Genomic DNA, 72,089 nt, shown 5'->3' with positions numbered 1-72,089 from the left:
GACGAGGTACTGGCAGAAGTAAAGCTGTGAGTACCGGACGTGAGTCGTGCTTCGGTAGCTCAGTTGGTAGAGCACTTGCCCGCGAAAGGCAAAAGGTCCCGAGTTCGAGTCTCGGTCGGGCACACAGTTTTAATCTGCCAGGAAGTTTCATAATTAATTTTATTTTTGACAGCTTGGGACCCATAGAAACTGTAAATAATTTTCATTACCTATTCGTTTTTGCGATGTATACACCTAACATACGCCACCATTCGTGCCGTTTTTTCTCAGCGTACATCATGTCATCTCATATGGATATGATGTACGCTGAGGAAAAAAAACGGGAAACAGAAAAAACACAGAGATTATGCCGTAAACAGCTAGAATAATTCGTAGAAACGTGCCATAACTCACAAGAAATAAGATTAAGAAACCCACTGATGATGTGGTGATATTTGTCGCCGAAAATAGTTTGGGAAACTAAATAAGTAAACAAATAACAAGATGTTTTGCATCAAGGCGGACTCAATTTCTGATATTGTTGTACTACTCACTGGAGTTACTAGATGACAATAATATCTGGCCTATTGAGCCACCACTAGATTTAATTTTGAGATTACTGCATTTACTTTAAGTAATTTCGTACTCAGTGTAATGCATTATACAGCTTGAAAATTGTAAAAATAAATAGACCTTTTCTAATGTAAGCAACGTTAGATACTCCGTTAGAGGAGACTAGTTAACAGATTCACATGAACCAACGAGCTCACAACATGTTCTGACGCAGATTCACTAAAGAAAAGTTTTCCTTGTGCCAAACAGACAACATTGTTACTGTAATCTAAACACTCCGATGTGGGAACACGTTATTCGATGATGCCAGATCATAGTTTTTAACAATAGTAATACCAAGTTCAACTTCGCTTCCATTTTGAGCAAAATACACTCCTGGAAATGGAAAAAAGAACACATTGACACCGGTGTGTCAGACCCACCATACTTACTCCGGACACTGCGAGAGGGCTGTACAAGCAATGATCACACGCACGGCACAGCGGACACACCAGGAATCGCGGTGTTGGCCGTCGAATGGCGCTAGCTGCGCAGCATTTGTGCACCGCCGCCGTCAGTGTCAGCCAGTTTGCCGTGGCATACGGAGCTCCATCGCAGTCTTTAACACTGGTAGCATGCCGCGACAGCGTGGACGTGAACCGTATGTGCAGTTGACGGACTTTGAGCGAGGGCGTATAGTGGGCATGCGGGAGGCCGGGTGGACGTACCGCCGAATTGCTCAACACGTGGGGCTTGAGGTCTCCACAGTACATCGATGTTGTCGCCAGTGGTCCGCGGAAGGTGCACGTGCCCGTCGACCTGGGACCGGACCGCAGCGACGCACGGATGCACGCCAAGACCGTAGGATCCTACGCAGTGCCGTAGGGGACCGCACCGCCACTTCCCAGCAAATTAGGGACACTGTTGCTCCTGGGGTATCGGCGAGGACCATTCGCAACCGTCTCCATGAAGCTGGGCTACGGTCCCGCACACCGTTAGGCCGTCTTCCGCTCACGCCCCAACATCGTGCAGCCCGCCTCCAGTGGTGTCGCGACAGGCGTGAATGGAGGCACGAATGGAGACGTGTCGTCTTCAGCGATGAGAGTCGCTTCTGCCTTGGTGCCAATGATGGTCGTATGCGTGTTTGGCGCCGTGCAGGTGACCGCCACAATCAGGATTGCATACGACCGAGGCACACAGGGCCAACACCCGGCATCATGGTGTGGGGAGCGATCTCCTACACTGGCCGTACACCACTGGTGATCGTCGAGGGGACACTGAATAGTGCACGGTACATCCAAACCGTCATCGAACCCATCGTTCTACCATTCCTAGACCGGCAAGGGAACTTGCTGTTCCAACAGGACAATGAACGTCCGCATGTATCCCGTGCCACCCAACGTGCTCTAGAAGGTGTAAGTCAACTACCCTGGCCAGCAAGATCTCCGGATCTGTCCCCCATTGAGCATGTTTGGGACTGGATGAAGCGTCGTCTCACGCGGTCTGCACGTCCAGCACGAACGCTGGTCCAACTGAGGCGCCAGGTGGAAATGGCATGGCAAGCCGTTCCACAGGACTACATCCAGCATCTCTACGATCTTCTCCATGGGAGAATAGCAGCCTGCATTGCTGCGAAAGGTGGATATACACTGTACTAGTGCCGACATTGTGCATGCTCTGTTGCCTGTGTCTATGTGCCTGTGGTTCTGTCAGTGTGATCATGTGATGTATGTGACCCCAGGAATGTGTCAATAAAGTTTCCCCTTCCTGGGACAATGAATTCACGGTGTTCTTATTTCAATTTCCAGGAGTGTATTTAACGGGGATATTGTCAATGATGTATCATGTGTTTGAGATCGGTGCAGTCTCTTCCACTCAATATACATTTTCCCCGCAGATTTTACATTATGTGACATAAAATTTTTTGATTAATTAAACTGATTAAGACTATGCTCCTAGTATCAAGCCTGCACTATGAACTCAGGCAAAAGGATAACTTCATGAATATTACATTTATGTCATGTAGATCGACTATTTCCTGCTACTGCACTTAGTTTTCCTAACATACCGACAGCAAAAGAATCGCAAAACCAAAATACAATTAATCCAGAGTACTGGAATTTCGGGAATAGATTTGTCTAGGTAAGCTGTTTAACAGATTAACCATCACAAGTTCTCAGGTAAATATAAGCGCGAGATAAGACATTGGAAATGTGAAATGCTGGTACATTTATAAAAGGTGTAACCACCAGAATGTTGAATGGTAGCATGCAAGCGTGTATGCACTGTGTTGTACAAGTACCGGATGTCGGTTTGTGGGATAGAGTTCCTTACATGTTGCACTTGGTCGGTGAATTCAGTGGCGGTTAGTGGTGTCTGTGGTTCTCGCTGGAGTCGTCGTCCGATGATGTCCCATATGTGCCGGATTGAAGACTGATATGGTGAAAGAGCAGGCCAAGTCAACATGTCGACACTCTGTATAGCATGTTCGGTTACAACAGCGGTATGTGGGCGACTGACATCAACTCACCAATTCCAGTCTCTAAGGTAACTAAGTTCACGACCGTTACAGCGTGTCTTCAGAGTAAACTTGATTTGCATTCTCATAGTGGGGCTACTAGCGTCACCCCTACGCGACTGGCGTGAAATCTGAATAGACGACACCTTTCAGATGTAGAAACATGCCCACATGTCGCAAAACTCCTTCTTGGTTCTGCAATTTTTTTTCAGTCAGTGTATACGCAAGCCTGAGGTACCATATTTGTCTTACCATGATAATGTTGATAATGGAATGTAGTCGAATTAAGTCGGGTGATGCTGAGGGAATTAGATTAGGAAATGAGACCCTTAAAGTAGTAAAGGAGTTTTGCTATTTGGGGAGCAAAATAACTGATGATGGTCGAAGTAAAGAGGATATAAAATGTAGACTAGCAATGGCAAGGAAAGCGTTTCTGAAGAAGAGAAATTTGTTAACATCGAGTATAGATTTAAGTGTTAGGAAGTCGTTTCTGAAAGTATTTGTATGGAGTGTAGCCATGTATGGAAGTGAAACATGGACGATAAATAGTTTGGACAAGAAGAGAATAGAAGCTTTCGAAATGTGATGCTACAGAAGAATGCTGAAGATTAGATGGGTAGATCACATAACTAATGAGGAAGTATTGAATAGGATTGGGGAGAAGAGAAGTTTGTGGCACAACTTGACCAGAAGAAGGGATCGGTTAGTAGGACATGTTCTGAGGCATCAAGGGATCACCAATTTAGTATTGGAGGGCAGCGTGGAGGGTAAACATCGTAGAGGGAGACCAAGAGATGAATACACTAAGCAGATTCAGAAGATTGTAGGTTGCAGTAGGTACTGGGAGATGAAGAAGCTTGCACAGGATAGAGTAGCATGGAGAGCTGAATCAAACCAGTCTCCGGACTGAAGACCACAACAACAACATGACATTGTTATTAGAAATGTAACTAGAAATATGACACCTTGCCATTTGCTATATCCTAATGGGAGACTTTTAACAGACGTTTTCTGACTTCAGTGGTTGTTTGAGTTAGTTAAGTACTGATATGTCTAAACAAGGTGATGAACAAGCATTACTGTCTGGAGAGTAATGAGAGATAAAGGGGTTATGTGAAGTGACTGTCACATATCACTATGCAATATTGTTTCATTTCCTGTCACTACTTCGTGGTTATTTTATTGAGTGTACTGGACAGGTGTGACTGGCAGGAAAGCTTTGCGTTTGTTTCGCTAGGTACGTGCACTCTCAGTGTGGTCTCAGTTCCTGTTCGTCGGCAGGAGGCGGTCAGTGAGTCTCATTAGGAGGGGCGCGCGTCGCCGTGGAGTTGGGCATTTTTCTCTGAAGTTGAGCTGCGGCCATCTCCATGCTTTTGTTGGCAGAGCCGGTACCTCCCCTCGCTCAGGGCAGACGACGGCATGTCACCTCTGCTATAAAAAATGGTTCAAATGGCTCTAAGCATTGTGGGACTTAACATCTGAGGTCATCAGTCCCCTAGACTTAGAACTACTTAAACCTAATTAACATAAGGACATCACACACATTCATGCCCGAGTCAGGATTCGAACCTTCGATCGTAGCAGGCCGCGGTTCCGGACTGAAGTGCCTAGAACTGCTCGGCCACAGCGGCCGGCCCTCTGCTATCCCCAGAGAATACATGAGAAATAGATCTCCGCTTTTTTTTGTACGTAAATCAAAGGAAATGATTCCGTAGTGCTGCTCGACCAGTGTAGGAATGTTGGTTCATTTCGCTCCAAATTTTTGGTGTATCCTATTAAATGATATTCCCCCACCGCTATGCTTAGAGCAAAGAGGCTGTCTAATTGAGGAGACACTGCTCCAAAGGTGTACCCACTTTCATTTAGTTAATGAGTGCTTTCTGCGCCAAGAGAGGGAAGTTTCTGCTGAGTTTCCCTGTTTTTTTCGTAAAGTAAGTAGCATTCTCGCTCATCACGTTGGCAACAACACTGAGTCGTTCCCTCCACGGAGAGTTATTTCGGAAAATAAGTAACTGAGGTTTTTCAACGAAGATTCTGGGTGATTTGCTTTTCAGCCTTATCTGATGCTGATCGGCGCACACTAGCTCATTTTTGGTGATCCATATTCTGGGCAGCTCGCTACTTACTTACTTTGCCACATCACATCTATTGTTTAATAGGTTATAATTTGTGGCCCACTTAACAGACTTGTTCCATTCTCCACGACGCTAGCTGTTGAAAACAGTAGTGCCCAATTTACTTTTCACTCTCAGATTTACATTCATTATTGTTCGGTTCTGCCTTGAAGTTGTTTCTCCTGGGCTGTCGTTGTATGTTAACAGTGATACACGGCAGTATGGATGCATTCGTATGTCTTGTATGAGTTCACTGAATTCAGTGGGAGAGCGGCCGAGCGACGGTGTGCTGAGCTACTCTTTCAGCGATGGCAACCACATCACAGTAATTTTGCGTTTGTACAGAGGTGCGGCTACGAGAGACTGGCTCCTTCAGTCTTTGAATGGAAGATACTGGCTATACGAGGTGTTCTGGACTGACAAGACAGCCAGTCCACAGTGACGGGTAACCGAAAGGCACGCGTTTACACACGCCGTCTGGCGTTTGGTCTGAAACAGGATACGTAATGAATGCTGTAAAGAAAAGTACGTAGCTGCTGGAATACTTAACTTTAATCCATCATTTGTATACAGTATTCTTGATGATACAAGTGAGACTCTCTCCAGAAATGGTTAATGGCGCCTTGCTAGGTCGTAGCCATGGACTTAGCTGAAGGCTATTCTAACTATCTCTCGGCAAATGAGAGAAAGGCTTCGTCAGTGTAGTCGCTAGCAAAGTCGTCCGTACAACTGGGCCGAGTCCTAGTACGTCTCTCAAGACCTGCCGTGTGGTGGCGCTCGGTATGCGATCACTGACAGTGGCGACACGCGGGTCCGACATGTACTAATGGACCGCGGCCGATTTAAAGCTACCACCTAGCAAGTGTGGTGTCTGGCGGTGACACCACATTCCTCCCCCGCAAATCGGCGAACGGTCGTGTTATAAGGCTTCCGCCCGCCGTGGGGAGGACCCCATGTTGACGTATGCGACGAGGTGGAGAGCCTAACAACAGGCGAGGCTGTGCCACCCGCACCCGGTCATTCGGTCCGAGGGGAGCTAGGAAACGCCTGAAAACCTAGTCCAGGGTGCACGTCAACATGCGGTGTATGCGCCCGTAAAGAGACAGGAGGGGCCGAAGGGTCGACCTCCATTGCTTCGGGGTATCCGACGCGCGATGACGCCATGAGGTCCGGAGCGGGCAAGAGTTCCATGGCGGAGGACAGCTGGTCACGGGAAGCGATCGGCGGCGCGTGACCCAGGGAGGCGCTTGGCGGCTGCAGCGAAGCGTCCACTGCGGGCGGCGCCGGCAGGAGAACAGGCGGCGGCGGCGGCGGCGCGTCGCCATGGGGAAAATGGAAGGCATCGACGGTAACACCTGGGGATGAGGCGAGCCAGTAGATGGGTCCCCAGGGCGCTGACCGGACGGCACCGTCGCTGAAAGCAGACGGGGAGCGGCAGAACCCGTGCGACGACAGAGGCGCAGCTGATTGAGATGCCGACGCACCTCACCAGAGGCCCCCAAAACCAAATACATCGCGCGGCCGAGGCAGCGAAGAATGCGCCCTGCGAGCCAACGCCGTGAACCGCGATTGTTGCGAAAGAATACTACGTCGCCTGGAGCAAAAGCAGGAGTCTGCCGCTGCACAGGAACCTGATGCGGCGGATGCAGCAAAGACATCAAGGTTCGATGAGGACGACCATGGAGCAACTCAGCCGGCGAGCGACCATCCCGGGGCTGAGAGCGATACGGAGACTGATCATTATCAGAACGCAACAACAAAACACCACGTCGAACAAAAAGTCTCTCCTTGTGAGCAAAAAATCGGCGAACCAACGGATCCGCGATCCGTGACTTTGACAAGGGCCATTGCGTAGCAACAAAACGCAAAGCGGTAGCAAGGACAGGGTCGGCAGCTGTGGCTGCAGCTACACGACGAAAATCAATCGGAAACGATTCGACCACGTCATCAGTTTCCGCATCAATGAACATGCAAGCAAGTTCGGAAGAATCGAATGCTCTATCCTCAGCAACAGGCAAACAGGACAACGCATCGGCGTTTCCATGCTTAGCAGTGGACCGATACAAGATATCGTAGCGGTACTGCGAGAGGAAAATAGACCAGCGAAGGAATTTCTGCGCTGTACGTGGAGGTACAGGCTTGTTCGGATTAAAAAGCGATGTCAAAGGTTTGTGGTCTGTGATGATGGTAAAGTGACGACCATACAAGAAATCATGAAACTTTGTAACACCAAACACGAGAGCCAAAGCTTCTTTCTCTATCTGGGAATAATTTCGTTGCGCAGACGACAGCAATTTGGACGCAAAGGCAATAGGGCGATCATGCGGACCATCTTTGTGCGCAAGCACAGCACCGATCCCGAAATCCGATGCATCTACCATCAACAAAAGGGGTTTCTGGGGATCGAATGGCGTAAGGCAATTATTTGAAAGCAACGCCGATTTCAACTGGCGAAAGGCGCGTTCGCATTCCGTCGTCCAGACGAACGGAACACCTTTACGGCGTAAGCGATGAAGCGGAGCTGAAATGGAAGAGGCATGGGCGATATAATGGTTATAATAATTAATTTTTCCCAACACACTCTGTAGCTGCTTCAAAGTCTGCGGCGAAGGCAAGTCCTGTATGGCACGGAAGTGCTCTGGACTCGGATGTATGCCTTGGGCATTGATTACATGTCCCAGATATGGTAAGACACGAGCAAAAAACACACATTTGTTCTTCCTCAAGCGAAGACCATTCCGTCGCAAGACCTGAAATAATGTTCGTAGATTGATTAAATGGTCTTCTGCTGACTTTCCGGAGATCACAATATTGTCCAGATAGTTTGCTGCAGTAGGTACCGACGCACAAACAGTTTGTAAATATTGCTGAAACAATGCAGGGGCGGATGCACACCCGAATGGCAGTCTTTTGAATCGGTACAAACCAAGATGCGTGTTAACCACCAAGACGCACTGGGAATCTTCGTCCACCGGTATTTGCAAGTACGCATCTGCTAGGTCCAACTTTGAAAAATATTTTCCCGGGCACAGTTTGTCAAAAAGATCTTCCGGGTGGGGCAAAGGAAAAGTTGCAGTCACGAGTTGTGGATTCACTGTTGCCTTGAAGTCCACGCAAAGTCTCAATTTTCCGGAAGGTTTTTACAAAATTACTAAGGGTGAGGCCCAGAGAGAAGCCTGCACACGTTCAATTACACCTTGAGATTCTAAAGTGTTTAATGTTCTTGCGACCTCATCACGCAATGCGTGGGGAACATTGCGCGCTCTGAAAAATTTCGGTTGCGCGTTGACTTTTAGTTCCAAATGTGCTTTATAGTTCTTAGCGCAACCAAGGCTCGGTGCAAAAATGTCTGCAAATTCTTCACATAGACGAGAAACACTGGCTGAAGGCACAGTCTGGTTCACTGATAGGACCTGATTTACGATAGACAAGTTAAACAACTGAAATAAATCTAAACCAAACAAGTTCACTGCAGAAGAAGAACGAAGAACGTAAAATGACACAAGTTTTGTTTGTCCCTTGTATGTTGCAAGAAGGCTGCACTGTCCTAACACAGGGATATGCTGTCCTGAATAACTATTGAGCTGAACATTTGCGGCACGCAAAGGAGGTGCGCGCAGTTGTTTGTACGTGGCGTGATTGAGTAGTGAAACCGCAGCTCCAGTATCGAGCTGGAATGGTATCACGTTGCCATTAATTTCCAAGTCTACAAAAAGTTTATTGTCCTGCTGACGACAAGAGCGACTGTTTTGTGCAACGTGAACAGACACTGGTACAGAATCAAGTGCGACGTGACGGGATTTCCGTCGACGTCGACGCACACGTTGTGTGTGACGAACACAGTCACTGTTAGAGAAAGTGGCACGGGACGGAGTGGAATTAACTACATGAATGTCCATGGGCGAAGGTTCACGAGCCGGAGTGTCCTTGGTTCGATTCCGGCGCGAAGCAAAGGGCCTGGGATGGTTGTGAGTGTCCGATCTAAGCTTTTTCTGGCAAACACTTTGAACATGTCCTTTTTTATTACAGAAAAAGCAAATAGCTTGGCGTGACGGGCAATTCTCACGCGAATGTCTAGTTGCACACCGCGGGCATGATTTCAGCACTGCATTTGCTTGCTTTCGCGGGACACGTGGCTGCGCGGACGTGCGCGAGGGCTGTTTATAGTTCCGTGCAGCTCGCCCGGCGGGCCGGTTAATGTGACACACAGCTGGCGAAGCTTCAAAGGATTCCTGAGCAAAGTCAAGTGTGTCTTGCCTATCCAATATGTCTATCACTTGTTGAAGGGAGGGATTGACTAGTTTCAAAATCTGTTCCCTTATGCGAACATCAGAAACGTTCTGTGCAATTGCATCACGCACCATAGTATCTGAATAAGGGAGTCCACATTCACACTCAAAAGCACAATCCCTGGTAAGGCCTTGCAATGTTGCAACCAACTCCCGATTAGTCTGACCGGCCGTACGTTTTGTACGAAAGAATGTATACCTTTTTGCAACTACATTGACTATGTCTTTGAAATAGGCATTCAATGCCGACAAAATTTCTTCGTAGGACAGAGTTGCTACGTCGCGTCGGGGAAACAATTTCACTATCGCACGGTACGTCTGCACCCCGACGGATGCTAACAAAAAAGGCTGCCGCTCGTTACCTTGAATTCTGTAGGCGGCGAGATGGAATCCAAATTGGCGTGACCACTCCGTCCATGTTTCCTGGGCTGAATTAAAAGGCCGAAACTGGGGTGCAACTGCGTGTTGTGGTTGCGGTAGCGGCGAAGCGGCGGCGGCCGCATCGTTTTGCAGTGCACGTTGACCCTGGACGAGCTGTCCAAGGGCATCCAATAAGGCCTGCGTCTGCTCATTCTGCAAGCGATAAAATTCGGACAGTACATCTGGAGAATGTGGCGAAGCCATGACACAAATAAATCAGAGCAATACGAACGCGAAAGCCTCTTTTAAGACTCGTCGCCAAACTGTTGTGGACTGACAAGACAGCCAGTCCACAGTGACGGGTAACCGAAAGGCACGCGTTTACACACGCCGTCTGGCGTTTGGTCTGAAACAGGATACGTAATGAATGCTGTAAAGAAAAGTACGTAGCTGCTGGAATACTTAACTTTAATCCATCATTTGTATACAGTATTCTTGATGATACAAGTGAGACTCTCTCCAGAAATGGTTAATGGCGCCTTGCTAGGTCGTAGCCATGGACTTAGCTGAAGGCTATTCTAACTATCTCTCGGCAAATGAGAGAAAGGCTTCGTCAGTGTAGTCGCTAGCAAAGTCGTCCGTACAACTGGGCCGAGTCCTAGTACGTCTCTCAAGACCTGCCGTGTGGTGGCGCTCGGTATGCGATCACTGACAGTGGCGACACGCGGGTCCGACATGTACTAATGGACCGCGGCCGATTTAAAGCTACCACCTAGCAAGTGTGGTGTCTGGCGGTGACACCACACGAGGTATGCCAGAACTGTAGTGATCTGCGACGACAGCCGTCGAGGAAGATGTGGAAGAAATCGCACAAACTGATACGGATGTAAAAAATTGTGGAAACGCAAATGATGTTTCCGTGCGTTCCACCCAGTACAATTACATCCGTGGAACTCCTGGCTGGGTCGCCCGGCCAGAGGCACTGAGGACAGCTGTTACCTTAACCCACGAAGGGGCAATTGGCGTCAGCTGGCCGAATGCGGTCCCCGATTGATTTCGATCCGGTCCACGGAAGAAATTATTGGGAGGGACAGCGAGGCGCTCGCGTTGCGCTCTTCCCGGGGTCTGTTTCTGGAAATTTCCGTCGACGCTCGACTCGCCTCAGGTTTGCAGCTCGTGACGCACACCAGTGAATGTTTTGCTTACTCAGCGGATACCCAATGCAATTTCGTCACCGCTGTATCTAACAACAAGGAAAAACACGTTTCCACTCTGAGCGCGAAGTTACGACGCATGTGGCCATGTGCGTGCGGTGAGTGGCGGAAACGGCTCATTAACTCGAGCCGGCCGGAGTGGCCAAGCGGTTCTAGGCGCTACAGTCTGGAACCGCGTGACCGCTACGGTCGCAGGTTCGAATCCTGCCTCGGGCATGGGTGTTTGTGATGTCCTTAGGTTAGTTAGGTTTAAGTAGTTCTAAGTTCTAGGGGACTGATGACCACAGCAGTTAGGTCCTATAGTGCTCAGAGCCATTAACTCGAAGGGGTGCGGTGAGAAGTATTTTCGCCTCTGGATCAGTGCTGACGTTACTTACTGCTTGCTGCCTACGTCTGTGCTACACGGAGTTACCGACTACTAGAGGAATGGACCCATTTGAACAACAGCTGCAAGTTCATATCGGGACGTTACCTCATAAACATTAACACCACGGACGCTACAGTTTCGACTTTATGTGCCAGGAGTGGTGCTGTCACGTCACGTGATAAGGCGGCACGCGAGTTTAAGTATCGATATCAGCTTATGTAAATTGAAAATTTGTGCCGGACCAGGATCCGGACCCGGGATCTCCTGCTTACTAGGCAGTTACGTGAACAACTGCTCCACTCAGACACAGTGTTTTCCGCACTTGCGCCGACTATCTCTGCACGCCCCTCGGCCGACCCACACTCGCAACTAGCGCCACCTATCGTCAACCCCCGTCCATCTCCCCCTTAGTCGCTACTTTGAGATTCTCGCAGGAGGTCGGACATGATTGTGCCTTCGCACTGAAGGTGTTGGATTCATAGCCCATAAAGGCGAAGCAATTATATGAATGTGTGGTGTCTGTTCTTTCAGACATATAATACATTCGCCTCTATAGGCTATGAATTCATCACCTTCAGTGCGAATATACTATCACATCTGACCTCCTGCTGGAATCTCAAAGTCGCGAGCAAGGGGGACATGGACGAGAACTCAGTTTTCAGCGTTAACTTTATAGCACATAGGTGCTGCCCGCCCGCACCGCGTAAAGACGCGTTACAGAGTTTCGGGTCACAACACAACACTTTATCGAGAAGACAATCTGCTGCACGCGATTAACCACAATTGCACCGCTAGTAGCCGGACGGAGTGGCCGTGCGGTTCTAGGCACTGCAGTCTGGAGCCGAGCGACCGCTACGGTCGCAGGTTCGAATCTTGCCTCGGGCATGGCTGGCTCTGAGCACTATGCGACTTAACTTCTGAGGTCATCAGCCGCCTAGAACTTAGAAGTAATTAAACCTAACTAACCTAAGGACATCACACACATCCATGCCCGAGGCAGGATTCGAACCTGCGACCGTAGCGGTCACGCGGTTCCAGACTGAAGCGCCTAGAACCGCAAGGCCACGCCTCGGGCATGGATGTGTGTGATGTCCTTAGGTTAGTTAGGTTTAATTACTTCTAAGTTCTAGGCGACTGATGACCTCAGAAGTTATGTCGCATAGTGCTCAGAGCAATTTTTTTGCACCGCTAGTAATCGACGCGTTGCACAAGCACTGAACTCAGTCCAAACAGCTGATTTGAGAATCTTACACGAACAACAATTGTACCCATATCGCAGGTAGGAAGTGAAGTCATTGCAGCAAGAAAATTTCCCATGCCGAATACAGTTTGCAAATTGGTTCCTGAAACAATGTGCGGGAAATCATAACTTTCCGGCCTTTTTGTTGTTTACAGTCGAGACCTTGTTTACGATAGAGGACATGTTCAACAGCATTAATGACGGAAACCCACATTCGTATGTCTGGTCCCTTAAACCCACAAACCAACCAACCACATTCGTAAGTGTGTCGATCCTATCAACACAACGGCGCGGTCAATATATGGGGTGTTACTGTCAAAGACTTTGTAATAAGATCTTAAGTAATTCGCGATAAACTGATTGGAGACGTCTGCAAAACGGGCCATCAACATGTTGACCCACAGTGGCTGAGAATTCATCAGCTTGAGTGATTTCAACATGATAGTATGCTGACATTCTTTACACTCGAGTTCGCGCATCACATTGATGTACAGTTACTGTTAGCAATGTTTGAGCGCAGTGGTCTTGTTTCATGGCTAACCAGACGTGGCACTAATGGATGTCTTCTTCTGGGGACATGTGAAGAGCCTAGTTTACGAGACTCTATCTGACATTCACATTGACCCGCATGCGGAAGTTGTGTGCCAAACGCCTCGGATTCTGGAGCGTGTAATACAGTCAATAGTGCAAATGTGAGTGAAATCTTACGGGACTTAACTGCTAAGGTCATCAGTCCCTAAGCTTACACACTACTTACCCTAAATTATCCTAAGAACAAACACACACACCCATGCCCGAGGGAGGACTCGAACCTCCGCCGGGACTAGCCACACAGTCTATGACTGCAGCGCCCTAAACCGCTCGGCTAATCCCGCGCGGCCGTCAGTCAATAGTGCGTCTCTGTATACCTTGTTGTGTTCATGGAGGTCTAAATTTGCAACAATACTTGTAAGGTAAAAGTTCCGCATTTGTTACGTACCGCACGGTACATGACGTAACAGATCGAACAGACTGTGATACAAGTATGCGTGATTTGTCTAAGGGGCTGTGCTTTGTGTTGTACGTTTTGGCGATTTCATATTACACGTTTAACCGGCCGCGGTGGTCTAGCGGTTCTAGGCGCTTCAGTCCGGAACCGCGCGACTGCTCCGGTCGCAGGTTCGAATCCTGCCTCGGCCATGGATGTGTGTGATGTCCTTAGGTTAGTTAGGTTCTAAGTTATAGGGGACTAATGACCTCAGCAGTTGAGTCCCATAGTGCTCAGAGCCATTTGAACCATTCATTGTTGTGAAGGCATTTTCATAAAAACAAAGACAACTACGGTAACCAACAGAATAAATCAGAATTACGTTATTACTCTGCGACGAGTCACATTAGAAGCCTGCTCCCTCATGACAAAATACTCAGAAAATATCCCTGAATTGTTTCCGAAATTTTTTCAGTATAGGTCCACTTGAAAACTCGAAGTTAATACCAATGCTTATTTAACTAATATAGTTATGAGGAGAAACTGTACGTGGTTCAGTGAGGACTGTCATACAATCAGTCTGGGTGAATACAAAATTGTGACATATTAAATTATTCAGGAAATATTTGAAGTGAATAGCTTAGTTGAATCGGCTTGTATAAAAGCTATGTAAAGATAATTAGGGATTACCTGCAGCCATTACTTTATACTTGTTTTGCAAATGTACGTTTATATGCTTAGTTCCTCCCTAATGCATGAAAACAGAGGTTACTTTGTGGATAACCCAGGTACATAGAAATTTAGGGCAGGAAAAGTCTGTTTCCATATTACGAAGAAAACGCAGTCGACTCAGTTTTTAATTATCGCACTAATATTAACGTTCAGTAACCAATTTACTCGGTATGATGATACTTTTACTTGTAGTGGCCTCAGCTCATAAATCATTCCACAGACTGGACGTCTGAACTCATTCCTACGGTCCATATGGATGTCTCCTTTTCCGGAGATGCACTGCGTCTTGCTCTCGGTAACGCAAGAGGCGAACTTACGCACGCTGGCACACTACAATGCTTGCCAGAGGCAGGCTGTACTGCATAGCCCCTCGTCTCGAGAAGTTAACACGGCAAGCCGCTGCCCTCACCGTGTATGCATTGCACACATAGATGATCTGTAGGTGGTATTGTCATCCTCAGAAGAGTGACATGTACGGGTAGATTTCCGAAGGTTTGATGACAATGAGACCCTCATAAATCCGACTACATGTGTCATCGATGCTAATGAAGTGACATTCCTGGTATTTCAGCTTATTGAGACCAGCACATATCTGCCAGCTGAGTTCATCGCCGCACTTACGGTGCACGAAATGCATCGGTTCCTGGGGATGATTAACTTGTACTATCGTTTTTAATCCCGTTCTGCTGTGGTCCAGACGCCACTCTATGCCATCCTCGCTGGCCACAGACTGCATCATTCCACGCCAGTCACTTGGACTGAAGAACTACAGGCAGCATTTGAAGCCTGCCAGGCAAGCCTCACGTAAGCCACCCTCATTGCGCATCTGATCACCGACACCCCAAGAGCCATTTCCTCGGACGCCTCATCCTGTCTATGCTGTGCTACAACAGACTGTAAACAGGCACTGGTCGCCTTTGGGTTACTTCTCCAGGAAGATCACAAAGGAACAACAGTCTTGGCTACCATTCTGTTCAGAAGTTTTGGCAGCCTGCTAAGCAGTTAGGTACTTCCAATTCATAGTGGAACGGCGTGCCTTCACCATATATACCGACCACAGACCGTTGAATTTCGCGTTTTTGCAGCCGCAAACTAACTATTCCCCAGTGCAAATCTACATCTACTTCTGCATCTACATTGATACTCTGCAAATCATGCAAATCACATTTAAGTGCCTGTCAGAGGGTTCATCGAACCACCTTCACAATCCTCTATTATTCCAATCTCGTATAGCGCGCGGAAAGAATGAACACTTATATCTTTCCGTACGAGCTCTGATTTTCCTTATTTTATCTTGGTGATCGTTCCTCCCTATGTAAGTCGGTGTCAACAAAATATTTTCGCATTCGGAGGAGAAAGTTGGTGATTGGAATTTCGTGAGAAGATTCCGTCGCAACGAAAAACGCCTTTCTTTTAATGATGTCCATCTCAAATCCTGTATCATTTCTGTGACACTCTCTCCCATATTTCGCGATAATACTTTTTCGATGTACTCCGTCAGTCCTATCTGGTAAGGATCCAACACCGCGCAGCAGTATTCTAAAAGAGGACGGACAAGCGTAGTGTAGACAGTCTCCTGAGTAGGTCTGTTACATTTTCTAAGTGTCCTACCAATAAAACGCAGTCTTTGGTTAGCCTTCCCACAGCATTTTCTATGTGTTACTTCCAATTAAAGTTGTTGGTAATTGTAATACCTAGGTATTTAGTTGAATTTACAGCTTTTAGATTAGACTGATTTATCGCGTAACCGAAGTTTAACGAGTTCCTTTTAGCACTCATGTGGATGACCTCACACTTCTCGTTATTGAAGGTCAACTGCCACTTTTCGCACCATTCCGATATTTCTTCTAAATCGTTTTTCAGTTTGTTTTGATCTTCTGATGACTATTTGTCGATAAACGACAGCGTCATGTGCAAACAACCGAAGACGGCTGGTCAGATTGTCTCCCAAATCGTTTATGTAGATAAGAAACAGCAAAGGGCCTATAACACTACCTTGGGGAACGCCAGAAAACACTTCTGTTTTACTCGATGACTTTCCGTCAATTACTAGGAACTGTGACCTCTCTGACAGGAAATCACAAATCCAGTCACTTAACTGAGACGATATTCCATAAGCACGCAATTTTACTACGAGCCGCTTGTGTGGTACAGTGTCAAAAGCCTTCCGGAAATCCAGAAATACAGAATCGATCTGAAATCCCTTGTCAACAGCACTGAGCACTTCATGTGCATAAAGAGCTAGTTGTGTTTCACAAGAACGATGTTTTCCAAACCCATGTTGACTGTGTGTCAAATCATTCAACTAAATTTATTTTTCGATTTACAACAGACGAACCACGTCACCAAAGACGAGAGTAAGAAGCATTTCCGCATCTATGGATTTCACCGAGCTGGCGTCACCACAAAATGACAAGTAGTTAAGGGGAGCCGGAGGTGGTCAAATACAAAAAATTACGATTTTTTTTGCTACCGAAAATTAATTGGAACATTCCTCTTTAATGTAAACTTTGAATTATTGTTCTACTCGCCCTGGAAGTGGAGTTATTACCATTTTCCCCCACGCCTGCAGAGGAGGGCGGCCGCTGAATGCATCTAACACCCTCTCGTGACTTCCTGGCAAACTGCTTGGGATTTTGTCGGCCTGTTACGCATACAGCGCCTTATGCTACGCATACAGCGAGTGTGCAAGGGTTGGCTACATTATTTTCTGTGACAAATGAAGCGCTAAGAGCACGGAACATCGTCTCTTTGCTGTTTACCGTTTCGAATTAGTTCAGTGTTGCGCCTGTTGTTGGTAGTATTATACTTCTTGTGTAAAGCGTTGTTCTGGTTACGATGCCACGTTTTAGTAACCGTGTATATAAGAAGAGGAAGAACGTAGGGAGAAGAAAATTAACACAAATACCAAGTTGCGATACTACAGTTACTGAAACAGTGCGTTCTTCTGCTAAGCAACTCATGGCCAGCCATAGCCCTATGACATCTTCTAGCAAATACTACCTTGGGGATGGTGACTCCAAAGGTTTCAAGACTATAGAGGAACTGAAACCATATGGAAATGAATTTGTAGTTGAAAAGTTGGAATGCATTGGGCATTTGCAAAAGCGTATGGGTGCACGGCTTCGAAGGCTCAAACAAACTTTGGGTTCAAGTAAGCTTAGTGATGGAAAGACAATAGGAGGGAGAGGCAGGCTTACTGATGAGGTGATTGAATGTCTATAGAGATACTATGGGTATGCTATAAGGCAAAATACTAGTAATGTTAGTGACATGCGAAAAGCAGTGTGGACATTGTTCCTTCATACTGCCTCTTCCAATGAATACCCTCAACACAGCCTGTGCCCAAAAGATTCCTCGTGCAAATATAATTAAAAAAGGACTATGATCACAAACATGGTTTGCCAGCAGCTGTGATAAATGCAATAAAACCAATTTTTCACGACTCAGCACAGCCAGAATTGTTACACAAATGTCTACACGGAAAGACGCAGAATCCTAATGAGCGCGTAAACAATTTGATTTGGAAAGTGATTCCTAAAAGGGTGTTTGTAAGCATAAAAACACTGCACTTTGGCATTTATGATGCAATAGCAACCTACAACCAAGGGAACAGTGTGAAGTGTGAAGTTCTGAAGGCATTAGGATTTACAGCTGCGGTGAACACTGTACGAGCACTAAGAAATATTGACAGAGAAAGGATAAGAGGAGCAGAAAGAAGAGAAAGGCAATGAAGTATGATGGAACAACAGGCCAGAAAAGAAGACAGAAGAGGAAGCTTTTGGAGGATGAAGAAGAAGACCCTGATAATCCATCCTATAGTGCAGGAATGTATTGAGAAACTTTGATAGCCATTTCCCGTAAATTAGAATTTTTCGAATATAAGGAACATTTTCTCAAAATCCACTCAAGCTAGAGAGATGAAATTTTTATACAGCACTCCTGGTGGTCAAACTTACATTGTAACACAGCCATTTGTCAATATGTTCAGTAGTTTCATTTCAGTTTAATTATAAAGAAATTATTTGTAAAAAAATTTGGGTCATTAATAAAAAAATAATTGGAAGGAAACTAGAAAAGATACTCCAAAATCCCTCCGTCATAACTGCAATACTAAACCACTCTATATGTAAAAAAAAATTCAAATTTTTCTATTTGGTAGTTTATTCATAAATGTTCCTCAAACTTAATGATTTTAACATGGGCAGCATAGGCACCTCCGGCTCCCCTTAAACAACCTGCAGCAAGGCAAGACGGCCCTGCACTTGCGTCGCATGCCAGTGGTAGCCACTCAGGAGCTGATATACTGCGACGAGTCAGCAGCCGTTCTACAATAACGGGGTTTCGTCTCACTACAATGACTCAAACTATCCGGGAGTCCACACTATTAGGGCGCTAGTAACGCAGCGTTTTGTGTCGCCTAGTATACAGAAGCACTGCCGTACATGGTCTCAGATCTGCCTTCCCTGCCCGAAATGAAAAGTAACACGGTATGTACGAACGCCACTCGGATGTTTAGCGTCCCAGAGGCGCGATTCTCACGGGTCCCTCAGCGCCTGGTAAGACCACCCCAGTCACACGTAACTACCGCCACTGCCTCACGACGATGGACAGGTACACCAGGTGGTCCGAGGTATTCCCACTGCAAACACAAACTGCCTTGAACGTGGCTCTAACCTTTGCGTAAGGTCGTAATTCGCGTTTTGGCTGTCCTCAGCAAATGACCTCCGACCAGGATCGGCAGTGGAAGGCATAAATATTTCGCGCAATGGTTCGTCTGTATGGGATACACATGACAAGGACTTCATCATATCACGCAGCCGCTAACGGCATTGTAGAGTGCTTACACCGTTCCTTGAAGGTCGTTATTATGTGCCACAATGCGGATGCGTGAATTGACGCTTTTCCAGTAGTACTGTTGGTATTACGCAGTACATTAAATGAATACCTTCAAGACTTCCCAGCAAATGTGGTGATGGCGAACCTCTGCGTCTATCAGGAGGGTTTTGCGAACATCAACCCGAATATTCACGTGGAAAACACGCTACTTAGATTTTCAAAAACCTGAAAATGACAACGCACGTTTTCCTCCGACAGGGTCCATTGCACACATCACTGGAGCCTCCTTACCAATGCCCTTACAGAGTTACTGGACGAAATGATACACTAATCAGCCCGAACATTATGACCACCTACTCAATAACCGCTATTTCTACTTTTGGCACGGATAACAGAAGCAACGCGTCGTGACATGGAAACAATGAGACCATGGTAGTCCACATGACGGAGCTGGCACCACATCTGCCCACACAAGTCACATGTTGTTGTTGTGGTCTTCAGTCCTGAGACTGGTTTGCTGCAGCTCTCCATGCTACTCTATCCTGTGCAAGCTTCTTCATCTCCCAGTACCTGCTGCAACCTACATCCTTCTGAATCTGCTTAGTGTATTCATCTCTTGGTCTCCCCCTACGATGTTTACCCTCCACGCTGCCCTCCAATACTAAATTGGTGATCCCTTGATGCCTCAGAACATGTCCTACCAACCGATCCCTTCTTCTGGTCAAGTTGTGCCACAAACTTCTCTTCTCCCCAATCCTATTCAATACTTCCTCATTAGTTATGTGATCTACCCATCTAATCTTCAGCATTCTTCTGTAGCACCACATTTCGAAAGCTTCTATTCTCTTCTCGTCCAAACTATTTACCGTCCATGTTTCACTTCTACATCTACATCTACATCCATACTCCGCAAGCCACCTGACGGTGTATGGCGGAGGGTACCTTGAGTACCTCTATCGGTTCTCCCTTCTATTCCAGTCTCGTATTGTTCGTGGAAAGAAGGATTGTCTGTATGCCTCTGTGTGGGCTCTAATCTCTCTGATTTTATCCTCATGGTCTCTTCGCGAGATATACGTAGGAGGGAGCAATATACTGCTTGACTCTTCGGTGAAGGTATGTTCTCGAAACTTTAACAAAAGCCCGTACCGAGCTACTGAGCGTCTCTCCTGCAGAGTCTTCCACTGGAGTTTATCTATCATCTCCGTAACGCTTTCGCGATTACTAAATAATCCTGTAACGAAGCGCGCTGCTCTCCGTTGGATCTTCTCTATATCTTCTATCAACCCTATCTGGTACGGATCCCACACCGCTGAGCAGTATTCAAGCAGTGGGCGAACAAGCGTACTGTAACCTACTTCCTTTGTTTTCGGATTGCATTTCCTTAGGATTCTTCCAATGAATCTCAGTCTGGCATCTGCTTTACCGACGATCAACATTATATGCTTATTCCATTTTAAATCACTGCCAATGCGTACTCCCAGATAATTTATGGTATTAACTGCTTCCAATTGCTGACCTATTTTGTAGCTAAATGATAAAGGATCTATCTTTCTGTGTATTCGCAGCACATTACACTTGTCTACATTAAGATTCAATTGCCATTCCCTGCACCATGCGTCAATTAGCTGCAGATCCTCCTGCATTTCAGTACAATTTTCCATTGTTACAACCTCTCGATACACCACAGCATCATCTGCAAAAAGCCTCAGTGAACTTCTGATGTCATCCACCAGGTCATTTATGTATGTTGTGAACAGCAACGGTCCTATGAGACTCCCCTGCGGCACACCTGAAATCACTCTTACTTCGGAAGACTTCTCTCCATTGAGAATGACATGCTGCGTCTTGTTATCTAGGAACTCCTCAATCCAATCACACAATTGGTCTGATAGTCCATATGCTCTTACTTTGTTCATTAAACGACTGTGGGGAACTGTATCGAACGCCTTGCGGAAGTCAAGAAACACGGCATCTACCTGTGAACCCGTGTCTATGGCCCTCTGAGGCTCGTGGACGAATAGCGCGAGTTGGGTTTCACATGATCGTCTTTTTCGAAACCCATGCTGATTCCTACAGAGTAGATTTCTAGTCTCCAGAAAAGTCATTATACTCGAACACAATACGTGTTCCAAAATTCTACAACTGATCGACGTTAGAGATATAGGTCTATAGTTCTGCACATCTGTTCGACGTCCCTTCTTGAAAACGGGGATGACCTGTGCCCTTTTCCAATCCTTTGGAACGCTACGCTCTTCTAGAGACCTACGGTACACCGCTGCAAGAAGGGGGGCAAGTTCCTTCGCGTACTCTCGTTCCTTCCATACATGGCTACACTCCATACAAATACTTTCAGAAATGACTTCCTGACACTTAAATCTATACTCGATGTTAACAAATTTCTCTTCTTCAGAAACGCTTTCCTTGCCATTGCCAGTCTACATTTTATATCCTATTTACTTCGACCATCATCAGTTATTTTGCTCCCCAAATAGCAAAACTCCTTTACTACTTTAAGTGTCTCATTTACTAATCTAATACCCTCAACATCACCTGACATCACATAATTCCCGTAAATTCCGGGGAGGGGAGCGATGAGCTCTGACGACACGTTCAGTCACGCCCAAGATGTGTTCTATCTAGTTCAGATCTGGAGAGATTCGGGGCCAGCATAGCGATTGGAACTTGCCACTGTGTTCCTTGGATCACTCGATCACAATCCTGGCTTTGTGACATGGCGCATTATCATGTCGAAAAATGTCACTCCCGTCGGGAAACTTGATCGTCATGAAGGGGTGTACGTGGTCTGCAACCAGTGTGAGATACTCCTTGTTCGTCATGGTGCTTTGTGTAAGCTCCTCTGGACCCATAGATGCCCATGTGAATGTTCCCCAGAGCACAATGGAGTCACCGCCAGCTTGATTCCATGCCGCAGTACAGGTGTCAGTTTCCGAAATGCTTGTGCCGAGTCTCTGGGTCATCATAATCTGCCCTCGGTCAAACTCAGATAGATCACATGCCTTCCCCACTCTATGCACGGACAGCATGTTCACTGATACTACACGCGCTGTGGGTGTGTGTCTGACTCAGTCATTCCTCGCTAGGTGATGCTGCTATCGCCTGGACGGGTTTACGTCAATAGTAGGTCTGTGGTCATAATGTTCTGGCTCTCCACATTAAAGGGGTAGTTGCAGTAGTGTCCACTGACCGGTGAAAGCCAGCCTACCTGAGTGCAGAAGACGCAGCCGACAAGCTGGCTACTATCGGACGCGGAACACCCGCCACACTGCAGCCGCCGGCAAACCAACATACAGACGAGAGCGACCCATCGGGAATCCGACCGGCCACTGCCTACCCAGGTGCAGCAGTTACTTCGCAACACCAGCCGACCCACCAGCATCCAGCCATAAAGAAAAGTCGTTGCGGATGAAAAGGTCGTTTCTGTTTCGACCCAGCAGACATTTATTAGCTCAAGTTTGTTAAAAATATTCTCTCAGTTTCCTTGTGAAGATGTGTTGTAGAGACCTCAACTTGTAGGTCACTCCACACCTCGCCGTTGTTGACGTGGCGAACGTCAAACACCGGAAAAACCACGCTTTTTAGCGGTCAGTACATCGGTATCTGATGCGGTGCGAGGTCCGGAATGTTTGCGATTGTTGGACGCGTGTTACGGAAAATAACAAGCGGAGAAAAACTAGTATATTCTGTGATAGCAGTTGTTAATCTTGTTGGTGTATAGACAACTAAAGTGTCTTAGCTGCACCTGATTTGTACCATTTATTAAGTAACAACGTACTTTTCATGATGGGCTGTGTAAGGAGTCTTGTTTACGACAACCATGTTCAGTCGGATGAATACCTGGTTGCACATGTTCCAAAAATTATTGCCCGGGTACTGTAATCCACAAGAAAGTGTCGGGTGGGAGTTTAATTCATCGAAATTGTGGCTTTTTCGACTGTCGAAAGAAGCTCCACTGGTGAAATGCGCTTTTTAGTTGAAAATAATTCTCCACCAAAACTGGTGAACGTCTACACAACGATACCGGAACCAAGCACGGTAAATGAGGCGTGGTGCAAAATCTGCAAGGCTCATGGCATGCATCTTTGGAGTAGATAAATGTGCGGTTGTTGCTCATACTCAACACATAAGGAACCTCAGCATTAGCATGAAAATTAGAAATGTGAGCCGCTTTTGTTTCCTTGTAGCATGCGCTCTTTTCCGGGCATGTATTTCTATGAGAACTTCCTTTCTACTGTGTCTGGAAGTATGTAAAATTGTGAAACATCCTATCTGTGAAACATACGATGCTGCTGTACTAGATGAAGGTTTGGTTGTTGTATTGTTTCAGTGTGTACTGCGGAAAAGTCAATATATATGTTAAATTAGCACAAAATTCTTCTCGATTTAGAGATTATACGGGATTCGCTAATCACTGCATTCTGTTTTCCATTCTTAACCTGTACTGTAACGCTGTGCGCGTGGCACACGATACTCATTAAAGCCTGTACTATGGTAAGTTGACGGGCTTCACCTTATGAGAAAGGATTTTTGTATAGATATTGACCGCGTGTACCGGAATGGAGGCAAATCAGTCTTACACCCACTCTGTAATAACAATGATACGTCAAGCAAGTCCGAAATGCAACTACACGTCAGGACGGACAAGAAGCAACACAGAAGATGCTACCAATTTGTTAATAATACGGTCGCCAGCCTAATTAGGCATTAACTGAGTTTCTTCCCTGTACAAGTTGATGTACGTTCATGCAAAACAACACGTAGTAACACTGCATAATATGGTAAATTTTAGAACCAAAAAATCTATTGAACTGATAATTTCACTTTCTGTACTGATATGGATAAACCATAAATACATAACACTACACTATAATGTTTACTACAAAACTTCGTGCTGTCTATTGGTCTGATTAAAATCGGGCATAGGTTACCCTAGAAATAGCACTTTCGAATCACACACACAATGTCAATTTTGATAAAGGTAAAACACTGAAAAATTTTGGTTTTTTATATTGACTTTAACTTTGCTGGTCAAATCAGTTTAGAACACTTCAGAATTCAAATGAATAAAAAAAAAGGGGGGGACCCTGAAACTGTTATGATCACTGTATTAAAAAATTTGATTACTGAAATCATTATGTGCTCAAGATTTCCAATATATGAGTTACTACTCTTTTTATCTAATTTCCTGCTCATTTAAATACCATTATATCTGTCTCGAAATGATTAAACTTCATTACTAAATCAATATCAAAGTTATCTTCCAACTTTGTCAGACCTTCGTTATTCCTCTATTGGTTCATTTACAAAACAGTTCTTTAAACATCATTCTAACATAGTTAGGTCTGCAGGTAATTATTATTAACACAAACTTTAATTTTTCATCTCGGGACTCTCGGTTTGCACAACATTAGGAAAGGACCCTGTCTAGGTTAGTTGTGAGGACAATTAAATGATAGGACAGTTCTGGTAAAATTTAAATTGTTATTGAACAGTATGGAACAAAAGTAACACTGGTCCACACGAATACAGTACTAAAAGTTTCAACCTGTTTGTATCGATGTAGCGGTTGGCGGGCGGCGAGATGGCGAGGCACAGAGCACACATACAACCACAGCTATGGCCCTTGATGTATCGGCACTTTATTTCTTCATAGCGTCGCAACACTTTTCCATTTAGTGCCTATGGAATTGTGCCATGCTGTATGGGTGTTGGGACGGCATACCCGAGGCTCAATGAAACTACGTCTTCCAGGAGAGCCTCCTCGCTCCAGAACGTGTTGCTCAGACCAATGCCAAACTCCAACTACTACTGCTGAACCCGTTATGCCGTGCAGCGCCCGTGCACATTTTCCCGCGCTCGCCTGCCATCCATCTTTTACCGCTCCCTTACAGACAGGGTATTCACCCGAGGTTTTACATTCTACATATCCTAATACATTGCCTACGTATGGACCAGACGCACAGTTACAATTTTAAACATGTTACAACAGTTTCAATGTTTCCTACATTTCAATTCTGTTACAATATTGTTTGACATTTTACATAAACATTAATATTCACATCGAAATTTGTTTACAGTTTTCTTAACACAATGACATGAAACAAAAAAAAAAATGAAATCAGAACATCGATTACACTAATCTATCGAAAAATCAGAAGAAACAAAATATTATTTATATGTACAATAGTACAGCGTTGTTGTTGTTACAGTACCACTCCGTGTGAATGTAAAATGTTTCCTTACCTAGGGCCGCCACCTTATTTGACGATACTATTAAAAGTTCTGTATCCAAAGTCCACTATTGTTGATGAATTAATCTAAGCATAAGTTACTGTCACTATATTACGTCAGTGGTGTTATTAGTAATAGTTGTTACATGTATTATAATGGATGACGGCAGAGTCAATCACATGGATTATTGGAATAGCGTTTTGGTAATTTCGGTTGATGCCAGGCACACGTGGGAGAAAATACGACGTCTTATTACTCGTTAGCACCACTCTTTTCGCCTCTGCTGGCAACAGACTGTCAAACAGTAAGGCGGATGCAGCTGAAAATACCCCAGCTGCATTACCCATGCACACATTAGAGAGACGATCGTTAATAATATTGATATTCTGGCAAAAGTAACATATGAACTGCACCAACATATGAACTGCACCGCCATCAACGTGATGTGCCGTCACTGCTTCAGTACACTTATTCGTTTAATTTTTGCTACTTTAATGATGATAAATTTTGCGCTTGTATGGCAACTGATGAAACTGGGGGTATACGTTACTAAAACAGTAACATATCCTAAAACTAACGGTGAAAAGGAATTGAATTTAGCTTTCGATGATAATACTAAGTTCTATTCTCGCTACTCAGTTACCAAGACGGCCCACCAATCCGTCTGCACCATGCAGCTGCACCAAGAGAAGACAAGAAAGTGTCTCCGTAACATGATCGCGACCAGACAACGAATCCTGTTCGAATAAATCTCTGCAACGAAGCGCCAACAAATCACAAGAAACCTGTCTCCCATGGTTCCTTCTGTAAAACTTTTCATTGTAAAGTTTAATACAGCCAAGATCACAAAATTGTTTAGTGACTAGACCAGTTTTGACTGTTTGATTGTCTAGCCATTATATTGGATGTTCAAAAAAGTGTTGAGTGTTTTTGAGGTGGTAGTACCTACAAAAAATTACAAGAAACATTGGTCTAGAAACGAATACTTTTTAGATTCGTACACTAATTCATATGAGAGGTTCAACCTTATGTCCCTTCATGACACTTGCTGCAGGAGGTGTTCAACGTGACGTCCGTTCACGACAACGCGTCCCTCTGCCCTTCGGCGTAAGGAATCACGCACTCTTTCAAACACACACTGCTGTCGTTGTAATTGCTGGCATGCATTGAAGACGCTATGTTGTAATGTCATGTCTGGATATCGTTAACTGGAGTAGTACAGATTAATAATTTCAAGTGTTCCCATAACCAAAAATACACTATGTGGTCAAAAGTATCCTGACACCCCCAGAAACATATGTTTTTGATATTAGGTACATTGTGCTGCCACCTACCGCCAGGTACTCCATATCAGCAACTTCAGTTGTCATTAGACATCGCGAGAGAGCAGGATGGGGCACTCCGCGCAACTCAACGGACTTCGAACGTGGTCAGGTTATCGGGTGTCACTTGTGTCACACGTCTGTACGCGAGATTTCAACACTCCTAACATCACTAGGTTCACTGTTTCCGGTGGAAACGTGAAGGGACACGTACAGCACAGAAGCGTACAGGCTGACCTCGTCTGTTAACTGACAGAGACCGCTGACAGTTGAAGAGTGTAGTAATGTGTAACAGGTAGACATCTATCCAGAGCATCACACAGGAATTCCAAACTGCATCAGGATCCACTGCAAGTACTATGACAGTTAGGCGGGAGGAAACTTGGATTTCATGGTCGAGCGGCTACTCATAAGCCGCACAGCACGCCGGTAAATACAAAACGACGCTTTGATTGGCGTAAGGAGCGTAAACATTGGACGATTGAACAGTGGAAAAACATTGTGTGGAGTGACGAATCACGGTACATAATGTGGCGATCTGATGGCAGGGTGTGGGTATGGCCAGCGTGTGTAGTGCCAACAGTAAAATTCGGAGGCGGTGGTGTTATGGTGTGGTCGTGTTTTTCATGGAGGGGGCTTGCACCCCTTGTTGTTTTGCGTGACCCTATCACAGCAAGGGTCTACATTCATGTTTTAAGCACCTTCTTGCTTCCCACTGTTGAAGAGAAATTCGGGGATGGCGATTGCATCTTTCAACACGATCGATCACCTGTTCATAATGCACAGCTGTGGTTACAAGACAATATCATCCCTGTAATGGACTGGCCTGCACAGAGCTCTGACCTGAATCCTATAGAACACCTTTGGGATGTTTTGGGACGCCGGCTTCGTGCCAGGCCTCACCCACCGACATTGAGACCTCTCCGCAGTGCAGCACTCCGTGGAGAATGGGCTGCCATTCTCCAAGAAACTTTCCAGCACCTGATTGAACGTATGCCTGCGAGAGTGGAAGCTGTCATGAGGGCTAAGGGTGGGCCAACACTATACTGAATTCCAGCATTACCGATGGAGGGCTCCACGTATCCAGGTGTCCGGATATATTTGGTCACTTAGTGTATATTTTACTGAAGTCTGGGAAACGGTGAGGCCAAGATGTGGTCCTGAAATGTCAATGTCAGATGTTCACGCACAATGAGAAGGAAATGTGCTGGTGCGTCATCGTGCAGAAACCACATATGTAGTCTTTACTGATATGACACGACCTCCAGCATATATTTTACTGAAGTCTGGGAAACGGTGAGGCCAAGATGTGGTCCTGAAATGTCAATGTCAGATGTTCACGCACAATGAGAAGGAAATGTGCTGGTGCGTCATCGTGCAGAAACCACATATGTAGTCTTTACTGATATGACACGACCTCCAGCAAGGTAGGGAATGTGTTAAAAATAAATTAGTTATAATGAGCCACATTTAATCTTTATGGATCACCAAGAAAGCTTGCCCATACGTTGATGGAGAAGCGATGTTGGGGCCCTATTTCTGCAATTGCCGAGGGATTTTCAACATCCCATACATGCTGGTTACGAAAGTTGACAACACCTTCTCTTGTGAACCCGTCAGTTAATAAAATCTTCGACGAAAACTCACTTCTGCAAGAGGACTTGACAGAACTGCAAGCTGCTACAGTGGTCTTCTGGCCTTAGTGCCTGGTTGTGCTGAAGATGGTATAGATACAGCAACTGTTCACGTAGTATTGCCCACACAGGAGAATGAGTCAGGCCTTCTGTTGCTGCAAATCGCAGCGCACTGGTTCCAGATTTTTCGTCGAGTAAATATAGCGCATACTCCTTCACATGAGGTGTGCGGAATGAACGAGACCGCCCAGTGTTCAGCTTGTGAGTTGCTAGAGAACCTGTGCCCTTAACATGCTGAAAAAGTTGGCAGAGCGCCCTATCGGATGGTACTATGCGACGTTGATATTTTTTCCGCATAGAGGGCGCAGAATTGCAAGTTACTTCCATTTCCTAACCTGTAGCAGAAAATGATATCAGCTATATCACTTATGGAATAGTACGCTTCCATTGATAACACGTGGAACACAAAAGGAAATGTACTGAATCATTCGTGAACAGGGCAGTACAAATATCACAATAACACAACAATTAAGCCGTTTTTATAAGTAGATATTTCACTACGAACATGTCCAGCAACGCAAGTAATTTCTGCTCAATAAAACACACTAACGAGACTGAAATTACAGTACCTGCAATACAACGCAAAAACACTACTGCCTATAGATTACCCAATGTTCAGACTGGGGTGTACACTAGGGAACGTCGATACAGGGAGACATGTACAATCTGTTAACGGGTCACCAAGCCAACGTCTAGGCCACACAACATTTGTTTCCTCGGTGCCTACCTTTCTGTCATGCTGACGGAGATATTCACAACGCTATGGACGAGTGCATAGTTCTCAGAAAGTACGCATAGCCGGACTTCTGTCTATTGGACTTTATTTTTCAAAATATTCGACACTTTTTTAAACCCAGTATATGATCCGCGTTCTGACCCTAAAAGACCAATCAGGACTGACCTCCCACAGTGTTGTCCTCTGCCAATGTCTTCACTAGATGCGGTATGGAGGGGCGTGGGGTCAGGACACGATTATCCTGGTCGTTGTCGGTTTTCTTGACCTTAGAGTTGCTACTTCTCCCACAAGTAGCTTCTCAATTGGCATCACGAGGCTGAGTGAACCCCGCTCCAGTCCACTCACCGAGGAAAAATCCCCGGCAATCCCGAAATCAAATTCGGGGTCCCTCCACGTGGCGGCCAGACCCCCTGACCACAGAGCCATGGAAATGGACAGCCAACATAAATAACTCAAAACTGGCCGACGGCTGCGTGGAAACGTGTTTGGACACAACATTTCAGTGAGGCTCCAACTAGTGTCGTCTAGATAATCGGAAGCGATATAACCACTAAAACAATTTTTTGAGCGCTTGTGGCATTTGTGCCTCATGTCAGCCCACATTTTGTTACATTTCATCATACAGCATAGAAAGGTTCACGCTGCCGTAAGCCAACAAGAAGTAATGATCGGTAGACCTCTCCTTTCCACAAAACGACAGATGGTCACGAAGCGTGCACGTAGGAGCCGCGTCATACTGGAGATATAGACAGCGCGGTGATGCACACTTCAAGGCTCGGCGGCAAACGCGTAACTTTGCTTATCAATATTTACTACTTAAGTATTTATACAGGGTGAGTCACCTAACATTACCGCTGGATATATTTCGTAAACCCCATCAAATACTGACGAATCGTTTCCATAGACCGAACGTGAGGAGAGGAGCTAGTGTAATTGGTTAATACAAACCATAAAAAATGCACGGAAGTATGTTTTTTATGGTTTGTATTAACCAATTACACTAGCCCCTCTCCTCACGTTCGGTCTGTGGAATCGATTCGTCAGTATATGATATGGTTTACGAAATATATCCAGCGGTAACGTTAGGTGACTCACCCTGTATACGCATCCAACTAGATTGACGACGTTATCCACGCTAGGAAGCAATCATCTCAAATATTAATTCGAATTTTACGTAATATTTTCTATCATTGGTTGGCTAAACTGACCAATTAGAAATGCGCTCTCAGGAGGCAGGCACACACAGTCTTCGACTAATATCCGAGAAGTTTAGAACTAACTTTCACACCAACACTGCGTTTTTAAACGGCATCTAATATTTTGAGTAATTCAACTTACGTGAAAATATTATTCGGTGTCGGAAAAAGTTTATATGCGATCTCGCGTGTGTGCGACGTCGTATGGGAGTTAAATCCATATGGAGATTTTCGTGAACTTCCAGTGATGCTCGGTAAGTAAACTCCGCGAAATTTGATTCAAGTATTGCTGTTAGACTGGCTCTAAAGGCAATTTTTTTCTTTACTTTTAATGAAATAAGGTGGAATCGTTGTATTTCCAGACTTTCTTGTAGTGGCGTTGAGGTTTTCCTATTTACCATTCCATCATTCACTGTTGATTGCACAGATGTTAGAATCTGCGACCATCGGAGAAGAAAGCCAATGGGGACATCGAGATAGCTTTACAAGACACGACGGAAGCAAACATCCTCCTGCTGAGCTATGGAAATCGCAATACGTTTGATGGACCGTCTCGTTGCGAGATGGTCAACGTAGCCCTCCACATGCAACAATTTGCAAAGAACAAGTTATATTGTTAGCATGTCCGACGCAGTAATGTCTCACGGCAGAAACATTTCACATCTCATCCTACTTAGGTAATTAGTTAGGAAGGGGTGGGAACCGCTACACACTGACTGAAATATTCTGTATAGTAAAATGTAATGTGTTCAATACTGCTTTCAACCGAAAAGTTTCTTCCTCCACGGCCACAAAGCCCAAAAGATTCATCAGAAACTATTCCACACGTCAGCCAACCACGTTGAAACTTTAGGTAGACCTTTTCATCATTATTAATTATAACTCGATCTCAATTATGTTAATTCCTATCTGCTCGCTGGTTTTCTGGGGCGCACTTGGTGCGCAAATTGAGCCTCCCACTCCTCTGAAGAACCGTTGCCGAGTGTCTGTGCTTCGTGCCAGGGTCAAGTACTTGGCGCCAAGAGTCTGACTCCGCGGGATAAATTCTCAGAGGATTCCTGACTGTAGTTGTCCGTGCCCGGTCAGCGAACATTCACCCATCCTACTGATAATCGGCGTCTACAGAATTCACGCCCCAATCCTGTATTTAGTCTTGTACTGTTACGAGGGCGTGCTTAGAGAATAGTCATTGACTCCTTAATGTGGATACTATTTTTTAAAAAAAACAAACGTTTTTAACATTCTACACTACTGGCCATTAAAATTGCTACAACACGAAGATGACGTGCTACAGACGCGAAATTTAACCGACAGGAAGAAGATGCTGCGATATGCAAATGATTAGTTTTTCAGAGCATTCACACAAGGTTGGCGCCAGTGGCAACACCTACAACGTGTTGATATGAGGAAAGTTTCCAACCAATTTCTGATACACAAACAGCAGTTGACCGGCGTTGCCTGGTGAAACGTTGTTGTGATGCCTCGTGTAAGGAGGAGAAATGCGTACCATTACCTTTCCGACTTTGATAAAGGTCGGATTGTAGCCTATCGCGATTGCGGTTTACCGTACCGCAACATTGCTGCTCGCGTTGGTCGAGATCCAATGACTGTTAGCAGAATATGGAATCGATGGGTTCAGGGGGGTAATACGGAACGCCTTGCTGGATCCCAACGGCCTCGTATCACTAGCAGTCGAGATGACAGGCATCTTATCCGCATGGCTGTAACGGATCGTGCCGCCACGTCTGGATCCCTGAGTCAACAGATGAGGACGTTTGCAAGACAACAACCATCTGCACGAACAGTTCGACGACGTTTTCAGCAGCATGGACTATCAGCTCGGAGATCATGGCTGCGGTTACCCTTGACGCTGCATCACAGACAGGAGCGTCTGCGATGGTGTGCTCAACGTCGAACCTGGGTGCACGAATGGCAAAACGTCATTATTTCGGATGAATACAGGTTCTATTTACATCATGATGGTCGTATCTGTGTTTGGCGACATCGCGGTGAACGCACATTGGAAGCGTGTATTTGTCTTCGCCATACCCTGTGTGACGGTATGGGGTGCCATTGGTTACACGTCCCGGTCACCTCTTGTTCGCATTGACAGCACTTTGAACCGTGGACGTTACATTTCAGATGTGTTACGACCCGTGGCTCTACCCTCCATTCGATCACTGCGAAACCCTATATTTCAGCAGGATAATGCACGACCGCATGTTGTAGGTCCTGTACGGGCCTTTCTGGATATAGAAAATGTTCGACTGCTGCCATGGCCACCACGTTCGCCAGATCTCTCACCGATTGAAAGCGTCTGGTCAATGGTGGCCGAGCAACTGGCTCGTCACAATACGCCAGTCGCTACTCTTGATGAACTGTGGTACCGTGTTGAAGCTGCATGGGCAGCTGTACCTGTACACGCCATCCAAGCTCTGTTTGACTCAATGCCCAGGCGTATCAGGGCCGTTATTACGGACAGAGATGGTTGTTCTGGGTACTGATTTCCCAGGATCTATGCACCCAAATTGCGTGAAAATGTAATCACATGCCAGTTCTAGTATAATATATTTGTCCAATGAATACCCGTTTATCATCTACATTTCTTCTTGGTGTAGCAATTTTAATGTCCAGTAGTCTAAATCTTTATCCTTCATGTCTGCACATTTGCAACTCTTTCGCCAGATGGCTCCGAATTACAGCGTGTAACACGGCGGTGTGTAAGTAAACTATGTCGGTGCATGAGGAACAGCAGCTGTAACCGAATTTCGAATTCGAAGAGTTCGTCCACGCTTGGAGCACCCTCTCCTTGAGTATGACAATGCCAGACCAGACATGAGCGCTGAGAAATGAAATTTGCGAAAATCTAATCTCTTGTGTTGACTGTCATCGATCATCCTTCACGCAGGACCGACTTGGCCCCATGTGGTTTTCATCTGTTTCGAAAACCAGAAGAACACCTTCGAAGACTTCGCTTTGATAGTGATGAAGTGGAACAAGTAGAGGTGAGATTGTGGCTCTGTCAACAAAGTCCAGCATTCTACAGTGACTCTATCAACAAATTGGTATCTCGTTGGGAGAAATGAGTTCAACGCCAGGGTCACTATGTTGAGAAATTAATATTTCGACATGAAGAATAAAGATGTCGAAAGTTAATAACGTTTGTTTTATTTAAAAAACTTTAAGAGTTTCCATATTAAAACTATGGGAGGCATTACTTTACAGCATGCACTCGTATTTACTTTTTCCCGGAAGTAACACGCGTCGGAAAAACCAAGAAAAAGCTGTGTCATAACAGCAATTTCTTTTCATTTACTATGGTACTGTGGAAGTGTTACTGCCTTCTCAAGCGCACTTACTATACACTGTACAAAAATTCAAGAAACACTTGTACTAAATTTAACGTAACTTGAACACTGAGTTATCTTAAAAACAGCTTAAATTAAAAAATATATATATGTTGTTGTTGTTGTTGTTGTGGTCTTCAGTCCTGTGACTGGTTTGATGCAACTCTCCATGCTACTCTTTCCTGTGCAAGCTTCTTCATCTCTCAGTACCTACTGCAACCTACATTCTTCTGAATCTGCTTAATGTATTCATCTCTTGGTCTCCCTCTACGATTTTTACCCTCCACACTGCCCTCCAGTATCAAATTGGTGATCCCTTGATGCCTCAGAACATGCCCTACCAACCGATCCCTTCTCCTAGGCAAGTTGTGCAACAAATTTCTCTTCTCCCCAATTCTGTTCAATATCTCCTCATTAGTTATGTGATCTACCCATCTAATCTTCAGCATTCTTCTGTAGCGCCACATTTCGAAAGCTTCTATTCTCTTTTTGTCTAAACTGTTTACCGTCCACGTTTCACTTCCATACATGGCTACACTCTATACAAAAGCTTTCAGGAACGACTTCCTGACACTTAAATCTATACTCGATGTTAACAAATTTCTCTTCTTCCGAAACGCTTTCCTTGCCATTACCAGTCTACATTTTATATCCTCTCTACTTCGACCATCGTCAGTTATTTTGCTCCCCAAATAACAAAACTTCTTTACTACTTTAAGTGTCTCATTTCCTAATCTAATTCCCTCAGCATCACCCGACTTAATTCGACTACATTCCATTATCCTCGTTTTGCTTTTGTTGATGTTCATCTTATATCCTCCTTTCAAGACACTGGCCATTCCATTCAACTGCTCTTCCAAGTCCTTTGCTGTCTCTGACACAATTACAATGTCATCGGCGAACCTCAACGTTTTTATTTCTTCTCCATGGATTTTAATACCTACTCAGAATTTTTCTATTCTTTCCTTTACTGTCTGCTCAATATACAGATTGAATAACATCGGGGAGAGGCTGCAACCCTGTCTCACTCCCTTCCCAACCACTGCTTCCCTTTCATGCCCCTCGACTCTTATAACTGTCATCTAGTTTCTGTACAAATTGTAAATAGCCTTTCGGTCCCGGTATTTTACCCCTGCCACCTTCAGAATTTGAAAGAGAGTATTCCAGTCAACATTGTTAAAAGCTTTCTCTAAACCTACAAATGCTAGAAACGTAGGTTTGCCTTTCCTTCATCTATCTTTTAAGATAAGTCGTAACATTTCTGCTTTCCCTTCTTTGCTTAGAACTGGGTTTCTATCTGAGCTCTTGATATTCATACAAGTGGTTCTCTTTTCTCCAAAGGTCTCTTTAATTTTCCTGTAGGCAGTATCTATCTTACCCCTAGTGACATATGCCTCTAAATCCTTACATTTGTCCTCTAGCCATCCCTGCTTAGCCATTTTGCACTTCCTGCCGATTTCAGCTTTGAGACGTTTGTATTCCTTTTTGCCTGCTTCATTTACAGCATTTTTATATTTTCTCCTTTCATCAATTAAATTCAATATTTCTTCTGTTACCTATGGATTTCTACTAGCCCTCGTCTTTTTACCTACTTGATCCTCTGCTACCTTCACTAAATCATCCGTCAAAGCTACCCATTCTTCTTCTACTGTATTTCTTTCCCCCATTCCTGTCAATTGTTCCTTATGCTATCCCTGAAACTCTGTACAACCTCTGGTTTAGTTAGTTTATCCAGGTCCCATCTCCTTAAATTCCTACCTTTTTGCAGTTTCTTCAGTTTTAATCTACAGTTCATAACCAATTATTGTGGTCAGAGTCCACATCTGGCCCTGGAAATGTTTTACAATTAAAAATCTGGTTCCTAAATCTCTATCTTACCATTATATAATCTATCTGATACCTTCTAGTATCTCCAGGCTTCTTCCATGTATACAACCTTCTTTCATTATTCTTGAACCAAGTGTTAGCTATGATTAAGTTATGCTCTGTGCAAAATTCTACCAGGCGGATTTCTCTTTCATTTCTTACCCCCAATCCATATTCACCTACTATGTTTCTTTCTCTCCCTTTTCCTACTATCGAATTCCAGTCACCCACGACTATTAAATTTTCGTCTCCTTTCACTATCTGAACAATTTCTTTTACCTCATCATACATTTCATCAATTTCTTCGTCATCTGCAGAGCTAGTTGGCATATGAACTTGTACTACTGCAGTAGGCGTGGGATTCGTGTCCATCTTGTTCTTAGGAAGTATTATTGCAACGCCCGTCGCCTACTGTTGGACTGCACCGGATTTGGAGGCCAGCAGGTTAAAATACACGTATGTGATTGAGTTTTTCCACATTCGTACATGGATCTTCATCTACCAGTATACCACACTTGAATAAACTGCCTTTGAATCTACCCACTTGAATCCTCAGTCTGCAGACGAGCGATGACTGATGCGGGGACTGGCAGTTAATCTTGAGTGTAAGTAAATTAACTTACTTCGAGCTCATCGGAGGTTTAGGAGTATATAAAGCTCCTTCTTGAAAGGAGTCGTGACCTACAGTAAGTGTATTCATGCAGGCGATGCTTAGTTTCTTTTAGGCACCTCGTAAATTCCACGCCTGTGAAGACATTTCTTCCGATCCTTGGTGGAGCAATTTGTGCCGCGAGGTAAAGGTATTAAGGCGGTGGGTTTGAGATATCCAGCGATAATTCTTCAAGGATTGTTTAGTGCAGTGTCAGCCTTGTTCACTTGGGCTAAGCGAACCCACAGTGGGCAAGCATATTCAGCTGCGGAGTAGCACAGCACACGCGCTGAAGTCCGCGTAATTGAGGGCTTGCTCCCCACGAGGAACTTCACATTTAGGAAGTAAGCTGCTTCTCATCTGGACTGCCTGCTTCAGTTTCTCATAGTGATTCTTCAAATACCTGGAAGGCTTTTACGTTACGCGGTACAATCCTTGGCCGCTCAGAGAACCACAGTTTTACTGCTGGAAAAAAAAAAAAATCAACGTCCCTAAGGGATGTCTCAACTTAACGAATATTCAAGCACCTGTTGTTGCAGCTCTACAGTGGCCTTGCAAAGGCTTCTCGGGAACAAATCGGCGTGTATTGGTGGTCTTTAATGACCTCGTCGCCGACGAAACTTTAAATCCTCCTATTCTATTCTTTGTGAGTCACTTTATATGAATGCCCATGTATTCCTTCAAAAAGTCAGCTGTTAATTTTCTTCCTCGTCAATGCAGAAGTGAAATTGTTCTGCCTACTCTTAGGAGAGACATTTGTATTTGAACACTAGGTGGCTGAAAGTCCATAGGGAAGTAGAGAACGCGCTCTTTGTGACATCAGGATATATTCATGCTGTAACAATGTGTCAAAATCATACCTATGTATTTTGTCACAATGGGTCTTCTTTTCCTACTTCTCGTCTCGTTCTTAGTCTGCTAATTGGTCGGCAGCATCTTGCATCTTCCATTTCTTTCTATCTTTTGCAACTCTCTTCAGTTCATAGTACGTAGTTAACTTCACAGTTTGTGGTACCCGATTCATGTACTGACGCCTTTTCCTGGCACAGTTTCCCATCATGTTTTCTTCTACGATTTTCATTATCAAATGAAAATGTCTACAGGCGTCCAGTCCATCGGTCTCTCCATCCGCAACGATATTTCCTTCTCCATTAGTCATTACGTCTGTCCATATCTTTAGGGATATTGCCCAGCTCTATGCCTCAAACTTATTTAGTCTATTTCGTTTTGGATCGTCTATCGCCCATATGTCTGAGCCATACAGGGCAACGCTCCATACAGTACCTTTTACGTACTGTTTCCTCATGTTTAAACTAAGGTAGTTCGACTAATAGCCTGAGTACAAATAGTATCTCCGCCAATGTAGTGCCCTTTTATTCTTTGTGTACGGAATACTAAAAAAAGAGGTTCAAATGGCCCTGAGCACTATGGGACTTAACATCTGAGGTCATCAGTCCCCTAGAACTTAGAACTACTTAAATCTACCTAACCTAAGAACATCACACACATCCATGCCCGAGGCAGGATTCGAACCTGCGACCGTAGCAGTCGCGCGGTTCCGGACTGAGCGCCTAGAACCGCTCGGCCACCGCGGCCGGCGTACGGAATACTACGGCCATTATATGTTTGCATATCACCATCTCATGACGTTTATCACCTCAGTGTATAGTTTCACTGGAAGCTGTAATAAGTTCAGGAATTCAGTAAAACGTTTTGAGCAATGTTAAGACGCCGAGGAATTGATAATTTTTGATTCGAACATTTTCTCTATCAACATGATAATATTTCTGTCCACAGAACAAGGGCGACTGTATACTGGGTAAAGAAACGAGATGGACTTGCTAGGCTAACCTTGAGACTAATCTCACATCTAGGGAATGAACTAGGCCGTTGGTTGCACTTTAGATCTGGCAATACCTGTCGCCATGCTTCATGGACAATGGAAGCAAATTTTCTTGTCGGCACATGAGACTTCACAAGGGAAGCGCCCCAGCTCGAACAGCCAAAATACGGAGACGTGTCTTTTACACCTTCCAGCCGGCCGGTGTAGCCGTGCGGTTCTAGGCGCTTCAGCTTGGAATCGCGTGACAGCTACGGTCGCAGGTTTGAATCCTGCCTCGGGAATGGATGTGTGTGATGTCCTTAGGTTAGTTAGGTTTAAGTAGTTCTAAGTTATAGGAGACTGATGACCACAGAAGTTAAGTCCCATTGTACTCAGAGCCATTTGAACCAATACCTTCCATCAACGTCATTTGTGTACAGCAAATGTTTGAAGATTAACCGATCTAAAGGCTACAGAGGCACTAATGGGTAAAGAAACAACACTATGTAACAGACAATTTTCTCCAGCTTATTCACAAGCGTCATAAATGAGGTATTATTTGAATGAAGTCATCTTTCTGTGTAGTCTTTTAATTTGGAATGCACACTTCATTTTATTGTTTATCAGTTAGCTAATTTCGCCCCCAGTGGCATTATCAAGCTACATGGTGATAAAAATCGTTACTCTTACAGTATATTATAATTCACACAACATTGTAGGGAAAGGTAGCAATTATCACGGATGGTACGTCTATATGCAATATGGAAAAAGTGAAACTTTTATGTGGGTTTTTCCATCTTGCCGGCATATATTGGAGATTAAATTACTTTACCGTAGCAACCTAATTCTAAATACACAGCGGACGGAACGGTGGGCACTCTTGAAAACGGCATGTTGACTTGTTAAATCATTTTCCATCTATCCGCACAGTAGTAGTCCTATAACAAAAGCCACAGAGGTCACACTATCCAGAGCCTTGCCGCGAGCTGTTCCGTTCCGGTGTATTTTATTCACTTGCACTTCATTTGCACTTCCACGACGAGTAACGGCATAACGCACAAGAGAGCAAGTTGTTCTGACAAACATGACTCTGCACGTGCTGCATGTGTTAACGTATGGTGTTTCAAGTAAATATTCAGTTTATACCAAATAATACTTCGTTTACGACTCTTTATGAATCTGCTGGCCATAATTATCTGTTACATGTAATTGTTTGTTCAGTGACTAGCGCTTCTGTAAGCTTCAAAAGTCCTTATATACAAATGCAGAATTTTAAAAATAAATAAAGTTGATGGGTGGTTGAACATGTAGCACTGACCGACACTGCTGGCTTCAAAATATTTTAATAAAAGCAGCCGTTTACGTTTCTCTGTACAGTGTATGGTGTAACGTTCTCTTCTTTGCAACTTCACAATGCCAATGTTTTTGTGAAATCGTGATTCATTAAAACGTATGAAGCTCGTTGGGAACAGGAAAATCGCTCTTAAAAGATATATTTCACTTTATTCCGATGACGACTGCACACCAGTACTGCTCCGAGGGGAAGACGCCAAGCAACATGTACGTCGCCCATTGCACCACTAATCGCTACAAAGAGTGTGGTACAACCGAATTTCGGTTTAAATCGGTCTATTTGGTTGTGGTGATAAACTAATCTGTTACGCAACCCGGGGTCTAGGTTAGCTTGAAAGATGATAACTTGGTTGTGTGTTAGGAGCCAACTAACGTGAATGAAAAATAAAGGTTGTGGGAACAGATTGACCTGTAACGTAGCCTAATATTTATGTTCGCGCCACATTCAATCGGACGATTTCAGCCGAACGCCAGTTGTATCGTCCTTATTTCAGTTACTTGTCTCGCAGCCAGCGCTGCACAGTGCCAACACATATAGTATGTCTTTCCAAATGACAATAATTTTTACAGTTTCCACACCTTCTTGCGTTATGGAATGAAATATTATGGGGTTAGATGTCACTTTAATTCTTCTTGATAAAATATAATTACTATGCTTAAACTCGAAAGCCTTCTGGAAATCTAAAAATATTGAATCAATTTGACATCCCCTGTCGATAGTACTCATTACTTCATGAGTATAAAGAGCTAGTTGTGTTTCACAAGAACGATATTTTCTGAATCCGTGCTGACGGTGAGTTAATAAATCGTTTTCTTGGCGTTAATTCATAATGTTCTAACACAGTATATGTTTCGAAACCCTACCGTAAATCGACGTTAGTAATATGGCCCTGTAATTCAGCGGGTTACTCCTGTTTCCCTGACCGAGCGAGGTGGCGCAGTGGTTAGCACACTGGACTCGCATTCGGGAGGACGACGGTTCAATCCCGTCTCCGGCCATCCTGATTTAGGTTTTCAGTGATTTCCCTAAATCGCTTCAGGCAAATGCCGGGATGGTTCCTTTGAAACGGCACGGCCGATTTCCTTCCCCATCCTTCCCCCACCCGAGCTTGTGCTCCGTCTCTAATGACCTCGTTGTCGACGGGACGTTAAACACTAATCTCCTCCTCCTCCTCCTCCTGTTTCCCTTTTCGGGTATTAGTGTGAATTGAGCAATTTTCCAGTATTTAGGTACGGATATTTCTATGAGCGAGTGGTTGTATTGAGTTGCTAAATATGGAGCTATTGTATCAGCTACTCTGAAAGGAACCTGACTGGTATACAATCTGGACCGGAGGCCTTGCCTTTATTAAGCGATTTAAGCTGCTTTGCTGTACTGAGGATATCTACTTCTATTATTTCTCATCTCGGCAGTTGTTCTTGATTGGAATTCAGGAATATTTACTTCGTCTTCTTTGGTGAGGGAGTCGCGCTCGGGCTCGGTGACGCAAGGTGTCGACAAATGCGAAAAATAGTCCAGAGCTAAGACGTTCATGTGAGCTGTAAGGTGGGCAGTTGCCTAGGTTGTTTCGACTACGCTGCAGAAATTTCGCTTGGAAGCCGTTATACACCCTCTATAAAGTCCCGATCTCTCACCACTCAACTTCCATATCTTTGGCGCCCTGAAGAAAGACAATGGCGGCGTCGATTTTCTGCTGGCGAAGAGGTGAACACCTGTGTGCAACGATGGTTCTGCAGGCAATCACAGACATTTTTGACTGTTTTGTGTCACAGTGGAATAAATGCACTAACAAATATGGTGATTACTTTTGAAATAATAAACAGTTTATATACGTTTCTTCCATCTGTCTCGTTTTCATTTGACTGCCATTTGTAGATGACCAGACAGTCCTGGAATGTATGGAGACTCTCCAGGTGCTGCTGGTTCATTAAGTCAAACTACTAAAATCGTTTAACAGCGCCGCACGGGGTAGCCGTGCGGTCTCGGGCGCCTTGTCACGGTTCGCGCGGCTGCCCCCGTCGGAGATTCGAGTCCTCCCTCGGGGATGGGTGTGTGTGTTGTCCTTAGCGTAAGTTAGTTTGTTTAAGTTAGTTTAATTAGAGTGTAAGCCTAGGGACCGATGACCTCAGCAGAACTTTACCACAAATTGCCAAAATTGCCCTTTAACAGCGCTCGTTGTAAGCCAGATTATAACTAAAACTTAATTTCTGCCGTTGAAAGGATTGTTCAACAGTGTGTGAACGACAGAATCTCTATTTCCCACACACAACAAAACCTCATCACATTATAACTAATTACAGCAAGACGCCCCATACTGACATCGTTGTGTAGACGATTTAATTTCTTCGTATTGTGGAGGCGATTAACATGAGTAGCAGACTGTCACTGTATCATACACTTCATCCACCACCATCACTCGGCCCAACTCCAGACTCAGTAGTGGATTTCACATAAATTGCGATCCCACACGCAGCAGCAGAACTTTAAGTCTTGTTATCTTACCGCACTCAAAATTAGCTTGGGAATTTCTTATGCATCTCAATGGATGTCTTAACACACCGAAAATAATTACCATGTTCTGGGTCCGTCTGGGTGCTAAGACGTTCTTCGACCCTCGACGAGATATAACCACCGACTCCTTGATTCCGCGTATTTAAAAGAGCCCCTGAATTTATTTATGATCTATGCATTTTCGCCAATCAGCACTATAGGTACAGTTTTATTGGCATCTTACATATCCATCGCCCTTTGCCCCTAAAAGCTCTACTCTACAATTTTCAAGTAATTCCCTAACCGAGGATATTAGAATGGTTAACTTGACGTCACAGGCAACCCTCACTTAAACTAGAGGACAGGCGACAAAAGTAGCATCCTGTCGTTAATGGCTGTAATGCAAATGGATGCATCCAACTTGCGTACCCTGAGCTCCCAGCACGTTTAATTTACTGAAGACCTCGCGGCTCGTTCTGTTGTTAAGAGAAATCAGTGTCAACTACGAATAACAAACTGATCGGGAAGAATTCATCCTCCACTAATTGGTTCCTATAGGCTCGTTGATGAAATTTTGCAAAGTAACTCGGTATTTCCAAAGTAGTCAACTATGTTACTCACATAACAATCTGAATCATGGTTGCCAGAAGAGTTATGAATAGTTTTCAGTCAAACGATTAAATATCAGCCAATAACTCCAGGATTTTCCCCCCAAAATTAAGAAGTATTCATTATTTCAACCTTTTCATACTTCGTTAGAATTGCATCAGAATTCCAGTGTCATGAAACATGTTCTGCTATTTTCAGTTGATTCAGTGGAGCCAACAGATGAAACAACAGAAAACCATTCTAGTCTAATCATGACCACGCATTCGCGGCTTTCTGGCAGGTGTAGCGCGTTAAACTCATTCTTTATTTGTATAACATGCTCTGAGGTGAATTGCTTTGACTTCACTGTGGTAAATCACCAGAAATGGCTGTAGATTTACACCCAGAAAACCGGCGCCCTGTTACCGGCTTCTCGGGTGGATGTCCTCCTTTTTTTCTGAAAATTAAATAAACGGCAAAGGTAAATGAAAATGTTACGTCCGGCGAGCATCCAATGTTTTCGTCTTTCCAACTCACGTTAAAAAATAGTGAAGTTTCTAAAAATGAATAAATAACAACAGCAATAATAGTATTACAGCAGTAATTCCATAATTCAGCTGACCATTATTAACTTCAAGAGATGTCCTTTGAATTTCACCTTGTGTTTTATATTGAAAACAGCACTAAAAGACTTAACTCCTGAGTGAGCAATACTTAATTGTGTCAATCATTAAGCAGAATTATTCTTTATCACGTGAAGTGCGTAAATAAATCATTATCTATATGCCAAACCATACTTGTGAGGTAAAGGTTGTCTCTACGCAGGCTGTATTGAGTAGTATAATTTACAGTCATTACTTATTTGGAACTGAACAGCAGCTAAGGTCACCGTTAATAAATCGTGGAATTTTGGCATCAATAATGGGCAGCGACTGGATAGTCTCCGCACATTGCAGGAAAGGAACCATGTACGTATACGCAAGGACGTCAAGCTTCCTAAGTACTTCTCCAAAAGAGACTAATAGGCTGTGAGGGTATTACTTGGCATGCCTATTTATCTTTCTGGATTCTTAGTTAAAGAGCCTATCAGTAATATCTGGAGACAACTGAATGTGCTCTAGAGCTACCTTGAAGGCGTTATTAGACCTTCACAATATTCTACATGCTCTTTTCTGGTGTTGGACATTTGGTATACTTCAAGGGTTGAAACCAAGCGATATTGTTTATCTACCAGTGTGAAACATTCTTTACACTGAACTGTTTGTCACGTTAGTTCTCATTCAAACATGTGCACGTCTCGCTGCTGGTAAAATAAACCTAAATTTAACGTCCATTCGTGGCTAGAAAACAACAACGGTAGGTGCTGGGCTCGAAGCCACGGAAGGCGGAAATTAATCATTTATCTCGCCATTTCAGTTTCAGACATCTCGATGCTGCCGAGAAAATTCGATATCTGACATCTCATTGTGCTCAGTTAACAATCCGATTAGGTGCTGAGTTCGGATCCCTGGGCAGCACAAAACTTTGTCACGTCACTTCATGTTTGTTACTTGGGATTCAAACCATATTTAACTTTTTTCGTGGTTAGTTAACAGAGACAGTAGTTACTGGTTAGGAGTCCATGTCCATAACAAAGATTTTCCGTGTGTAATTTCAAGTTCAGATTTACTAAAAGATACTAGTTAAAATGAGATATACCACGTCTCTTTAAGCGTATTCAGGAATGAAAATCAGTCCTGTGTTCCAGTCTCGGTTTAGTACAATGGCTTTGCTTAGTTGCATTGCCTATAGGTGCTGGGTTTGATTCCAGATCCAGAACAAAACAGTTTCTTATCTCATTTCAATATCACATATATATGTGCACAAGCTGGTCATGAATGACTCAGCTTTTTAATGACACTTTGTGTTAGATAATAAGGGTGATAAGTGACTTTTAAACATCTCATAGACCCGCATGCCAGCATGAATACAATGAAATCACTAGGGATACGTTGTTGATGGTTATGGTAGATCGCCTGTTGCTGTCAATCACGGTTTTTATAACTGGTTACTTCATTAACGAACTTATCCAAAACCATTCGCCATGCGAATGACGCTTAATAGGTGTTCGGAAAACATTTTAAGAGCAAGAATATTTCGAATTATCATTGAATTTTATTCAGATATTCTTGAAAACTCTCTTATTCGCAAATTAATATAGTTTTGAGTGAGGATTATGGAAAGATTTATGTGGTAGAGTTACAGGCATTAGTTGTCTCAGATAGTAATGAGAGTCGTAACATTTCAGAAACGTCAGTGACTGTAATAAATTTCGGTTTTCAAGCGTTAAGAACTGTCTCATCTATAATAAAATGTGTCCTGACAGTTGTAGTATCATGGTATTTGTTTACATAAGGAGTCATTGTAATGTAGAGCAGTGTTCTCTAGTGGTCATTTGTGGTGATCATTTTGTATAGTCAAACGACCGTACCAAAAAGGGAATTAGAGGACCTGCAACGCAGTTATGTGGGCTGTACGGAATCAGTCGCAACGAAATTCAAGTCGTCAAACACATTTGACCATGATAGTAGATTGTACAGTTAGTAAAGGGTAACAAATAGAAATTTGGGGTAGAAGAAATGAAAACTTTGAGGCTTACTAGTGACATAGTAATTGTGTCAGAGACACCAAAGGACTTGGAAGATTAGTTGAGCGGATGGATAGCGTCTTGAAAAGAGGTCAGACGATGAACAAAAACAAAAGTAAAACAAGGACGATGGGGTGCAGTCAACTAGAATGAAACGACATACTTTTGGATTTTTTTCTGAAAGTAATAATGAAATAAATAGGTTCCGCCTTCTGGTAAGAATACAATTTCTCGTTTTGTTAATCTCCAGTCATGTTTCACCAGAGTTTTTGCATCTTAAGTGGGTTTTTTTCTTTTATTATTTCTGATATATATACATAGAAATTTCATGTGTTTTAGTAATATATTGACATCATATTTTGGTTTTCTTTAGATTAGATATGTACTTTACTACTTCTACACTGTCTTAGGATGTGACAGTGTGATTGAAAGTAGCGTACCGTCCATACTGGAAGTTATAGGCGGCATTAGCCCAAATCAATTTCTGTAGAGCGTTAGAGGTGTTCCGTCGCGCATTATGAGTGGAAAATACTTCGAGTGGCCCCAGGATTCCTGTGAAACCTCGAGATCAACAGGAGGAGGATCATCAGAACACCACTCCTTTTTGAAGCTGTAGAAATTTCATGTTTTCCGTGAAAACAATCAAAATTCTCACCCGAAGGTTTGGACAACACAGTTTGACTATTCTGTTCCGTGGCCTGTGTAGTATCCATCAGATTTTATCTGCAGTCACCTCAAGGGGCAAGCGCGCAATAAAACAAGGACAATAGGGCAGAGATTATAAGTTCTTAGCGATTTACAGGTCAAAGCAGGTTCAGGCTCATGTGACAGACCGGGTAATTTTAGAAAAGAACTTCTACAATTCGCGAATGCGGAGTGTATCCCACTTATTAGAAAAAAAATGGTGCAAAAGAATCAGTTCCTAGGTCACCCGTTTGCGGCGACGGAATTGACTTGCATGTGCTACAACAAATTGTCACAGTCGTATCAGCTATCTTTGGTATGCCATTGTGTAGAAACTGAGAAGGACTTTAAACCACTTCTGCAAGCATCAGAGAATATTAACGAGAGCACGAACATCGCATCTTATAACCGCAACGATCAGTCTCCCACGACACCACAATGAAGCTGTAATGAGAAACGAGACGACAAATCCGATACAACAGTAACCAGCCGGACCAAAATATTGGAGTAATGGTAACGGCAACAGGAACAATTTCGACCGCAGAGTCCAGCAGCCACGGTATAACAACCAGAAGAGGCAGGGTGCTCAGATAACTGAAATGAGAGCGCCAAATCACAGGTCCGAACAGCCACGAAATAGCGGTAACCATCAATGAAGTATGTATGACTCACGAACCGACACGTAAACCTTTGAGGGAAATACACTATGTAATCAAAAATATCCGGACACCCCCAAAACATACGTTTTCATATTAGGCGTATTGTGGTGCCACCTACTGCCAGGTACTCCATATCAACGACCTCAGTAGTCATTAGACATCGTGAGAGAGCAGAATGGGGCGCTCCGCGGAACTCACGTATTTCGAACGGGACCAGGTTGAAACGTCCCCTTTTGAAGAATTGTATACGAGACTGTGCTTAAACTGACACACAATATTTTTTTAGCGCAACGCAATCTGACTTTCAGAAATCCCTACAAAGGAATGGCCCTGACTAACATTAACCTGTACCTTTCACAAATCACTTACCTCACAAAAATCTTCGTTACTCGAACTACTGCAATACTGCGAGCGCCACTACTGCCAGCTAAATAAAAGATTGAAACTACGGAAGGCACTAACTACTGATAGGGATAGTTAGCAAATGAAAGATATTAATAGAGAACAAACAATGTATTTACCTTAATAGTCATAATATATATAGCAGTTCATGACAAATTACAAAACTCCGCCATCTCTCTCCCCACATCCACCACTGCTGGCGGCTCACCTCCAACTGCGCAACGCTACGCGCTGTTCACATCCAGCTGCCGCTGCCCAACACTACAATGGCAGACAACAATGCAAACTAGCCACAGACTGCACACAGCACAGCTAGTGATTTTCATACAGAGCGCTACGTAACGTTGCTAATAAGAAAACATAAACAGCCTACTTACATAGCCCCCATGCTCCCCACAAAAAATTTTACAAATTGTTTTGGGCACTGGCCAATACAGATTTAAAAAAAAATTTCATAATTACAATAACAAAGATATCAAATGCACACACTTATTAATACAATGTTGGTCAAAAGCTAATATTTTCTCACAGTCCATAAAGACAGTCCTGATCATTCATCAAAGAGAAATTACAGTGTTTTTTTTCTGAAAGTCTGAGTAGTAAAAGAGAATGCACACGGAAATAGTAGATTTCCATGCAGTCTTGAAGAAGTAGTGTTGTCCTTCCAACGGAAAGACAGTGCTGACTCTTGACATGCAGACACGTAATGGGCCACAACAGAGCATACCCACAGCAGAGTCATTCGAACTTTTGAAGAATATTGGTAGGTAGGTCATCACAGAGCAGACCCACTGTAGTCCTGGTAGAGATTGTGGTATTGGTGGGCCACCAGAGGTGCAGACCCAAGGTGATTGGGTGTCACTTGTGTCATACGTCTGTACGCGAGATTTCCACACTCCTAACATCCCTAGGTCCATGTTTCCGATGTGATAGTGAAGTGGAAACGTGAAGGGACACGTACAGCACAAAAGCGTAGCCGCGCGGAGTGGCCGCGCAGTTTGAGACGCCATGTCACGGATTGCGTGGCCCCTCCCGCCGGAGGTTCGAGTCCTCCATCGGGCATGGGTGTGTGTGTTGTTCTTAGCATAAGTCAGTTTAGGTAATGTGTAAGTCTAGGGACCGATGACTTCAGCAGTTTGGCCCCTTAGGACGTTACACACATTTGAACATTTGAGCAAAAGCGTACAGGCCAACCTCGTCTGTTGATTGACAGAGACCACCGACAGTTGAGGATGGTCATCATGTGTAATACGCAGAAATCTGTCCAGACCATCACTCAGGAATTCGATATGAAGCACAATAAATAATTAAACTACACAATATTACAAGTTACATGTTCTTTTTGACATAATGTTCAAGATAGTACCGACAATGGTCAGTGTTATACACAATAATTAGAATACATAATCTTACATTATTACAGGTATATGATTATGATGCCATAGTTTGTGAGGTTGTGGCATGGGTTGATAACTATCTAAGTGGACACTAGTAACTTATATTGAGGAACAAACATGTTTTACATTGCAAATAACATTTGTATGCAATGGGCAACATTGAACACAGTAAATGTTTGGTGCAACAGTATGTGTCATTGTGGCGGTTTGTGGGTATATGGTTGATGGATAGCATTATGTGAAGCTTAAAAATGGCGTGTGCTCAGCTGTAATTGATCATTTGGAACCAGCTGGGGATTTTGAGCTAAATGTTTGTTTCCGCGAGTGCTTCTAACACACTTAGTTTTCTTCCTTTGTCGGCTATATGTAATATTTTTGTGTCGATTTGGAATTTGTGCCCTTCCTTCAGAACATGTTCGGCAAAGGTCGAGTCTGACTTCTGCAATCTCCAGCTACATTTCTGTTCAGTCATCCTTGATGTTATGGCCTTGCCTGTCTGATCAATATACACTTTGTTGCAGTCATTGCCAGTGATTTTGTAAACACCACTGTTACTTAATAAATCTGTTTTGTCCCTGCTGTTGAATAGGATATGGGCTGCAGTGCATCTTACATTAAATGAAGTTTAGTAATTTCGAGATTTGAGGGTTCTGGTTAATTTTTCTTCTTTGTACTTTTGTGTAAAATTTTGTCAGTTAATTCAGAGGTATAGCCATTGTCTGATGCAGTAAATTCAATGGTGTTTAATTGGTAAAGACGTAAGACGCTGTACTATGGAATGGGAGGCCGAATATTTGTGTGATACTGGGCGTTGTGAACATGAGGGTATTACAGTGTCTGTCGTGGTGCGGTTTCTGTAAATTTTGAAACTACATGTATTTATAGTTTCAAAAAACTGTAGATTGGTCAGACAGGCAGGGTCATAATATCGAGGCTGACGGGACACAAACGCAGCTGGAGAATATATAAGTCAGACTCATTCTTTGCCGAACACGTGCTGAAGGAAGGGAACAAATACCAAATCCACACAGAAATGTTACATGTAACAAATAAACGTAGAAAGGCCTATAAGAAGCCCTTGAAGTGAACGGACACTTTGTTCAAAATCCCCAGCTGGTTCTAAATGATCAATTACAGCTGAGCACATATCCACTTTTAAGCTTCACATGATGCTATCAACCAACCACATACCCACAAACCGCCACAATGACACATTCTGCTACACAAAACATAACGCACTCACCTATTCCTTACCAGTCAAACTTCAACAATACAACTTGTAATACTTTAATATTGTATACTTTAACCATGGATTATGTTCAATATTTACCATTGCATAAAAATGTTATTTACAATGTAAATCATGTTTGATTCTCAATGTAAGTTACCAGCGCCCAGTTAGATAGTTCTCAACCTGTAATAATGTAAGATTATGTATTCTAATTACTGTGTATAATACTGTCTATTGTCTAGTGTTTAGTTTACTATTTTAAAAATAGGTTTATTGCACGGGAAACAGTACTAATTTTACAAGTATCTCAAAAAGATCATTTAACCTTTAATATTGTGTGGTTTAATTATTTATTGTGCTTTTCATTGGCCGTTGTGTAAAGTGTAATTTCAACATCAAGAAACAACTGTGATGCAGAACACTTTGTGCAAGTGACTGTATCTTCGCCTAAGATGTTTGGTTACCTAAGAACCAATGACCCTTTCAGACGCTAGTCAGTTGTTTCCTGAAGATGGCGCAATAAGCCAAAAACTAGTTCGGAATAAACAAAAATCAGTAGAACGAAAACAGTGTACTTTTTATTTAACCTTAAAATCCTCATTTAACATTAATTCTGAATTAAGCAGAACGTAGATTGTTTTACAATAAATACATCGTATTAAAGATGAATGCTTTCTCTTCCAAATTGTGCAAACCCTGTATCACGCAAGGAATGTGAGAACTTACTACCACCGACTATTCCGTTGGAATTTCTTCGACAATCTACTGAACGCAAGTGAAAGACTGAAAAATCATATTTTGTAAAGGCGTTGACCACAAACGAAGTTTTAGGAGAAATCCTTTGATTTTGTCTTTGGCCGTTACAATGCTTTCCTCCCACCTTTGGAGGCTCTTGTTGTCGAGATTTAGAATCTTGTAGGAACATTAATAATTCATCTTTTTTGTGTAAATACCATTTTTTTTGGAAAGGCACCTAACCTCTGTGTGATAAAGGAGATTTTGATGGAACGAGGCTATGTCTTCATTCATGATTCTAAACAGTCGAGGTTTCAGCTCTCTAGGTTTAACACAGTTCACAAATGTGAACACGCCTTTAAGTACATCGTTTAATTTCGAAGGTAAAACAGTAGCTGCAGAGTTTGTCAATGAAGAAAGCAGTGTGTCAATGAAACATTTAGCGTTACTGTTTTTAATTTCGCAACGAGTTCACTTTTATTGCTAGACATAGCTTTAGCACCAACAACAAAAATGGGCATACATTTTGCCCAATCAATCTCGTAGTTGGGAGGGCCTTCCAAAAACATGTAGAACAAACACTGACAAGTAGTGATCGCTGGGAGTGCTTTGCAAAGTATTATGTCTTCCATGATGCTTTCATCTGCTTCAAGGCGCACAAATACAATAAACTGCAGATAATCTGAAACACCAGTATATTCATCAAACTACAAAGCAAATATGGTCTCTTCTTTGATTATTCGACTAATCTTCTCGAATGTCACCGGCCATATCGATTATTACGCTTTCAGTGGTACTATCAGAAAGTGGGATGCTTCTTAGCTTGTGTGGTTACTACTCGTATTTACCTAAAATAATTTCAAACGTATCCAGAGCTGCTGGGAAACTAAGATTTCAGCATCTGTATGCGGCTTCCCTTCTGTAGCCACTCGGTATGTGACTCAATAGTTAGCTAGTAACATTTTATCGTTGACACTTCTAACAACCCTACCACAACAAAGGTCAAAAATTAATTATGGTTGTAGTGTTTCTCACGCTGCTAAATATTGCATTTTCGGGCAACAACAAAGTAATAATATGTGGTAGGTGTCATTAGAGCACAGTTAATAAAGTCATTACTTGAAATAATGGATAAACTAGGCACTCATCTTTTCGTGTTTCCCACGCTGGTCTCGTTGTGAACTCATGGCTCAATCGTCGCAAATCTAGTTAGTGATGATTCCAAGCTCGGCTGCAAAGAGGCCTAGGTGTTATTCTGGGATACTGAAAAGTTTTATAGATGTGTTTCATAAACCATTCTTGAAGATTAAACTTAGGACAATGGTGATGTAAAAAAGTAATCAGCACTCAGTATTTAAGTTACACTTCTTTTTTATTACTTTTGTTGCAATATCACGTAACTCGTTCCAAAACATCACTTCACAATATAAAACATACTTGAAAAAACTTCCTCACTGTTAAAGTTCACATTTCATAAACTGACTACAATTTACGTCTTTTTGGCAAGACGAAACCACTTACACGCCCAAAAATCAGAGTTACAATTACGTCAAAGATCATAGTGACAAAAGAAAGAATACACATAAGAATAATATCATTGCAATATATACAAATCGATGTATCGAAGTACCTCTACATTAATGAAATCAAATCTGAATGTTGTCACAGAAATATGTTAACTATTTTACAGAAACACAGTAGAGTATTGCTGGTATCGAGAGGTTGAGGTGAGGTGCCGTAATGGTTACGTAATTCAAGTACCATTACACACTGGACACCTAAAATAAGATAAAAAATATGTTAAACCAGGGAAACAAATAAATAATTAATAACATAATATTAATCAACAAATAACAATACTATTTTATTACCTGAGACATACTAATTTTCTGCTAGTTAAGAGTTTTCAGTTTCCTTTCGAAGAAATCCAACGATTTATCAGCATTCTTGGAATGTTTAGTTGAGAGGTGACGCATAAGGTTTGATAGTTTCATACAGTTACACGTGGAGATTTATTATTCATGACAATAAAACCATACATAAAAAACTGTCGCTGTGAAGTCCGTCTCTCCCGCTGCCTCCTCTTTCTCTTTTTTAATTCTCTTCCACCACTGCCCTGCCACTGCCACTCGTACCAGCCGTGGAGATCTGCGTAGGTCCGCAGTTCTTTTGACAAATTTCCCCATTTTATGCTAGCTTTGAGCGATGTGTAAAGACACAATAATCACGTTCGTATTCGCTGGCTGCGTACACCGACAACTGATTGAAGCGGCCGCAAACGCGCGCCTACGTGACTGCTGACCCCTTCTCGCCCCCATGCCTCCGCTACGGCAAAGAATATACTCTGCCCGTAGAATGCTGCGACTGCCTTATACAGTGTACTTGATTTCTCTATCAGTACGTTATCAATAGAAAGAAAATTCAATACTTTGCCTCTGAAAACACTGACATAGTTTTATAACGGTTCTGGAGGTTACAAGAATTTCTGTACTTGGAAAGAGATCGCGTATTCAGAAACCTTGAAAGGTCTCTGTTGGATTCCTTTCATGTTAATTTCTTAAATCTGTTGTCATTTACGGCATAAATTCCTCTTCTAAATTTACTGTGGCGTTTCTGACTATCTGGGAGGAGACTGAGCAGTGAAAAGTGTTACTTTTACACATAAACAAGAACGATCTGTCACACTAGTACACTTTAAAACACAGTTTATTGGTAATTCATGTCACACAGTCTCATACGGAACCTACATCCGCTTTCTTTTATATACTGTATATGATAAGATACTGTCATCCCCCTTCCCTTCTGTGAGAGAGGATGAATGAGCAAATGTATTTCTACTTGCATGCTGGATGGTAGCAGACAAGCCTGTCTGCTAGAGAACAGTAGGACCAATGTCGGAACAGGTAGCTACGCTTTCTAAAAGCAAAGAGGTTTCTATCCTTAGTATGGTCCTGTCCGTCCCTTGTCATGTTGGTATAGGAAGCTGCCACTTCCATTTGTATTTGTGAGCCACCCATAGGAAGGGACCAGGGCAGTCTGTCCGCAGTGAGCATCTGAAGTGGTAAGATCGCCGGCTAAGCGCGTGTCTGCTAAGTCCGTAGGACAATAGATTTCTTAAGTTCAGCCTAACTGATAATTTAATCACCTTTATTTCTGGTTTAGCTCTAAAATATCTACTGTTATCTTAACTTGCAACGCAGTGTAATTCGAGTGTGAAGTTCAGAATATATTCCGGTAGTTGCTTTGTCACTACTTTGTGAGTAAAGTGGAACCACGTGTTGATCAGTAACTCTAACTAAGTTCATCAATCTTAAATGCGAATGTGCGTGAGATTATAACGTCTCGCCTTGACAATATTTTTCAATATAGCAACTTTTCTTTATGTTCAACCCACGTGGGGTGTACTTTGTGAAACCAGTACCACGTGCTTATACAATTTTTTGACCCATCAGGTTAATAGTAAGACGATAGTAACGAGTTCGAGGTTTTTCTTTTGTAAATTGCATTTCGATCTAATTTAATTTAACTATCAAAATTATTGTGGAGTTACACTCTTTGTGTAAACCCAGTTGACCACGTGAAGCATGGGGAATAATCATCAAAGTAGCCCTCAGCTATTCTTTTTGGGAAGATTTCACAAAGAGTTAATATGAATTTAGTATACCAGTGTGTGCTAATTACATGACGGACAGGATTGTGCTACGAACGTAACTTCTTTGGGTGAAAATTGAATCGGTTGGTTGTGGTTAATTACCTCTTGCATATGTTTCAACGTTCTTTGTGTGTTGTTTTATGAATGCAGTGTTGTATGCAGTCTCCCAATCTTGGCTCCATATTTGATGTGTTCTGTAAGATTACAAACTCACATTTTCACAATCCTAAATAAGGCACCAGTTTAGTTATGAATCAAGTTTAATATGCTGAAATTTCAATGATCAATGTTAAAATAAATTTCCAAATATAAACTGATTTATTTCTTTTTATTTAAATTCTCTTTTATATATATATATATATATATATATATATATATATATATATATATATATATATATATATATCACCGGTTGTCATATGACTATTAAAAGATTATAATTAATGTTAGTCTGGTTGGGAATTTGGTAAGCTAGACTGGATACCTGGTGAAACAGTTGCGCAGTAATGCAAGGTTAACTTCCCCAGACAGCTCACAGCTTTTAAACCGCTTTTATTGTCTATCAGCACCGTAATCAGAACAAATCAAATGAGGACATTACAACCTTGAAAAACACTGCGTTACAGGAACATGCGCAGATGGCGAAAAAAGGTGACATACAATGATGAAAAAAAATCGCACCAAGAAGTGGTTGTGCCACATGAACGAAAGTTTTTAGTCGTGTTTCTACATCGGTAAGATGGCGTATACTAAGATTTCACTCATAAGTAGCGCCACTATAATGATGCTAATCAGGTTTCGCTGTAAATACGCTCTGTAACGAACGTGTTATTCACCTTTGAGATAGGACGTAGTGACCCTATGTTAGTCAAGAATAATATCTACACGTACACTACTGGCCATTAAAATTGCTACACCACGAAGATGACGTGCTACAGACGCGAAATTTACCCGACAGGAAGAAGATGCTGTGATATACAAATGATTAGCTTTTCTGAGCATTCACGCTAGGTTGGCGCCGGTGGCGACACCTACAATGTGCTGACACGAGGAAAGTTTCCAACCGATTTCTCATACACAAAAAGCAGTTGACCTGCGTTGCCTGGTGAAACGTTGTTGTGATGCCTCGTGTAAGGAGGAGATATGCGTACCATCACGTTTCCGACTTTGATAAAGGTCGGATTGTAGCCTATAGCGATTGCGGTTTATCGTATCGTAACATTGCTGCTCGCGCCGGCCTGGGGTGGCCGAGCGGTTCTAGGCGCTACAGTCTGGAACCGCGTGACCGCTACGGTCGCAGGTTCGAATCCTGCCTCGGGCATGGATGTGTGTGATGTCCTTAGGTTAGTTAGGTTTAAGTAGTTCTAAGTTCTAGGGGACTGATGACCTCTGAAGTTAAGTCCCATAGTGGTCAGAGCCATTTGAACCATTGCTGCACGCGTTGGTCGAGATCCAACGACTGTTAGTAGAATATGGAATCGGTGAGTTCAGGAGCGTTATACGGAACGCCGTGCTGGATCCCAACGACCTCGTATCATTATCAGTCGAGATGACAGGCACCTTATCCGCATGGCTGTAACGGATCGTGCAGCCACGTCTCGATCCTTGAGTCAACAGATGAGGACGTTTGCAAGACAACAACCATATGCACGAACAGTTCGATGACGTTTGCAGCAGCATGGACTATCAGCTCGGAGACCATGGCTGCGGTTACCCTTGACGCTGCATCACAGACAGGAGCGCCTGCGATGGTGTACTCAACGACGAACCTGGGTGCACGTATGACAAAACGTCATTTATTCGGATGAATTCAGGTTCTGTTTACAGCATCATGATGGTCGCATCCGTGTTTGGCGACATCGCGGTGAACGCACGTTGGAAGCGTGTATTCGTCATCGCCATACTGGCGTATCACCGGGCGTGGTGGTATGGGGTGCCATTGGTTACACGTCTGTGTCACCTCTTGTTCGCATTGACGGCACTTTGAACAGTGGACGTTACATTTCAGATGAGTTACGACCCGTGGCTCTACCCTTCATTCGTTCCCTGCGAAACCCTACATTTCAGCAGGATAATGCACGACCGCATGTTGTAGGTCCTATACGGGCCTTTCTGGAGACAGAAAATGTTCGACTGCTGCCCTGGCCCGCACATTCTCCAGATCTCTCACCAAATGAAAACGTCTGGTCAATGGTGGCCGAGCTACTGGCTCGTCACAATACGCCAGTCACTACTCTTGATGAACTGTGGTATTGTGTTGAAGCTGCATGGGCCGCTGTACCTGTACACGCCATCCAAGCTCTGTTCGACTAAATGCCCAGGCGTGTCAAGGCCGTTATTACGCTCAGAGGTGGTTGTTCTGGGTACTGATTTCTCAGGATCTATGCACCCAAATTGCGTGAAAATGTAACCACATGCCAGCTCTAGTATAATATATTTGTCCAATGAATTCCCGTTTATCATCTGCATTTCTTCTTGGTGTAGCAATTTTAATGGCCAGTAGTGTAACTCTCTGAAAGAGGTCGTGTAATAGGTCTACGAGAAGCTGGATGTTCCTTCTGCGCTACTGCAGAAATACTTGGCAGAAATGTAGCCACTGTTCATGATTGCTGGCACTGGTGGTCATGAGAATGTACACTCGCAAGAAGACCGGTCTCCAGACTGCCACGTGGCACTACCGAGAGGGAATATCATCGTGTTGGGCGTATGGCTCTGGTGGATTGTATTACACCTACAGTAGCAATCTGAGCAGTAGTTGGCAACGAAATGTTAAAAATCGGTTACTACAAGGGCAGCTCCGAGCCAGACGCACTATAGCGTGCCATTTGCGACTTCATTCTGTCAAGCGAGAGATCATGGACTGCAGAGTGGAGGTCTGTTATGTTTTCTGATGAAAACTGGTTCTGCCTCGGTGCCAGTGATGGCCCGTGCGATTTCGTATGACAGCAGGAGTACTATTGTAGTAATCCCACCCATCATGACTGCAAATTTTGCAAATCTGATTTTTATGTCAATCTGGCGATTGGACCTGTTGCGCTGCCATTCATGAACGCCATTCCAGGTGGTGTTTTCAATAGGATAGCGCTCGCCCACATACCGCTGTTGAAGCCCAACATGCTCTACAGAGTGGGGACATATTGCCTTGGCCAGCGCTATCAACAGATCCGTCCCTATCGAGTACATATAGGACATCATTGGGCAAAAACTCTATCGTCATCCACAAACAGCATTAACCGTCCCTGTATTGACCGACCAAGTGCAACAGCCATGGAACTTCATTCTACAAACTGACATCCGGCACCTGTACAATACACTGCATGCACGTTTGCATGCTTGCATTCAACATCCTGGTGGTTACACCAGTTACTAATGTACCAGCGGTTCACATGTGCATTGGCTTATTCCGCGCTTACCTTAACCTCTGATATTGCATTGTTAATTACTTAAATATGTTACCTAGACAAATGTGTTCCTGAAATTTCATTACTCTACATTAATTATTTTTTGGTGTTGCAATTTTTTCCCCGCCAGCGTATATCTATTTTTAGACTTACCGCAAGAATTTGTGTGATTGTGATTGATGGCTACTAAACCAGCAGTATCATACCTGGGTCATAGCCAGTCACCGTGTTCCGCCATAAAGATGGCTCAAATGGCTCTGAGCACTATGGGACTTAACTTCTGAGGTCATCAGTCCCCTAGAACTTAGAACTACTTAAACCTATCTAACCTACGGACATCACACACATACATACCCGAGGCAGGATTCGAACCTGCGACCATAGCGGTCGCGCGGCTCCAGACTGAAGCGCCTAGAACCGCTCGGCCACCTCGGCCGGCTGCCATAAAGATGTCTATGTTATATGTGCCCACCCCGAATCATGCACATTGAGAACAAAACATATTTGAATGTGACAATCAAAATGATACAAATGCAGATCTCTGAAATAATGACATTTTTATGGGTGTAGAGCTGAGTAATCTAGTTGTGCGAGACATTTCCAGGGCGAAAATACTCTGCTACCACGAGTGGTAGAGTGCCACCCCATCTAGTGACTGGATGCTGAACAAAGTGGTCCACTGGCTGGCAACAGCGTTCCTCCAGTTTGTAAACAGATGTCTTTGTCTAACGCCGGAACCTGTCTCGGCGGACGCATGACGTAGGTCCATTGTGCTCCTGCATAGAACTCAGCACCCGTCCATCTCAGACTGCACCGTAGTTGTCCAGCTAGACGACAGCCGGGGAGAGGCTGACTGAATCCCACGTCAGGGTCGTTGTGCTGACTGAGGTGAGACATGCACCAGTTTCCGTCAGTTTAGGAAAACGCTGAAGCAATCCAGAGGTATGCAGGCCTTCTTTTCGCAATTGTACGGAAGCACACACTCATTTTCTATCGCTAAATTATCCTTAATTGGTTTTATATGTTTTACACAAAGTAATGACGTCAGACACTACCACAGGATATCTAAATGTCGACAGTAGAGAAACCTAAAGGCGTAATTTTAGAGAACTGACATTTCAGACGAACTACAGAGCGATTTGTTGTAGTGAACGTACATTCCACGTAATGGAAGTGAAGGCAGGAGAAATCAGGAACGATACAGAAGCACACAGTCCTTCTCCCTGCACTCCATTTGTGAATGGAATAGGAAAGGGAACGGCTAGCAGTGATCCAAGATACCTTCCAGTGTACGCTATATTATGGCTTTTACAGTGTGTATGTGGATGTGATTTTGAAATTGACAACTGCAGTGGCACACCTAAGACTACAGGTCGGAGCACCTTAAGAAAAAAAATTACTTAAAATGTTGAAATATTGCAAGCAAAGCAGAATCGCTTATACAAAAAATGTTTAAAATGACTCTGAGCACTATGGGACTTAACTTCTGAGGTCATCAGTCCCCTAGAACTTAGAACTAATTAAACCTAACTAACCTAAGGACATCACACACATCCATGCCCGAGGCAGGATTCGTACCTGCGACCGTAGCGGTCGCGCGGTTACAGACTGTGGCGCCTAGAACCGCTCGGCCACTCCGGCCCACTCGCTTATACAGCAATCCGAAAATATGCGATAGGCATCAATTAGTTCACATCTTCATCACGAATACTTGAGAAAAGTAGTAAAGATGGTTATGAAACTACATATGAGGAGCAACTAAATACTTAGGGGAGTAACTTGAAATAATTCTACAATATCAGATGTTTAGCAGCTGGTCTACTGCGTTTCTCAACTACACTATGTTTACGTATCTATTTGTTGATACGCATTTATTTACGCTTAAAAAATGGTTCAAATGGCTCTGAGCACTATGGGACTCAACTGCTGTGGTCATAAGTCCCCTAGAACTTAGAACTACTTAAACCTAACTAACCTAATGACATCACACACATCCATGCCCGAGGCAGGATTCGAACCTGCGACCGTAGCGTTCGTGCAGTTCCAGACTGTAGCACCTTTAACCGCTCGGCCACTCCGGCCGGCGCTTAAAAAAAATACTAGTATCAATATGCATCTCACTATCCAGTACGATGAAATCGAATATAAATAAACAAATGCAAGGCGTTTGAGGTCCGAACTTAACAGTAGGCTGCTGATATTGTGCACTGTCGTGAAAAATGGGTTCAAATGGCTCTGAACACTATGGGACGTAACATCTGAGGTCATCAGTCTCCTAGAACTTAGAACTACTTAAACCTAACTAACCTAAGGACATCACACACATCCATGCCCGAGGCAGGATTCGAACCTGCGACCGTAGCGTTCGTGCAGTTCCAGACTGTAGCACCTTTAACCGCTCGGCCACTCCGGCCGGCGCTTAAAAAAAATACTAGTATCAATATGCATCTCACTATCCAGTACGATGAAATCGAATATAAATAAACAAATGCAAGGCGTTTGAGGTCCGAACTTAACAGTAGGCTGCTGATATTGTGCACTGTCGTGAAAAATGGGTTCAAATGGCTCTGAACACTATGGGACGTAACATCTGAGGTCATCAGTCTCCTAGAACTCAGAACTACTTAAACCTAACTAACCTAAGGACATCACACACATCCATGTCCGAGGCAGGATTCGAACCTGTGATCGTGGCAGCAGCGCGGTTCCGGACTGAAGCTCCTAGAACCGCTAGGCCACAGCGGCCGGTCAATTTCTCTCAGAACATCGAACAACTTGCGACCGAACCGCCGAATCTTTCCATCAGTAAATGGGGTATGTTCTCAACTGACTCGGTTGTTTTAACCCCCTCCACTGACGGAATGACCCGCTTCCTAATTCCGTATGTATAAAACCAATACGGACTTGTAGCTGTCATGCCTTTGCGCTTACTGCTACGTATTTTAACTGTAAATAGCTCAGTCCTAATGGTAAGAGGTAGTAGTGAATTCACGTTGTTAATATTTGAATACAGCACAGTTGCCACAAGCTCAGCTCACTTTTACTCCACTCCTACCCTCGCCATTGCACCACATTAACTAGGTGCTACGTGGACCTTGCTAAATTCACTTGCGTATACATTTTTGACCGTTACTCGCCAGTATTTACCTAATGATTAGTACACTCCTAACCGGACTATTTCCCTAAGAGCTGTGATGATTGAACGGGTTCGATCCACGGCCTACAGTGCCCTACAGTTCACACGGTAACACTGCCTACCTGACCCATTTAACTTGGTAGTGAGCTTATGTATCCAATCACCACTGCTAGCAGCAGTGGATAATCCTATCAGCACGACGAGAGCAGCAGACTTACCGTCGAATCCTCCTGAAAATACTTATAACTACGGTCGCCAGCTCTGAAGGAGCAAAAGAATAAATCAATTTTTGGCTTTTTTCAAAGTGAAATGGCTTGAGTTGAATTTAAACTTAATTCTGAATATTACTATTTCTGATCATTCTAGATGATTCTACAAAGCAAATACTCTCTCAATTTCTGTGAGTTGGCTTGGTAATTACTACCAAGACAGTTTATGCAACTTGGGTTAACAAAATTCTATCCTTCAACTTATTTAATGATTTTGGATATTACTCTTTGGACAATTGATACAGAATTAGTTAAGTGACTTTACTTGAAAGGTTACTCAGAAAAATGTAAGTAACTATAAATAGGCGACTCATTCTGGTGTGACCATTGCTCTTTTCAACATTCTTATACGCTAAAGTATTCTACAACCAAAAGAATTGTAAATGAAAGAGGCGATGGTGGCCTCAGTCTGATTTCACTATACTATGTTTGAGGTTACTACACTTTACAATGAACAACATGCGTCGTAATTTTACTCATTACTATATTCTGTCCTCTGCACTTGCATAAAAGAAAACTGGTATTCTCCTTTTACATGTATACAAAGTTCGACTTAACAATTGCAAGCAGTCTTGCCTTGGGTAGACGTGTCGGTGCTGGTGGTGAGATGCATGTGGCTAATGCAGCTCTTCACGCCTCATGCCCTTAATGGCGGCTGGAACTACGAGCTGTAGCATAAGCTACTGCACGTCCGCCATAAAATCTGGGCGCAGGAACTCTTACAGTCAGCCCCAGTGGCATAGAGGCGACTTCAAGAACCATTCGTCGCGTTTTACTCCAAAAACGGCGACGATATTCGCCTCTTCTCTGTTGCACAATCACTTTTGTGTGAGCACAGTTACGCACGTCCGATCACGTCAACACTCCCCAGGCCATTCCATTGTTCAGTCCCTGTGTCTCCAGCTACCCCTAGCTACACTCGTATCACCAAGAGTGGGGGCGTTCCCCTACCACCTTTTTACCGAAATCATTTAGTATTTAAGAATATTTATATTTATTACCCTGGAGTTCATACCAGTCATAATGATTTACTACTAGCGCTTTACAACATTAAATTATACAGTAATAACTTATAATTACCAAGAAAAAGAATACATTTGACTCTGAGAGCTTAGTGCATTGTCTGACAGGTAGCGCTAATTCCCAGTTTCGCCAATATATGGCATCAGGGTGCACTCCCTGGCAGTCTCACACAAGCGCGCCCGTTTCCGACGCACGGGCTCCAAATTACTGTCAGCCCACCATCATTTCAGTTCCGTTACAAACTCTATCAATTAATGCCAAGCCGAACAACTGCTTGTATAAGAGCCAGAGGTGGACCAACGCAATATTGACTTGCTTAATTTATGAAGCTCTCTCTCTTGAATCAATTATCGAATTTTTCTGAAAATGCAAACATTTGTTTGTCTGTTCATGTAAATCATACCTACCGATTTCCGTCCCATTCAGTTAATTTCTTCGTGGTGCGTCGTTTTTTTCCTTACAGTACATTCGTAGCAACGAATACGAATTTAAATTAAGACTGATGTAATACAATGCAATAAGTAGAAGAAGAGTAGCAATCACATCACTTAGTAAGTATTTGTGATCGTACATAATGAATTTAAAGATAAATGCATTTACTGTTAATAATCATTTAATCATCTATTTACACAGACAACACAATAACGCATCGTCAGGCTACTACAGTGCCACAATTTTAGTGTCGCTGAGAGTGGTAGCAATCTAAAGCAGAGAGTAGTGGACGCAAAACAGGTGTACCGCCTCACATGAGTATCATTACATTCTCAGCGACTATTTAACTCAATGGTGTCAAATAATAAATCCCATTAATTCATCAGTGTAGTCAACTAGTAATATAAATTGCATTGTCTAACATAAAAAAATGTGCCAAACATTGCACTCATTCGTATTATATAGACAGTCAGCACCAATGTTAAGAAGCCCGCCTGGCTAGCCGCGTGGTTTAACGTGCTGCTTCCCCAGTGGCAAGGCGTGCCGGTCCCCAGCACGAAATGAAATGAAATGTCGTGTGGCGAGGGCCTCCCGGCAGGTAGACCAGATCGCCTGGTGCAAGTCTTTAGTGAGGCCACTTCGGCGACTTGCGCATCGATGAGGATGAAATTATGATGATGAAGACGACACAAACACCCAGTCCATGAGCGGAGACAATCTCCAGCACAGCCGGGAATCGAACCCGGGACCCCCAGGATTACAAGCCGGCGCGCTGTCCACTCTTTTTTTTAATCTCATTTTTGTTCTATATATTGTTCGTTGAATTTGTTCGTGGCGGACGTCCGATGACACTCGTTCAGGTTGTTTGTTGATCCGTTTACTCAGTTTTTTTATTACAGAGGGTAACTAAACCCTCTGACCGAACACGCTGAGCTACCGTGCCGGCGAACTCAGCTACGGCGGCGGACTCCCCGGCACGAATCGGCCTGCGGATTAGTGTCGAGGTCCGGTGGGCCGGCCAGCCAGTGGATTGTTTTTAAAGCGGTTTTCTGTCTGCCTGGGCGAATGCGGGCTGGTTCCCCTAATTCCGCCTCAGTTCCACTATGACGGCGATTGCTGCGCAAACACTGTCTCCACTTACGCGTACACCATAATTACTCTACTACGCAAACATTTGGGGTTACACTTGTCTGGTATGAGACGTTCCCAGGGGGGGAGGGGGGGATGGGGTGTCCACTGGGGGCCGAACCGCACACAATAACCCTGGGGTCGCTATGGAGCGACGGTGGGGTGGGTGGACTGCTTGTGGCCTGTTGTGGGATTGTGAACCACTGAGGGCTACGGCGTGATGAAGCCTCTCCGTCGTTTCTAGGTCCCCAGTTCAATACAATACAATGTTACGAACGGAGGCATTCTACACTCCTGGAAATTGAAATAAGAACACCGTGAATTCATTGTCCCAGGAAGGGGAAACTTTATTGACACATTCCTGGGGTCAGATACATCACATGATCACACTGACAGAACCACAGGCACATAGACACAGGCAACAGAGCATGCACAATGTCGGCACTAGTACAGTGTATATCCACCTTTCGCAGCAATGCAGGCTGCTATTCTCTCATGGAGACGATCGTAGAGATGCTGGATGTAGTCCTGTGGAACGGCTTGCCATGCCATTTCCACCTGGCGCCTCAGTTGGACCAGCGTTCGTGCTGGACGTGCAGACCGCGTGAGACGACGCTTCATCCAGTCCCAAACATGCTCAATGGGGGACAGATCCGGAGATCTTGCTGGCCAGGGTAGTTGACTTACACCTTCTAGAGCACGTTGGGTGGCACGGGATACATGCGGACGTGCATTGTCCTGTTGGAACAGCAAGTTCCCTTGCCGGTCTAGGAATGGTAGAACGATGGGTTCGATGACGGTTTGGATGTACCGTGCACTATTCAGTGTCCCCTCGACGATCAGCAGTGGTGTACGGCCAGTATAGGAGATCGCTCCCCACACCATGATGCCGGGTGTTGGCCCTGTGTGCCTCGGTCGTATGCAGTCCTGTGCATTGTGGCGCTCACCTACACGGCGCCAAACACGCATTGGCACCAAGGCAGAAGCGACTCTCATCGCTGAAGACGACACGTCTCCATTCGTCCCTCCATCCACGCCTGTCGCGACACCACTGGAGGCGGGCTGCACGATGTTGGGGCGTGAGCGGAAGACGGCCTAACGGTGTGCGGGACCGTAGCCCAGCTTCATGGAGACGGTTGCGAATGGTCCTCGCCGATACCCCAGGAGCAACAGTGTCCCTAATTTGCTGGGAAGTGGCGGTGCGGTCCCCTACGGCACTGCGTAGGATCCTACGGTCTTGGCGTGCATCCGTGCGTCGCTGCGGTCCGGTCCCAGGTCGACGGGCACGTGCACCTTCCGCCGACCACTGGCGACAACATCGATGTACTGTGGAGACCTCACGCCCCACGTGTTGAGCAATTCGGCGGTACGTCCACCCGGCCTCCAGCATGTCCACTATACGCCCTCGCTCAAAGTCCGTCAACTGCACAGACGGTTCACGTCCACGCTGTCGCGGCATGCTACCAGTGTTAAAGACTGCGATGGAGCTCCGTATGCCACGGCAAACTGGCAGACACTGACGGCGGCGGTGCACAAATGCTGCGCAGCTAGCGCCATTCGACGGCCAACACCGCGGTTCCTGGTGTGTCCGCTGTGCCGTGCGTGTGATCATTGCTTGTACAGCCCTCTCGCAGTGTCCGGAGCAAGTATGGTGGGTCTGACACACCGGTGTCAATGTGTTCTTTTTTCCATTTCCAGGAGTGTATATACTGCAGATTTTCAGGATGAACAAACATTACTAGTATTCCATATCTTTCATGACGAAGTTGCAACAGCGAATAGATTATTGTAGAGGAGCCTGGAGGTGGTCAAAGAAAGTCACTTGATGGTTTAATATGAATAAATTTCAACAAGTAATTGCAAAGACAATAAATACAAAAGTTAAAATCTTCTGGGTTGTTAGGTCGCGTCGTATTTCCTCTAAAATAAACGACGTTTCGATCCCTCTGCTGGGGTCTTCTTCAAGATCATTCGGTGTCCACTATTGCTAGAACACGAGTGTTCTAGCAATGATGGACACCGAATCATTGCTAGAACACTAGTGTTCTAGCAATAATGGACACCGAAGCATCTTGGAGAAGATCGGAGAGGGGGCGAAACGTCGACTATTTTAGAGAAAATGTGATAAGGCCTAACAACCGAGAAAATTTTAAGTTTAGTGACAATGGCCACGAAATCCTGCAGACTTACATTCAATAAATACACGTGATATTGACGTTCCGGCAAAACGTCCGTTCATTATCTGTGGCAATTCGTCGCAGTAATGGTTTTGAACACCACGCAATCAAGTACAGACTCATATTGGACTGTTTGTTTTGAATGTGGTATATGTCCATTTTTAGTCTATAGCTGTGGCGCCGCTAGCATGTTCGCCGTGGATGGCAAGTGCGATTTAGAGGCAGGGCGTTCAGCCTTAATTATATCACAAATATGCTACCAGGAAGAAACTAACGTATAGTGTGTTACCTGTTAACTAGGCACAACGAACAGCTGTGAATACTTTGTGTGACCTTTCAGCGAGAGAACGTTTTGAACAAATGAGATATCATACAGTTTGTGGTTTTTAGTATAGGTCAATGTACTCAAATAGTAGCCTCTGGTGTCTGAATACGACCACCGACCCACGATGGAAAATACGAAAACACAGCCTCCGTATGAAGTAAAGCATGAATACCCCCGCCGCACCACGGCGAGAAGAACATTTACCGGCGTCGGCGGGAACGAGTTAAATATAAATACAATTACTGTTATTAATCAATTAACCATCTCCTAACACTGACAATACTTCGTCACACAATTGCATTGCCAAGACTTTGGGTCGCTGATCGTGGCAACAATCTGGAATAGAGAACAATAGACACTAAGTGGCGATGTAACGGAAAATGTAAACATTTATTTAAAAAACCATTACAGCCATATTTATTAATGTACAAATCTAAAATCTGGCATGTGTAAAGCAAAAGAGCTGTGTTTTAACGGAAAATATAATAAAATATGCAGGATTAATATTTTGCCAGAAATTTGAATTTTTAATTTTTTATTATCTTTTTATAAAAATCCGTAACTCAAATTCTAATCATGCAATTAATATGAAAATTGTATCGTAGTGTCCTGAGAAGGTTATAAGACCACTGAACTACAGTTATTAGTTTATGGTCGAAACTGTATCATTAACAGAGTTTTTAATTCTGCACATCCAAAATTAACATACAATCATCTAAAAATCAGAATATAATGGCATGATCTCGTATTTTTTAGTTTCAGAGAGACAGAAACGCGTTGCGAACAGTTCCTGAAAATTTTATAGCATTAGCGCATATGCTTTTTGAGAAAAGGCTTCTAGTAACGTTAAAAATGTAAAATATAGAAAATGAGGTTCAAAGATTTTCTTCTCCTACTTCTACATGTAATAAGCTTACCTCAATTTTAAAATCCTCCATAGTGATACTCCTCACCCTCCTCTTCGAATCTACCTGGTCTGTATTTGCAGGTAAGACACTGATCTGTTAGCTTTCTTGACCCTGCTCTCGTCGATGGTGTAAAATACTTTTGTTGCAAACACACCAGGAACTGTACCAACTTTCTTCAGCACTTGAATTCTGACATTTCCGTTATTGTAATGTAAAACTGCACCATAGACACCTACTTTGAGTGCTTCAAGTTCACAGAACGTCCTTTTCGAACATCTGATCCAAATTAAATTATTGAGGCTTTTATTCGCATTTTGTGTCTTTCGGTAAAGACACTTACTCAATAAATCAGGGTTTGCAAGAATCTTGAATGTGGGCTAAGTTGCAAATCATCACAAATTTAGGTAATGAATGTTTATGTGAATGTCTCATTTCTGTTATTGAACTTACACCAATCGTCTTTCGGACACAGATTGTGCATTGGTATTTGGTCAGTGGATTGTTTGTGGGAAAAAATTGCCCACACAGCACGCCTCATTGTCTCTAAATTACGTGTGTTTCTTCTGATAGCTCTCCCAAAAATAACCGAAGCGAATCAATTTCTTTCAGAATAAGCCTGCCTTTTCTACCTGGTGGTTTTCCAGCCCCAAGAACTTCACCTTTCTTCTCTTTCAGCAAGCCACGAAGCCTACCAACCAGCCTCTTTTGGATGTGGCCGACACATTCCAACTTTTCTGTTGTTGTATTGCACGGATTTTTATCTGTTACAGATTTGAACGAAGAGGAGTCCCCATCACCAAGGTATTTAGTATATCTAACACCACACTAGTCCTCAGATCTGGAAAACATTCTCACAACTGCAGCAGCCTCCTTGCCCCCACTTTGAACCACCATAATTTTTAGAGCATGCGACTGTATGCTTTTCTTGCCACGGGTTCTCACTGTTTTCAGTGTTGGACATTTTCCTTGTTGCACACTGGTTGTAGTATTTAGACATAAATTCTACATCTTATGAATTCAACCTTCCACCTACTAATATGTGTTAGTAATGTCAAAACGTAAATAAACCACATGCAAGAAAGGTTTCAGGCAAAGATATAGATGTCAGCCAGAGATATAGATGTCAGCCAACGCAGAGTTAATCATTTTACCAATTTAAAGGAATTTCTAAAGCTGCTATCACGATAAAATTCACACACAACTTAGATTAAACTGTGTAGATCGAGAAAACAATATTTTCGAAAAATCTTTTTTTGGACCAAAATCCATTACATCTCGCCTTAAGCGCATCGAAAGCTGCCGAATTTTAACGATCAGTACTTGGGGGCCGCCGGCCAACGTATTGTAACCTCATTATAGATAGTCTACTGCGGACTTATAACATATTGATTTATGTAGGTTACCAATTAGTAATAAGACTGACACATACGCGGCCCAAGTTTCCTACCACCAATGTCAGCATTGGTCCTTGAGCAACAAAGTTTGACGACCACTGCTATACAGAATCAGTCTGTCAACGTCTGGAAACCACAGCCCAGCTTTCTGGCTGTTGATTACATAATCGGCTACTTGTCCGCCCGTTTCCGTGCCGTGGTGGCGGATGGCTCGCCTTCGCCTGCGATGTCACAAAAAAGACGTTCGTGAAATACTCGGTTTCCAACACAGCTAACGCTTTTGATCACTCAGTTTAGTATTAGCGTTTGTTCTGCATTTTAAAAAACACTTTAACGATTGTACTTCAGTTGCTTTTAATTAATACTGACCGTGTGGAACCAAACTGGAATTTACTTTATAGACAATGCGATCAAAGACTATCACCGCCTTCTTTACCAAACAGTGATGAGGAAGAGGAGTCCAATTTGTAAATTTGGAACACACACAGATTACACTTCCTGCCAGTGTTTTATGTCGTACATCTAGGTTTTATCCTCAACACAGCAGCGTGCAGTTGGTAGACTCGAAGGGAAACTGGTATTACCTTGGCATATGGCAATCCCTTTGTAAAAAGTGTTACTCCATGAAGATTTCGGCCGACAGCTCTGTAGGAGCAATTTATCTTTAATGTTTCAGAAATAATTTAGCTTTTACTGAAATGAAGTTAAATTATCTTTTGTCAAATTGACTATTGACTTACAGACAAGACGGATGCAAACTTTGAAAGTACTACGTAGCACAATGGCTACGATCTTTAAAGTTTTGACTTTACGTAAGCAATGAAATTAATTACTGAAAAATGTGAGCTTACTTTGGAGCAAAATCAGTTATCAGTAAGATAGCAAAGCAGTCACTCTTTAACTGATACACTAATAATTCTTTAAGCTGGAAGAAAATTATCTAGAACATACGACAAACAAGCTCTGTCGTAACATTTTTGATTCTGTTACTTTGTTTTAAATCGTATAAATTTGCATAGAAATCCTTATTATAAAATATACGACGCGGAAACGGGGATGAGTAAGTGACCACTGGAGAAGTACTTAACGAAGCTTTTTTGAAATACATAATTATACAAAGACGACACCATAATAGATTACTGTAATATTCTTGCACAGTTATAAGCACAATTACATTTACTAAAATGTTCTTGCCTTAGTTGTTGGAAGTGTTGTAGGGGCGTCGCAAAGTTTTGTGGCTGATAATTTGTTACGCTCTTCATGTCTCAAAGCTGAATGAAGAATTTTTAGTGAACCAAATTTGCATTCTGCGACCCATAATTTTAGAGATGACTTTATAGCATAAGTACCACAACCACACCAAGGAACAGTTTCTTTAACATAGTATTTGCACTACTGATTCCACCTCCCCAGACCCAGACATGACACTACTCCATGTCTGCATACACTGAATATCTGTCTTAGATTTTCTCTGCCTCGTGCTGACTGGGTGTTGTGTGATGGCCTCAGGTTAGTTATGTTTAAGTAGTTCTAAGTTCTAGGGGACTGATGACCATAGATGTTAAGTCCCATAGTGCTCAGAGCCATTTGAACCATTTTTTGTCTTAGATTTTTCACTTTTCTATGTCCGATCACCAAATGGCACACTCTCTAATGTCATCCAAATAATTGGATATAAGACCTTTAGTGGATTACTGCCTTGTGTACTTTTCATTCCAAAATGTTAAATTATTGACCCCTTGCACGCTACAGTCATATTTAGTACACTGCACATTCATGCTAATCATAGATTTGAAAGTAGTCTGTAAAGTAATACTTCTATACGGATTTTCGCGTCCAGATATTAATTTGAATTTTTTAAATAAATTTTAAGCGCAGTTGAAGGTGTTACATTACGAAATACGAAACCGAGCAACTTGGTTTATTTCCAAGATGCTTGCGATTATACCAGATACGACACAAAATTGATGTTCTTCACATACTCCACATGCATCTTCGTTTGGTGGACTCTAACATCAAGAGGAAATGCAACTTGATATTCCAATTGTGTCGAAAACAAGGAATTTTACGTTGAAATAGATTTTGCAGTGGTTTGTATCTAACCTAAGGAGTTGTGGTTCACATAGTCGCTTTTCTGAAGGCACAGTTTGCAGCTTAGCAGAAGCAGTGTGGAAGTCTTGTACTTGCAGATGTTGCACATAGTTCTAGACAGGACAGAGTAGCCCTTCTGATTGGTGAAAGTCTTACACTGCTGTATGCTAGATACGCAGTGACAAGTGTCACAGATTTGTGCTCGAAGAAGTTTAAAGAAAACTACCCAAAACAGCAGAATATGAAAGGGACATAGACACTATGGTGCATACGTACAGGAAATCGGTCAATTTTGCGTTGAAATCAGAGAATTTCAGGTCAAAATCAGCTCAGATAAACGACTGCAAGAGAGAAGTGGTCAGATTGAAAGTAATAGTCGCACTGGTCTGACTACGCATCTATAAGTGTGGTACTGAGACTGACTCTTCACACAGGACTACTAAACCACTTCAGACGAATACAGTGAGCTACCTCCAACAAGTGTATATGTGCTGCAAGTCTTTTACTGATCAAAACTGTGAACGCTCACGATAATGAGGCTCTGCTCGCCCGACTTATACAGCACTGCACATAACGGTTTAGCACTGTTAGCAGATCGTACATGCTGCAACGAGTTCTTCAGGTTTCCAGAGGTATCTCATGACACATGTCCGACTGCTACGGTCGCAGGTTCGAATCCTGCCTCGGGCATGGGTGTGTGTGCTGTCCTTAAGTTAGTTAGGTTTAAGTAGTTCTAAGTTCTAGGGGACTTATGACCTAAGATGTTGAGTCCCATAGTGCTCAGAGCCATTTGAACCATTTTTGACACATGTCCACACAATTCCCATAAACTGTGGGGGCAGAGCTGATGTCCAATAGCGTCGTGTCAGAATTCAGCACAAATGACAGCAATATTTAGTTCTAAGATGTTGACAGTTTTACTGGATTGCTGTACAATAGGTCTGGGGATTACCAAAGGACAGTGAAAATATGCAATGAGAATTCAGCCCAGTGATCTCACTTTTAGGAATCCACATTCAGAAACCTGATACATGCCAACAAAACCATACAGTGTGTGATATCCTTATCCATACAGATTTTATAGAGTTGTTTGGTAAAGTCTAATAGAGCTCACTCACCAGAACTTTTCAGAAGAAACTTTAGTTATGAATTTCAATCGTGTTATTCAATCGCTTTGAATTTCACAATCCAACACAGTAATCTACTTGGATGAAACAAGTTGTTTCTGATCTACAGTACATTCCCCCACAGCGTTAGCTAGCAGGTGGTAACCAACGTGGATATGCCTAAACCAGAAGGACATTCCATTTATAGCTGACTTACTTCCCCAAACACTATTTCAAGTCTGCAAACGTTGCAGTGACTCCCAAGAAATGCAATACATTAAACCACTTAGAAGGATGACGGTATTTTTAAGACTTTACCGTACAGGTACTAACCTGCATGACCAATAAGACACACCATCTACCGGCCGGTGTGGTCGAGCGGTTCTAGGCGCTTCAGTCTGGAGCCGCGCGACCGCTACGGTCGCAGGTTCGAATCCTGCCTCGGGTATGGATGTGTGTGATGTCCTTAGGTTAGTTAGGTTTAAGTAGTTCTAAATTCTAGGGAACTGATGACCTCAGAAGTTAAGTCCCATAGTGCTCAGAGCCATTTGAACCATTTTGAACACTCCATCTGCCTTCTAGCTTGCAAACATGTCAGCATGGTTGTCGGATTTCCGAATTACCACTGGGTTTTCCCTGGTGTCATGCTGAAAGGAGGTCACATGTGCTAAGTTTAGGATTCAACGTGACTATTTGTGCTAAGTATAAAATGCAAGATGTTCACTTGTCCTACTACATTTTTACTACAACTTCATTGTAAGAGAGGTGCTTTGTTACAATTTCATTGTAACATGAGGCAATTTATTAGAATTTTTACTGTAAGACGAGG

This window comes from Schistocerca cancellata, chromosome 4 (assembly GCF_023864275.1).
Source record: "Schistocerca cancellata isolate TAMUIC-IGC-003103 chromosome 4, iqSchCanc2.1, whole genome shotgun sequence".
NCBI lineage: Eukaryota > Metazoa > Arthropoda > Insecta > Orthoptera > Acrididae > Schistocerca > Schistocerca cancellata.
This window is presented reverse-complemented; position numbering follows the sequence as displayed.